The following is a 72,089-nucleotide window of genomic DNA, read 5'->3' as shown; positions in this document are numbered from 1 at the left end:
GCTACCAAAAATGATATCATCAACATAAACAATAATAATTAGCAATTTATCATTTTCAATCTTTGTATATAAATTGCTATCTGCAGAACCTTTTGTAAAACCTTGTTGGTGTAGGTATTTGTCAAGGTGGTAATACCAAGCCCTTAGAGCCTATTTCAGACCATAGAGAGCCTTTTTGAGTCTACATACAAGTTTTGCATCATTTGCAAGAATGAATCCTTCTAGTTGTTCAATATAAACTTCTTCTTATAAATCTCAATTAAGGAGGGTTGATTTTACATCCATTTGGTATACTTTGAATTTCCGAAAACTGGAAAGAGTAAAAAACATTCTTATGGCTTCAAGTCTGGCAACAGGTGCAAAATTTTCTTCAAAATCTATACCTTCTTGTTGAGCATACCCTTTACAAACAAGTCTGGCCTTGTTTCTAATGACTTCTCCATTTTCATTCAGCTTGTTCTTGAATATCCATTTAGTTCCTATAATATTTTTATCATGAGGTCTAGGAACTAATTCCCAAGTGTCATTCTTTTCAATTTTCTCAAGTTCTTCATCCATGGCCTTGACCCAACATTCATCTTTGCATGCTTCATTTACATTTTGAGGTTCGGTGGAGGATAGTAATGCTAGATAGCTTGAGGTCCCTGTAATAGTTCTTCTTGTCTGTACACCAACCTCCCTTTCTCCTAAAATTTGAGTTTCTGGATGATTTTTCTGAACATACCTAGATGGAGTCTTTTCTTCTACCATTATATCTTCTTCTGGTGCTTCATTGGTTTCTTCTTCAATATAATTTTGATTTGATGTGGGAAAGTAATCCCCATCTTCCTTATTGTCATATTCTTCTATTGATTTTATTTGTTTCCGATTTCTGGATGCTTCATCAACTACAACATCAATGCTTTCAACAATTTTCCCAAGTCTTTTATTATAACATTTATATCCTTTACTTTTGGAAGAATAACCAAGAAGAATCCCTTCATCTTCTCTGGGTTCAAACTTACCAAGCTTTTCATCAGTCCTTTTAATAAAACATTTGCTTCCAAAAACTTTAAAGTATTTTACAGTAGGAGCCTTACCATACCAAAGTTCATGTGGAGTTTGAGTGCTATTTACACAAGCATTTTCTTTGTTGAGAATAGTCACGGCAGCAAATGCAACTTCACCCCAGAAGGTTGCAAGAGTTCCAAATTCATCTAGCATGGCTCGAGCCATTTGTTGAACTGTTCTGTTCATCCTTTCTACTACATCATTTTGCTGAGGTGTTCTTGTAGTGGAGAATTCCCTTTTTATTCCATGTTGTTCACAAAAGTCAAAGAATTCATCCAATATAAATTCCCCTCCTCGATTAGATCTGAAGCATTTGATTTTTCAGTTTGATTCATTTTCAACCAAAGTTTTGAAGGCTTGTAACTTTTCAAATGCTTCATCTTTATGCTTTAGAAGACTTATCCAACACATTCTGGAAGAATCATCAATGAAAAAAATAAAGTATTATTCTCCACGACGTGATTTTTTCCTTGTTGGTCCACATAAATCAGTATGGATAAGTTCAAGAGGCTTACTAGTTGGCCCTTGTTTTTCCATGAAGTGAACTCTAGTTTGCTTACCAATTTCACATGGTTTGCATATTGTACTTTCTGGAATGTTGATATCTGGAAGATCACGAACAACAATGAGTCTGCATGCTTTTCTTATTCAAGAAAAGCTTAGATGTCCCAATCTTCTATGCCACAACCAATTTTCATCATTTTTGCTTAGATAGCATTGTTGTTGTCCTCCTTTGAGTATGTACAAGTTGTTTGGAGTTCTTGTACCTTTGATCATGATCTCTCCTATATCAAGCTCATGAACAACACATCCGTTGATCAAAACACCACTTCATTTCCTTCATCACACATTTGACTAACACTCAACAGGTTATGCTTTAAACCATCTACATACATAACATTTCCAACTTTAACCTTTTTTTTTCAAGAAAACAGAACCTTTACCTTTTATGACAGCTGGAGTTTCATTTCCAAATGAGACATTCTTTTCCTTTTATAAGGCATTACATGAGTGAAGTTTCCCTTTGTCACCTGTCATATGTTTGGAGCATCCACTGTCGATGTACCACTGATTTTCTTGTCCTTCTGCATACAAGGCTATACCACATCTTTCTATTTGAGATTCTTTCCTTCTCCATATCTTGGGATTTAATGGTGTTTTCTCCTTTTGAGGTGTTTGCTGAAATTTTCTCCTGCATTCAGATTCTTCATGACCAAAGTTGTTACAAATTGAGCATTCTATTTCATTTTCAAGAGGAGAAAAGTTATTATAGGAACTTCTCTTGATCCCTGTTACATTCCTTTGATTTCGTGCTTCTCTAGTCATGATGGTTTTGTAAGCAATGCATTGAGTAGCGTTGTGCCCAAAATTATGACATGAAAAACATTTCCCATTAAATAAGTTTCTACGACTATCGAATCTATTTACTCGTTGATTGTAGTTTCCATTGATGTTCATATTTGGAGAAAATTGAGTATGATTTGCTTGAGGTTGGTTGCGACTTCTATCGATATTCATCCTTGGAGAAAATTGAGTATGATTTACTTGGTGATCAGCTTTATGCCTTTGCTGACGATTGTCATACTGTTCACTAGTCTTTGCTGCATCAAGATAGCTTTTGGTGGAGGTTGATGACTTCTGTGATTGAGATGCTTCTTCAGTATATCCAAGACCTTTCTTTATCAGAGGAGAATGCCAAACTTTGATAATTTCATCTTTAGAAAATCTAATATTGAGAGATTTTGTTCTCTCATGATATTTTCTTAGACCCACTAATTCACATTCTAGTTTTTCATTGTGTTTTTCCTTTTCAGCAAGTTGGTATGTCAAGGTATCTATGATCATATTCTTTTCTTCTAAATAGATTTTGAGTTTAGATATTTCTTCATGAAAGTTTTCCTCTTCTAAAGCATCCCAAAAATCATCATTGTCATAAGCCATGAGAAGTCTATAATCATGACTATTAGATAAACCATCACTATCCTCTTCTAAACTATCCCAAAAATCATTGCTATCATAAGCCATGAGAAGTCTATAATCTTGACCAGTTTCAACTTCATCACTACTAGATAAACCATCGCTATCTCATGAATATAGTAACTCCTTCTATTCACAACTTGTTTCCTATTCCCTTTTGCATATTCCTTACCTATTTCATATTTATCTTTATGAGGACATCTAGCTGCATAATGACCGACTCTACCACAAGCAAAGCATTTGAAAGGTAGCTTACCTCTGAAACTTCCAAAACCCCATTGAACCTTCTTGACAAAATTTACCTCATCTTCTTCTTCTGAAATCTGTCCTGATTCATTGTGTTCTTCCTTTTCTTTTCCTTTTGCTGAAGCTTTAAATGTGGCTTCTCTCATATCTGATGGACCTCTTTTTCTCATCTCAAAAGTAGTTAAGATTTCGTGAAGCTGTGTCATAGTGATATTCTGCAGATCCTATTTTTATTCTATGGCAGACACTTTTGATTCAAATTTAGCAGACAAGGATCTCAAAATTTTCTCAACTAAGGTAACATCTTTTATTTCTTCACCCAGATTCTTCATACAATTAACAACCTCATCTATACATAAGAAGTAACTAGCTATACTCTCATCATTGTGCATCTTAAGAGTTTCGTATTGAATTCTGAGAGTTTGAAGCTTAGCATGTTTTACCTGAGAGTCTCCTTCGTAGATCTGGACGATTTTGTCCCATATGATTTGAGCTGAACGACTTTGACAAACTCTGATTGTGACAAACTTTCCAATAAAGTGTTGACAGCTTTGGCATTGGTTTCATATTGATTTTTACCTATTGCGTCTGTAGGAATTTCTATTGGAAATTTATATCCTCATTCCACAATTTTCCAAATATTTGTTCCAAGAGATTGAAGATAAGTTGTGGTTCTTATTTTCCATAAACAAATTTTCTCCCATCGAAGATTGGTGGTCTAATGGATCCCATGCTTTCGTGATTATTCATCTTGATGGATCTTCCTTCAAGTGATCAAGCTTCTTTTGAAGGACCTACTCTAATACCAATTGTTGAAAATAATACTGAGAGGGGGGCTGAATAAGTATTATCAGATCAAGGTTTTTTCTTTTTCATAATCAGATTTATATACGCTACTTCAGAGAGGGGAATTAGCATGTACACGCACTTGTCTTTAAGGCAACCAGCGTTTATGCAGTAAACTTATGATTAAGTTAATTCAACATATGTTGATCTTTAATCAGTGCATTAGTACTTCATCAATCATTAAACAATAACCATGTGCAGTATAAACATAATAAACCATTACACATAAGCAACACACATGAACACCAAGATTTAAGGTGGAAACCCAATGTGGGTGAAAACCACCTGCTACTGTCATCTCTGTCTTCTTTTAATAGTAAGAAAACCTATTTACAATCTTGTACTGGTGCAAACTCATACCAGTACGCGGGCTTCTACCTGTAGAAGGTTTCAATATTATCTTGTTCTCCAGCTTCTATTGGAAGGGAGCTACAACCCCCCAACTCTTGTACTAGCCAATATGTTTACTAGTACATATGTGCCAGCCTACAAAAAACTCTTCTCTTCCACTAGGGACCACGTTTCATGAATTTTCAGTCTGGATGCTCTTGGCACATATCAAGATATATGAAGGCCTTAACTCATCAATAACCCATCAGAAACTTAAAAACTAAAACTTCATTAACCAACATGCAGTTAATCTGAAACAATCAGATCACTATCATCAGAACACTGTGTTGAACCTAGAAACCTATATCAACATTCAGAACCAACGAAAACCTCAAAAATTCATGTGTCGGACCGTATACACTACTTCAATGAAGAAAACCTGTGTGTATACGCTACTTCCTTCATCCCAACCTGCGTATACCTCTAAATATTTTGAATCATAAAATATCTAAATCACAAATTGTACCAACCAGTAGTGTACTAAACATCTACTATCACCTTATAGAACTTTACACAGGCAGGCAGCAGAAAACACTTCTTCTCACTTATACAATCAATCAAATATCAACCTCCTTATGTATTCAGATTTACATTTAGATCTAAGAAGACTTCATTGACAGACAACAGTAAAACAGCAGCAGCAATAAATCAGCAATAGTTATCTGATAGATCAGTCATCTTTGAACATCAAGCCTTTATTTTGTATACGCTACTTGAAATAATATAACCTGTGTGTATATGCTCTTTTGCCGAGATGAACCTGTGTACAGATATGAAAATATTGATTCATAAATTTTCTGCAATTCCAGACTTTAGACAAACCCAGATCATGATAGATAACGAATAAAACAGATGCAAAACATCAGATCTAGCCTCAACCAATATCATATCATTCAAGAATAAGTCATTTCAGGTCTCATGATCTTGATCCAATATTGAACTCAAGGTGCACATAAATATTTCAAATCTAGTCCCAAACATAACCCTGGAAAATAAAATATACTTCAGATAAAAGTATTCCTTAGAATCTTATTCACTTGCACATATGGCCTTATGATCCTCTCTTCTTTATATAGTTTTTGGCCTTTCTCAATACCATGGACAGAATCCACTTAGGCCCAATACCTTGGATCAAATGCCAAGGACCGAATACCTCGGACTTTATCTTAGTACATCAAGAAATTACCAAAACCATAACATGAAGATAAAAAAACCATATATAGCTCGACAGTTAGGGAAAAACCCCTATATAGGAAAAAACCGAGTCAAGAACTCTTCCTTTAGTAGATTCATATGAAAGTGAGACAAACAAGACCATAGACCAACATACCTTCCTCCTCCACAAAGATGGCCTTTTGATATGATGGAGCAACCCTCAATCCTCTCCTTTTGTTCACTAGTTTTAAGCCAACAACATCCTAGAAACTTCGATCTAGTTTACTGCAATTATTGCAGAATTCGATCTCGGCTTTAGAACTTCGATCCTGTAATAGAGAGAGAATTTCAGCCCTAGCTTCATCTCAATATCTTCACACATGTGACAGAAAGGTAGCTTGAAAACACATTTTTTCTTCTTCCAATTTCCCTCCTTCTTTTCCTATAACTTCACACTCTTTTATGCAACACGTCTACATCACATTTATTGCAAATCAAACATGGTGAGAGTGTGGGTCAAATGATTTTACGTTTCTCCAATATATAAGCTTCTAGTGAAGTCGAATTACCCTATTTGAGGTTGACTTGGTCTTCTTTGGGGCTAGCTTGGTGGAGGAGGCCTAATTGACTCAATTTACAATAGAATAATTTTCTTCTTTGACAAATAATCCCCAAGAAGGGTTCTTTAAAAAATGACATGGACAAGGACACTTGAAATAAACCCTAGAGGTCTATAATGGAGACCTTGACCTAAAAAAAAATTGTCCCAACCATGAAACCCATGCTTTAGTAAGTTAATTTATATAATAATAAAATTTCTTTTCCTTTCTTTTGATAAATAGATTTCATTATGACTCAAGTACAATTATGAACACCGAACCTAGTTACATTCTTCAACACTCCCTCTTAACTAGGGAGGTATTCATAATTTACATATACATACAAGTACATGGAAGATCTCAAAACACATGAACTACGAAGGGTTTAGGAACACCCAGTGCCACAAACTAGATTTCTGACCAGGGAAATCTATCCAAGTGGGACTAACATGGACTAAATATTTTAGCCATTATAGGTACAATAAGGCTTACTTACTAACCATCAACCCAGGGATCTAGGTGCGTAATGCAAGGTTAGAACTTTATGACCAACGGGGATATAGACATCAGACACATGTAGATGTCCTCCCAAGAATTTTGTATTACACAAGATGCCTCAACACTCCCAATTATTCAAATAGGTAACATCAAAACTATCCTGATCAAACAAATTGGTAACATCAAATAAATCAAGCATGCAAAACATATTTCGAAAACTTTGACCTTTTGAGGAGAGATTTACCTGTACAAACACAACCCCACTCAGTAACAAACTTTCAAATACACCTAAGTAAATACAAACCTTCGGGGTCTTCAATCATCTTGATGCCATTTATATCAGGTTAGTCATATGCAACTACTCGAAAGACTATATTCTTTAATTTCTTCCCCTCTCAACTTGGGATCTATATCCTTTCTTTTATCTAGGCTCCCTCTTAACTTAGGGATATAAAATACTTTCTTATTGGAAAAGCTTCAACCTTTCATTACTTCATCAAAGTAATCTTATAACTTTCTTCATCATGCTTATACATGCATTCTCATTACCTTGAATATTGTGTACCTGCAAAACCTTAATAGCAATTACAACCAAATACATATGAAGTTAACTATATCATAATCATACAATAATGGAAGCATTAGATTTTAGGCATCATATACCTAAACTTCTACTAGAGTTTATAGTAAACCCTATATTTTATCATTGCATTGAAAACAATATCACCATATCATAGAATATCACATGTTTACTAGGACTTTGTTACCAAAACTAGCATCAACAATTAGGTTAGCATATATACATATCTATGATTTCATAATCGTGTACTATAATATCACATCTATTAGGTAAACCTAAGACACAAATGTCAATACATTAAAGTTAGACATATAACAATTTTATTAGTCCAGGGTTTCGATCAGATAGAAAAATATACACCTAGGGTTCCCTTTCAAGGAGCTTACTATAGATATTATAAGTTTTTTTCTCATAAACCATAATCTACCAAAACCTTAAAGGTATAGGATTTCAATATGAAAAAAACCCTAAAGTACTAGGGTTTCTATAATAATACCAAAACCCTATGCATCAAAGAATAATATTTTCTATATTTCATCAATAACCCTAAGTGGATTGATGTTTCATAACCAATATTGACACACCCTTAGGTTATGGATTTATTGCGAACCTTTTAGGTTTCCACAATGATGATTTAATTACGGTTGATTTAATCTAATGATTACTCACCCTAACAAGAATCTTTGTCATTCAAATTCCTAGACATAACGATGTTAGTAATGTAAAGCATGTTTTAAAAGAAATGAATATACATTTATTATGAAGAAAAAAAAGCTTATGGTCTAAGACATACCTTTGATTTGTTTCTTACCAAACCTTGTAGGACATCAATTCTTGAAGAAATTCCTTTGCAACAAAACTTCTAACATGCTTCAAGCGTATCCCTTCTGGTATCCTCCATAACCCTTGAGCATTCAACATGATTTCCTAAACAAGGAAAATATGAAAGAAAGGTTATTAGCATATAATACAAACACATCTATATAATAGAGAGAAACCAAATATAAAAATATAATGTAAGGATTAAGATACTTATCTTTGGTAAAATAGTGAGGGCTCCCTCTTAATCCAACCTTCAGGGATACCTATAGCTTTATAAAAAAAATTCAAAAACATTCTACCAAAACATGTTAGACCTATAAGTAATTAGAAACCAAAACATAAAGGACTCTTTACTAATAATTTTTTTCTTGCTTTCTTTTGATAAATACATTTCATTATGACTCAAGTACAATTATGAAGGTTGAACCTAGTTACATTCTTCAACATCATCCACATACAAGACCAAATAATTAAAATGATCACAAACTAATTTGAACTACATAAAATGATCCGCTTTGTTCTTTGTGAAGCCGAGTCCCAATATATAAGTGTTAAATTTTTTATACCACATCCTTCTTGATTGATTAAACCCATATAGGGGTTTTTTCATCGTATATACCAATTATTTCTTTCCTTCTATGACAAATTCTATCAGATGCTTCATGTAAATTTATTCTTCCAAATCTCCGAGTAGGAATGTTGTCTTCACATCCATATTTTATACTTCAAAATCAAAAGCAATAATAATAATAGATAAAAGAGATATAATGGAATTTAACTTGGCATCGGGAGAAAAAATATCACCAAAATCAATTCCCTATACCTGAGAATAACCCTTTACCACTAACTGAGATTTGTATTTATCCACTCCGACATTTGCATTCAAATTCTTATTAAACACCCATTTGTTATCAATATGGTATTTCTTCCAACTGAAAGTTCTAATAAATCATAATGCTCATTATTTTATATCGTTTCTTCAACCATGACATTTTTCTAGAGTTTTCCATCCTTTGAATCCAATTCCTCCCTAATAGTTCTAGGATCATCATCAGTAATAAAAAAAAGAAAAATTTGAATATAAATCATGTGGATTATACCTTTCTGGTTGCCTTCTTTCTTGAAATAGTACCCTTAGTGTTAGAGTTTATGGTTCTTCTTCTTCTTCTTATTCTCGTTCATTTATAGATTTTGATTCATCATCATTTAATCATAACTCTATCTTCTCTATTTTTTCCCTTGGTAGGACTTCTTGTTTGACATCATATTTGATTTCTCTAAATACCACATCTCTATTATAAACATCCTTCTTATTTTTTAGGTCCCAAAGCTTATAACCTTTAATACCATATTTATATCTAATAAAGATACCATTTTCAACTTTGTCATTGAATTTACTTTTATTATCCTTTGGAACGTGTACATAAGCACCACATCCAAATACCCTATTATGTTTAATATAGGGTTTCTTACCAATCCATAACTCATTTGGAGTTTTTCATCCAAACATTGATGGGGGTGATGTATTTACCATAAAATACGTAGTGTCCACTACCTCTACCTAGAATTCTTGTCCTAACCTAGAACCATTGCATGCTCCTTTTCTTCTCTGTCATCATATTGTTCATCCTTTCCATAACTCCATTTTTATGAGTTTTGTGTGGATTAGTATTTTCCTTGCTATACTACACTTCTTACAAAATTCTCCATATCCATTCATGCAAATTTCTCCACCATTATCTATCTTCAAAACCTTAATTTTCTTATTTGTTTTATTTTCCACGAGAACTTTAAATTCTTTGAATTTTCAAAGATTTTAGGTTTTTTCATAAGGAAATAAATCCATGTATTCCTCGAGAATTCATTTATAAATGAGACAAAATAAATATATTTTCCTAGTCATGGAACTAACGAAGGTACAAACACACCATTGTGCACCAAATGTAATATTCCCTTTAACCTCATAGAACCATAGGAGACTCTTACCCGATTTTTATTCATATAAACGATGTTCACATAAATCAAAATCCAAAGTGAAATTAGACATGCCTTCTACCATACCATTATTGTGTAATACTCAAAGGCCCTTCTCTACAATCTCTCCCAATATTTGATTCCACATCATAGTATCATAAGAGGTTTTCTTTCTTCTGTTCCATTATTTGGGAAAATGGAACTATTGATCCCATCACTAACAATGCTTTCTAGTATCCAATATAGAATCCCAATCCAAAATCTTCTCAAGAATACCATTTTTCATCAAACCATTACACAGGTATGATTTTCAAATACTATTTTCACACTTACATTTTTCATCTTGCTTATAGAAATCAAATTTCTAGCCAATCCTAGGATGTGCAAAGCACTAGAGATTTCTCTATTCCTTCCATCCATGAGATTTAGCTTGAATTCTCTTCATCTCCTAAGAAAACATCATTTCCATCAAACCTATCATAGTCACAGAACCACTCCCTATAAGGGGTCATATGAAAGGATGCACCTAATTCAACCAACCATGCCTCATGATCTACATGTGTAGTTGAAAAAGGCGGGTACACATCCTTTCTTTCATCTAAGGAGGTTTTTGCTTCTACAAAAGGAGCATATTTAGATCCCTTCGCTTTCTCAACAATTTTGGTCTAGAAACATTCTTATAATTCCCTTATTTTCTACATATTCAACATGCTTTTACGAACTGCCTAGAGATTTAGATATTCCTCTATATTTCTATCTCCCAATCAAGGACTTATTTTTATTTAAATCCTAGGAATGTCCTCTTATAGAAAAGGCATATTTGTTTTGGATTTCTATTTTTTTCCATCTCATCTACTCTAATAACAAGGATGAGACTATTTCATTGAAGATTAAATTATTTGCAGTACAACCTATGTAAACAATCAAGATATCCCAAGAGTCTTATAGAGAACATAACAAATTGATTCACTTATCCTCATCTAAAATCATAATATCAAAATGTAATAACTGACTTACCACAATATTGAAGGAACTCATATTCTCTTTCATTGGCTCTCCATTCTTCATCCTCAAGTGATATAACCTTTTTTGAAAGAACAATTTTTCACTAGGGAATTAAGCTGATATAAAGCCCCTAACATGTTCCACTAAGCCTTTGTTGTAGATTCCCTTGAAACATTCATAAATACTAAATCTGAGGGACACAATCATATTATACTATGTGTCTTTTGATCCAACTTGGTCGAGTGTTTTTTTGACATCCACATCAGCATAGAACCCAAATCCAAAATTATCAATTGATCTCTATTAACCAACAAGTCTTCCATTTTGAGCTTCAATAACTCGAAAATCTCCCCATTGAATTTTTCGATATCTATCTTTGAACTAATCAACATTTATTTTCACCACAAAAATCACTTCCACAATTTTCCCACTATAACAAAGTCTAACAAAGGCCTAAGCCAAAACTCCTTAACTAAAAGGGAATCCTCTTGAAGTCAAAACTACTTTTATACCAAATGTAGAATTTAACCCTATACAATTATTTTTCGTAAACAAATTCTTAACAATACAAAACAGATGCGATGTCTAACATACACATTTAACATAGATGGTTTATCCTAGAAACCCAAATAGGGAAATGTTAGGTCCCTATAGTGCAACCCCCTTATTGTATTGTTGAGCCCATGTAGTCCCCATATTGTTATTATTGTGCCCCATAGAATCCCAATTTTGTTATTGTTGTGCCCTCACAATATTATTGTTATGTTGGCTCTGATTATATTGTGACCCCTTAGACTCCTATATATAGAAAGAAGGTCTCGTAATTTGTAGCATCCAATAATTATTCATTTATGTAATGTAAAGGAGGTTCCCCCCTCGAAGAGGCTGATTTTGAAATCATTGATCTATATTTTCTATCCTTTTGTGAGTTGGTTGCATAACATTTGGTATAAGAGCTTTGGATTCTAGGGTTTCGTTTCTTCAAACAAGTCATCATGGAATTTGCACTATAACTTTTTTTGACAAAGCTCTAGAAGCTAAAATTAAAACCCATTTGAGCCAAAATATTGATGAACCTCGTGACCAAATTTCAGATCTTGTCTCGCTATATTTTCAGAGATATGAACTGAGGAAGTTAGGGCTTTTGTAGGCTCCTGAATTCCATCTCAAATAGGAGACCTTGGGAAAAACATCATAACTTTCTCTCTAAGCATTGGATTCAAATTTCATAAAATATGATAGAAATAGGATAGACTATAGTTAGTTGGATATCACTTTTAGGGCCGAAGGTCAAAACAATGACACGTGGCGCATCGTACAATTTTTCTCTACTGAACCTATCTATAATCAGGTCATCGTGGGAGATTGGGCATAACTCTTTCTTGGAGAATCCAATCTTGATCAAACTTGTGAGGTTGGAAATAGGACCTAGAGGGCTAATATAGGTCGTAATTTCAGAACTTGGAGATCCAAAATTACAAAGTTACAGTGGTTTAAATATCGAGCTCCTAAAAGCAAGAAAAACAATGACTTGAATCAAGAAAATAGAAACACCTAGTAGGCAAAATCAGATGGATCATTTGAAGAATATGATTGAAGCTAAGATAAATAGTTTTATCTATTCTATGGAAGCTAATATCAATGTTATGTAAGCAGTTTTGAAGAAAGGCATGGAATATTTGAATAAAGACATGGAAGGTTTGGAGGAAGGTGGGGCAAAGCTATTACAAGAAAGGCCTCATAATGACGAAAAGGTAGTAGAGGAAAGTCATGATAAGAACAAAGTAAATGTTAATCATGATTTCATAAAATATAATGTTGGCTTGAATACCCACCATATTCCATAGATCAATAAGAGTAAGTTTGATGGCAAGGATCTTGTAACATGGATACTATAGATGGAGAAATATTTTGATTTCCATATTGTGTAAAACACACAAAAGGTATGTATTGCAACTTTATATTTAGAACCTAGTCAGTTTTCATGGTATCGATCACTTTTATCTCGTAAAAAAATTGTTGCTTGGTCCATTTTTATGGAGGAAATTATAGCAAATTACGAGGATACAAAGAGAAACACCTTCTTTAGCCAATTGATAAATCTCAAACAAAAGGGTTCAATGGTAGAGCACGTTGAGGACTTCCAAAAATTGTATGTTAGGGTAACAGATATTCCAGAGGAGCACAAGGTTGATGTCTTCATAGTGACTTTAACAGATAACATACGACATGAGGTTTAGATTTGGGAACTTGATTCATTGGAGAAGGCGTTCAGGGTGGCAGGAAAAGTTGAAATAAAAATTATGGCAACAAGCAAGTCTACCACTCATCATTATAAAGATGGAAGTGTTGCTACTCCTAGTCTTCCACAATCTACAAGGTTTACACCACAACATTTGGAAGAAAAAAGAGAAAAATGGCTTTGTTACAATTGTAAGAGAAAATACACTAAAGGTCATAAATGTGCTGAGAAGAAAATATTTTAGATAAATTGTGAAGAGGAGGAAGAAAATGTTCAAGAAACGTCAAAACAAGAGTATATACCCCCGAAACCAACCCCATAGAAAGAAGAAATGAATCCAACCATATCTTGTAATGCATTGACAAGAATTACCACTCCTAAAACTCTCAAGATAGAAGGACATATCAAGAAGAAAAAGGTGATAGTGTTGATTGATTCGGGTAGTACCCATAATTTTATTCATTGTAAGATAGCCAAGGAATTGAATTTCTTCCCATATCTAGCACCAAAGTGTCAAGTGATGGTTGCAAATGGAGGAACCATAAATTTCTCTGGAGAGTACCATAATATCAATCCATCCATGGGACAATGTGTATTGAATATTCCAATGCTTTCCATTCCAATGGGTGGTGATGATGTTTTATTAGGAGTCCAATGGTTACAATCTCTGGGTACGATAGCTTTTAAATTTCAAGAACTTTTCTTGAATTTTTTTTTGGGAAGGAAAGGAAGTTGAATTAAGGGGTATCGCAGGGAAACCAGGAAATATAATCAGCTCTAATGGCATGACAAAGCTTCTAAATAAATAAAAACAATGCATAATTCCACAATTATGTTCACTGGAGGTTCAAACAACAAAATCATATATTTCTATAGATCTCCAAAAAGTCTTAAACAATCATTCTAAGGTTCAAGAAGTGGAAGATCACATCGAGCATCAACAACAAGTTATCCAACTCTTAAAGGATAACCTCACTTTGGCACATAATCGAATGAAACAACATGAAGATCAACATCGCAGCGAAAGAAGTTTTGATCTAGGCGATTGGTTATTTTTACGGATACAACCATAAAAACAAATTTCCCTCAAGCAAGCTAAGAAGGATAACAAATTATCACCAAATTACTATGGTCCTTAGAAGGTGTTGCAAAATGTGGGTAGTATAGCATACAAATTGGAGCTTCCTGCATCTTCCCGAGTCCACCCAGTTCTTCATGTTTCATGCTTAAATAAGGTTATAGGTGACAAGCTCCCAGTTCAAACAATATTTTTGGAACTTAACAAGGAAGGAAAAATCATATTGGAACCTAAAGTAGTCATGGAAACAAGAACCCGACAACTACGAAATCAATCAATTTCAAAATATCTTATCAAGTCGAAGAACTTACCCATTGAAAATTCCACATAGGAGGATGATAATTTTATACAAAAGCATCCATAACTACTCAAGCATTGAGGACAACACATTTTTGGAGGAGAGGGGCATGTTAGGTCCCTATACTACTAGTGTATCCCCTTATTGTTATTAGTTCAACCCCCTTATTGTATTGTTGTGGCCATGTAGTCCCCATATTATTATTATTGTGCCCCATAGAAGCCCACTTTTGTTATTGTTATGCCCTTACAATATTATTGTTATGTCAGCTTTGATGATATTGTGACCCCTTAGAATCCTATATATATAAAGGAGGTCTTGTCGTTTGTAGTATCCAAGAATTGTTCATTTGTGTAACGTAAAGGAGGTTTCCCCCTCGAAGAGTCTGATTTTGAAGTCGTTGATCTATCTTTTCAGTATTTTTGTGAGTTGGTTTCATAACATGAAAATCAATAAAAAAAATTAATATATTCTTTTGTACAACACTAAAGTACAATGTAAATCCCATGGAATCCATAAAATGTTAATCCATTTATGCTATATTATAATACAACCATGCACGGGGAGCATTTCCACCTCCCTACAAACCCATTGAGCAAGGGGGGATTTCCACCCCTTGTGAACCCACCGTTGCGCCCAAAACAATGTACAATGTGTGGGGATAGTCATGAAAATAATAGAACACATATCCAACATGAAATAGGGAAATATTTCCCTTATCCTATCTTTGTCATCTTTTGTTTTGAATAGAAAAGTAATGAAGACTTTCGAGAGGAATATTGGAGAGTAACCTAGCATCTTACCCTAGGTACCAAAACACAACCTCTAGGATATTTTTCTATCATATTTTCACCATGATATTTTTGATGAGTGCTATAACCCACCCTATTTTGACTCCATTATAGTGAGAGAAACTTGATTTCAACTTACCTTAGTTGTTGACTAGAACGCATCCCCTTTTCACCTCTACATTTACTTAAGTGGGAGTAATTCCATGTTAAAAAGGTGAATTTACATAACTGAGAAATTTCTCATCATTATTTTTCCAAAATATTATAATTATGAGATAATAATTATTTCATAATGGAGGTAATTGAGAAAAAACTCATAATTGAAAAAACGATTTCTAGAGGCTTATTTTCCCAAGGAGATCAATTTGACCCACTTGTGTATGAGTTGGCTAGGGTTCTATTACTGGATATGCTTCCTAACTTCTCTTCACCCCAAGTGTCTACACTCATCCTCCTTGGAGACTATTTGGTCCTATATATACTAGTCTATCCTAGAGGGTCATAGGGAGAGAACCTTGGAGAGGAGATCCAAATCTGAAGGTAAAATTTGTATTATTAATTTATGGTTAATAGAGATATATGTTCTCTTCTCTTCAAATCTATATTTGCAATTAATTGTTCATGTTATTTCTTGATTCTTTTAGCTAATGATCTTTTGGGGAATATCATTTTCCATCCTTTTTTAGTAGTAGCGGAAGTGCGAGATCTCCTAGTTGGAGCGAGAGGATTCTATATTGAATTCAAAAGCCTTCACCAACCTGTGAGGAGGTCATTTTCTGGTTCAAACCCTATAGAATTAAGGAATACATGATTTATTTCTTATTTAATCATATAATTAGGAATAATTGTCTCTTGTATTGGTTTAGCCATTCATTTTCATGTTTGGTAATCCTACTTAGGGCATATGGTTACAGACTAACAACTCCTTGTGTGAGAAAAAGACATAACAATGAGTGCTAGATCAATATATTTGATTATTAGTTCTTCCAATATTTCATGTTCTAACACAATATCCATCTATCCCTTCTTATTATTTACACATTTAGTAAGTCACCATTAGTTCTTCCTTACTTCTACCCTCTACATGTTTGCATTTGTCCCTAATTTCCCTTCTTTGTTTTTTTTTTTCCTACAATGTTAGTGAGGAGAGAGGGAAAAGTACCAATTTATCTTCCTCTATGATATTTTCTATGATCCAGGTGGATATCAATAGCCACCCACCTATTCGACTGGCTCACAACACAATTTACTATTTTGATAGGATTTTTATAGTTTTTAAGTCTTGAACTTCCAGAGTTGTTTTGAGACCCTATATGACATTTCTTGGGGAGTCACAAAATGTACTTCTTGAATAGGCCTCTCCAAAAAGATATTATGCACACAAAACATATATTGTATGCTAAATTTATGACCTCAGGAAGCTAACATTCCAACTTACCCCATCGAGGCCCACAAGCCTTTGGTACTTCATATCTTACGGTTAGATTTTTGGGTTTCTAGGGTTTCTCATTGCTTATTTATCATTAAAACGCGTTTGAGCCTCATTGTAAGACATTTCGATGAAGACATTAACGTCTCTTATCAAGATAAGCTATCACTATTCAAGCTAGTTTGCATTCATTCCACATTTATACAGTTTGGACACTTTCCATTTATTAATAAAAGTCAAATTTCGTTGTATCTTTGTGTTTTGGTTATAAATATGTATATCATTTCATTCCATTCATAAATTTATATCATTCTAAGAGGTTAAATGGAAACAAAGTTGTGGGATTATCTTCCATCCCTATCCCTTTTTTTTTATGTTTCTTCTATGCATTCCTTTCATATAACTAATTTGGGTAGACTTAGGATGCCAAATATTTCATAGCATCATCCTAACCTTGCCTTATGAATGGAAACTAATTCATTATTTTGGTATCCATAAATATATACTCTATCTAATTTTTATCCATGCCTAAACAATATTCCTTCTTAGACTTCTTCATGTGCATCATGCCACCATTATTTTTTGGTTCTACCTTCATTGCATTCACATCCTTCCATGATTTCGCTTAGTACTAATTTTGGGAAATTCTTCCTATTTTTCCCCATCATATTTTATTCCCCTCATCTCCTACCTTCTACCTAGACAAAATCTAGTCTTATTCATGTCCTAGATATTGGTGTTTATGGTGGCCTTTCACAAGAGAATCTAAAATTTCCATTAGGCTGTGTAAATTTTGAAGGTGATATTTCTTATATATAAAATCTTATAGATATTCCTTTCATGCTATATATATCATAATATTTATTATCCTCACATGTTTTATCTTTTTTATTTGAACCATAAAGCTATTAAAAAAGTATCCAACCAAACTCAACCCACCTCACATCAGAAAGTGACCTCCACCCCCCACCCCGAACCCCATTTTTGGGTAAAATGTATATTCTTGAGGGCGCATCTCTAGGTCAATAACTAATGAATATATCATGTATAAATATTTAACAATTGAATCCTTAAAAGCAACATGTCACAAATGGGATTTGAACCTAGAGGAGGAGGGTAACAATTTCTCCTTATAGTCATTAATGCTACACCAAGTTTACATGAGACCTCCACTTAAGCAAAGACTAGGAGAACTTGAGACACTAACAATAGCATAGAGCGTTTCTCTTTGATTTAATAATTTATATATATAGAAATATATAAGGCTATCATATCCCTCCAATAAAATAAAAGAAAACAAAATAAAATACCTAAAATATAAAAAAGAACCAAAATTACACGACCAAAAATTTGATCTCTATCCATTTACATTAAAATTTAAAATGAGTTCACTTACATTTAAAACTTACCATTTAAATATGATGTCCACATAGCTAAAAAGGAATATAAAATATTGAACAAAAATTTTAAAGATGTCTTTATACCATTTATTCTCTATAGAAGGTTTTGACTCCCTATTTCTAAAGCTAATATATTCCTCTAACTTTTACTCATAATAATCCTCTTAAATATTTAAAAATTATTATAAAAATGACATCACATTTTAAAGATCGCTTTATAAAAAAGTTTTTAATATCTTATTTCAAACACTAGTATCTTTTTCTTGTTCTTAGCTCATAATAATCTTGTAACTACTAAAACATTAATATAAACAAGGGCTACATAGTCATTAGTCCCAGTCATTTAGTTTAAATATAGCTAAATTAAAGTAGAAAACAATAAAAATACAAAGATTTAAAATTTTAAAATGTTATAATTAGATTACATTTAAATTGTAATTAAATGGATTATTAAATTTTGTAAATTAACATTATTAGTATTTCAACATAGAAATAATTATTAATAGTTTACATTTGGATTTTGTTATAGTTTGTGGAAATGGTCATATGAAAATCTTATTATTAGATCTGAGTATAGAGGTCCTATCATAAATTTCTATTATACCTTGGTTTCTAAATATGGGAATTTTTATATTTAATTTGTATTACAAACATCTTATTATTTTGAATATCATTCATTCATTAATAGTGTAAAATCTTTCATATATGGTTAAGTTCGCACAAAAGCCTAAGTGACCTCCACCTCTTAAAAATATAATGTAAAATAAAAACATATCTCTCACATACCATTAATGAATCTTTTTAAATTACACGTGTGATTTTAAATAATCATTTTAAATTATATATGTAATTTTAAATAATATATTGTTTATTAGATTATATTAATCATTAGCCATTTTTATAAATAAGAATATAAAATGATTATACTCATTAGCAATAACTTTATCACCTTCCCAAAACAAATTGTATCATAAATACCCATCCTACACCATGATGTGATCTATGTACTTCTAGTTAATTATTAGAGATAATGAGCACATTAATAGAGGCAAAGGGCAATAACATGTTCAATTTGTTAGCCAATCAAATTGAACATAAATAAATTAAATTATTTTTAAAAAATCAGATATGTCAAAGTGTAATGTTATACTATAGAATTGTTTGCAATTTTTTTGTCGAATCCAAACTACTATGGGTTTGACCAGAAACCCATTGCAATATCCATTGTCTTGCATCAGGGATAATAAGGTGTCAATGGCCCTTACAAGTGTCCTTTGTTTAAGGGAAGCTAAGAAATCGTTGATAACCTTTTCATCCAATGCAATATTTTAATTGAAATCAATAAAAAAATTAGATATTGGGAATTCTTCATTAATTGACCCCACCACCTAATATGCATGCTTTATAAAATTGGCAGAGTAAAATTGGTATTCTTTTTTTTTTTTTAATTAAATTATATTAATTCCAAAAAAAAAGATTATATCGATAAACTAGAAATAGCCAGATTACAATATTCTACTTCTTGATATCATATACCTCGATGATTTAGGGATTTTTCTTTTTTCCCTCTTCACCTACATACATCAATCTATCCTTCCGTGTTATAAGTAACCACTGAAGATCTACCATTTTGTTCATTCTTCGGATACAACTCCATAACTACTGATTTAGCTGGGACAATTGTGTCTTTTTGGCTATCCGAATAGTCAAATTCATAGGAACTCTTTTGACCACTAATAACGAACACAATTAATGTTGAAAATAAGTCATTTTCGTTTTCTAGAACCTTCTCTATAGAAGGATGATTCACTGCAATAGGGGGCATAATTGGCTCTGGAGAGGATAAATTGTCCTAGGGTGAGTTCTTATGTTGAGAATCTTCTTTTCTGGCCAGCAGAGATCTTTGAGCTAGCTGATGGCTTAGATCTGTCCATCCACAACTAGCTTTCTTCGGCACTTGGGCACAAAATGCCTCTTCGGGAGAAGGGCATGCATGCTAAAGGTGCCCAGGTTATTGGCACCTTCTGCAACTAAACATTGTATTCTCATAATCCAATGGCTGGATATAATCCTTGTTGTCACACTTGAGGATGATTTTATCTGGTAACACTTTACTAAGGTCCACTTCAACATAGATTCAAACGAAGGTGATGAACCCATTTCCCAATTTGTCACTATCCACTTTGATGAATCAACCTATAGAATCTCCAATATCTTCTAGGATCTCTTGCCAAATCCATTGAAGGGGTAAATTTAGAAGTCTAACCCACATGGGAAAAATCATAGATTTCATAGTGAGAGGGTTAAACTTTGGGAACCATGGCTAGATCGAAAGACTAGATTTGCCCCAGAAACACAATTTTTTGACGATCTTCAATATTTATGACGAAAACCAAAAAATAACGTTTCGAACAAAAAGCAACTCTATATTTGTGGACTAGTTCAAGTGAAGCCACTCCCAAAGGGCAGATAAAAGGGCCAAAAGCCATTGAACCTACATATGATTTCTCGTAGATGAAAATGGCTAAAATCCATTGAACATATATATGATTGCTTGCCATTTATACTCTGTCATCTTTAGCTTGACTATGTCATCATCCACCTCCATCGATGAAAACTGAGAAGAGTGTTCCACTACAAAAGCTTTTCCTGAGAGATCCTTAGATATCTAGGAACTGGAGCAAGATTCAAAATGCCATTGAAATATCTAAACTTTAATGCCCAAAAAGCCCCCATTTTGCCACCCCTCACCCTCTCTTTTAGCCTTGGGGAGATTGAAGCATCATTGATGATGCAATAATCAATTAGAAGGAACTTCTCCTCGAGTATAAAAACCTCAAGAGAGCGACATAAATTCATGTATGTGCCTAGGGTTTGTTAGTAAATACTACTATTGAGTGAGTTGTCGACATCTTTTTAATAATATTATTATTATAAGGATATTAAGACACTCTACAACATGAGCAAGACTACTTGCAAATTGATTCCAAACACCAAAACTCCAGACACTGAAATTCGTAATGAAACCTACATTCATAATTTTTTGCTTATTATTTTAGTTTTCCACCTCACATTGTAACAATAACAATCTCAATGGACTTCCAACGATTGGGCATTCCGTCGCTCTTCGTTTGACATATTTTAACAACATTGGAAGCTCGTAGTAGGAATAACTTTATTGACATATGATGACATCACTATGGTTCCTACTCCAAGAAACACCATATGGCATACATAACAAATTGTCGCAAGCAGTTTGTGGTTGTCGTTGTGAAGATCTAAAATTGGTTTCTGTAGCTAGTCGTACGCTACAGAAAGTCCATATGTTTATTATTCCATTTAAAAACAATATTATTAAATATATCTATACCATTTGTTAGCTAGGTTTCATTTCTTTGGTGGCTTGCTACCAAATGCTAAATAGTGAATTTGGAAAACAGTATAATGATTATAACAATTAGACATTAGAAGGATGAAAGGTAAGCAAGTTAATTTCTTGATTTCATTTAATAGCATTCAACGTAATAGCATTGAACGTAATTAAAGTGTTTGGAGTTTTTATTTTATAGATTTTTACGATTTATAAAATAAATTCAAATTCAAATTAAATATAATATAAAAATCTATAATATATGAATTTTAATTATTTTACCATTATAATGAATTGTGAATGGCTTGTTATTTTATATATATATATATATATATATATATATATTTCATTTAGTGTTAATTTTTAATTTTAATAGAATATTTATAGCAAATGAAAACAAAAGAAGTAATATTGCATAAATCTAACACAGAACATTGTATAAATTTTAACATGGCATATAGAGATATTATAACTCTAAGTTAAGGTCAAAATATTAATAGTCATTTTGATTTCTTGTCATTAATTGTATCTGGAATACAATTCTATTATCTAAACAAAACACTTCAAATCTTCAAAGCGTATATATATAAAATAGTTGCATATATTGTGAGTAGGTGAATGTCTTCTTCTATAGTAAGGAACAATCTTCTATAAATTTATGTAAACCTACTTTAACACTTGCATTAACCATTGAATAAGGATGAAATTGGAATGTTCATGTAACTTAGCAAAAGAATCTCATTATCCCTAAAGTCAAATCTGGTTAATACAAGTCTAAATAATATTAAAAGAATCAACTATGTCTGTGATTCAAAAGTACAAACTACTAGCCAATAAACTTGAATGATGCTCAACAAAAACTCTTATAGCCAACATATCCTTTAGCATTCAACCTTTGCATGCAATATCTAGAATGGCCACTTTCACAATACCCTCTAAGCAAGTACTATAAACCATATCAAATAATAAATCAAATGACATGGAAAAAAAAGACTAAATGGATAATTGTATGTAAAATAAGTGTATTTGACCAAAAGAGTGGTGCATGATGTGTATATTTACCACTTATAATAATTTAATTCTATAATACATGTACTTTCCACTTGAATTAATTTAATATATTGCATTGAATATAATTTTTTCATTAAAAGGTTATAACATAAGTGAAACTACATGACCCGGTAGTATTTTCGAAATCATCAGTAAGTGGCTTTGAAAAGCAGAGAGAGATGGCCATCGCTGAGAGCTTCTTCTGCGCTGGAAATGAAACCCTCGACATTGCGGTCGTCGGAGGCGGCGTGGCAGGGACGGCCACAGTCACTGCTCCCCACAGGATCGACCTTAAGAGCGTGGCGCTGGAGCGCTCCGACCCTCCTCAAGCTACCAATACAGCCTTGGTCATGTGGCCCAACGTCTGGAAAACACCGGACGCTCTTGGCACAGCAGTCACCTTTCGTTCAAATCACCTATTGCTTGATGGGCCAAATATAGCAAAGGCCGATCTGAAGGAGAAGCCCGCAAAGCTGCACGAGGCCAGAGATCCGCAGACAATATTCGTCTTTGGGTTCAGAACCCAATTCGGGGGAGGAAAATCGTCAGGGTTTGGCTTGATTTATACAGGATTCGCCAGTCTGATGATCGTCAGGCTTATCCCTCTACAGCCGCCTCCTGCATGCAAAGATGAGGGACTGCATGGAGCAGATCTGCCCCATCACACAATTGCATGGCCCAAACCCTGCAGATCCAGGCCGGATCTATCTGATATGAGCAATTTTCAAGATTACCCAGAACCCAGGCAGCAGATCGGTGGAAATATGCATCGATTCAGCAGAGGGTTCGCAGACCGCGACATGCAAATGGAAGAACGTCCCAATAGGAGCTCAGATCTAGAAGATTGCTTACAGCCAGATCACATGGCAATCAGCAACGACACCGATTCAGGCAGAGCAGGAACTCAGCCAAAACGCAGACATCAGGTAACAAAAACTCGATTTCAGATTTTCATTAAAACCCCAGAGAGGAAATCTTTTTTAGTATGGGTACATGCAGAAAGTACTATTTTGCAGCTGAAGCAGCAAATTTGGGCATTGACCGGATATCCTGGTCAGATCCAACATTTAGTCAGTGGCAGGTGGTCTCTCCAGGAAAACAGAACCGTGGGAAGCTATGAGATTAGCCCAGGAGAAACCATTGTTTTGAACCTCAGACTAAGAGGAGGGGCCCTACCTCAGGGACAGCCAAGCAGCTCAGGAGGAGACAAAGGGAAAAAGACAGCACCTCAGCATCAACCCAAGGGAGTTTCCTCCTACAAAAACATTCTCCAAGGTAACAGAGATTCAGGGCCCTCTCCAGATCAAGGTGGATATACACCCAGGCCATACATAGTAGACCAGCTAGGGCAAACTCTAGCCCTTAACTTTGATTCCACAGGGCTAGATGATTATGTTAAGTCCTATGAAACGCAGGCCCTAATATGTCGTTTCAACAGTTTCTGGCCAAAACCAATGGATCTATTTCATTGGATTTTCACCACTTGGACCATGGAATGCGACATACATTTATGCTCCAAAGGGTTCTTCATAGTTAGATTTGCATCCAGGGAAGTCAGAGATACAATCATCAGTGCTGGGCCTTGGTTCTGGGGAACGGCGGGGCTGTTCATGACTCCATGGTTTACAGACTTCGATCCAAACAAAATGACAGTATCCAAAGTGTCGGTCTGGGTACGTCTATATAACCTTCCCCTTCACTTCTGGAGTGAACGAGTCTTGGAAGGAATCGGGAACAACATAGGGAAATACATCAAAACAGATCTGGAAAGGATTGATGAAAGGGTCTTCACTTTTGCACGCATTTGTGTGGAAGTGGATCTAAGTAAAGGGCTGCCTGACAACATAAGGCTGATCTATAAACAACAAAATTGGTTGCAAGCACTAGACTATGAAAATACTGCCTTCAGATGCAGGCTTTGCAGACAAACAGGACACTTGCAAAGCACATGTCCAGAAGCCAAGAAAGTAAACAGTAAAAGAAAGCAGAAAGGGAAGCAGAGGAAAGGATGGCAATTCCCCCCTCCTAACTCAGAGGATGAAGAATCAGAAGCAGAAGAGGATGATACCACCACAGAGAATGCTGAGGTTTCCCAAGAAACGGGGAATCAGAAGGAAACCACATCAGACAACAAGGCTTCACAGCTTCACCCAAATCAGGCAGAGAAGACAAACGATGACCAGAACATGGGAGGGATCAAACGGCATCACCAATCAGACACATCAGATTCAGACAAGGAATTAGGCTCGCAGAAAGCAGAAACACAGTTAGTCATAGCTTCGATCGAGCCCACTCAAGGAGAGTGGCGCAAGGTCGAAAATAAAAAAGGAAGAAAAACATGAAGCGTGAGTTTTACTCACATATGTGATGAGCCCCAAAAATGTACAATTATTTGGGCTCATTCAACCTCCTAAATTGGCTTAGTCCACAATTCTCATTTGTTTAGTGCATGTTTTTGATTATTTTTATGTTAATAGAGTGAATTTGGTTAGTCATTATGCCAACAAGTCTAATGGGTGCTTTGTGTAGCATTTTTGGTCAACTTGGAGACAAAATTGAAGGTCTTAATGAGCACTTGGCAACCAAATTCGTGGGAGAACAAGCTAGAGGATTTATAGGAAGGTGTCCCCCTCATTTATGGGCCCTTACCTCGAATTCTCCACCATCAGCTCGGAGTTCAAAGGCCACCAAATCAATGAGCACAAGGGCAGCCAAGCAAGTCAGGTAGGACTGCTGTTAACTACAAGTCTTGGGCAGCCAAGTCCCTAAATTTTAGGAGGACTGTTGGGTCCTCAAATTGTATAAATAAGAAGGCTCAGGGCCTCATTTTGGTTAGCTAGTGGTTAGTCATTTTTGTAGCCAGTTAGTCATTTTGTTTTAGCCATTACTTAGCTAGTTTGTAGTTCAATTTTTAGGCAATAGATTAGCTTTGCTTTCAGCTCATTCTCAAGCTCTCCTTGTGGACAGTTTTGATGTAACTCTTCATTCTTGATCAATAAAGATGAATCCAGCTTTGCACCAGCTCTAAATCTCTCTTAGGAGGCTGTAGCTCTTGGGGTTGGGCCCATCTCAAGCGCCCAATACCTCCTTTGATTATCTTTATGTGTCTTTGCTGCATTCTTAGAATAAAATCTGCTATTTGTATTTAAATCTTGCATTGTTATTTGGATTTCTTTTGATGGTTAAAGTAGCTTATCATGGTTAGAATAGATTGGTAGGATAATAACAAGAAAAAGGCTACCAAACACCTTGGATCTCACCTCCCCCTCAGTGGAATCATGAGCTGGGACCAACGTGACTTTGCTGCCAACAAAAACGTTGTTTTGCTTTTCCATGCAATTCTTAGTGTTGGAACCCTCTTTTGTAGATGCTGATATTAGTAGTGTTTAAATGCTTCAGTTGATGATTTCTTAGTGGCATAAGTTAGTTCATGCATTTCATTTCAAATAAACTGTTGTTCATTTCCTTTTGCTGTTAGGTCAGATTAGAGTGAAGTAACTAGGTCATAGGTTTTATAACTAGATCTTTGTTTTCTTGCATGTCTTTGTTTGGTCAGTTTGAAAAACCACTTGCAAAGTACCTGTTATCCTTCCTTACCTGCCCATACTCCATCCGACCTACCTGCTTCGCCCTTCACTTGTAACCCTTACCTTACATTTGCCTCATCCGCTTACTTTGCCATGATTCTCATCTTCTTGTGCAACATCGCTTCATCCATCCTTGAACAAATTCAATCGCTCCTCAGCCTCATCCACCAAGCCCTAGACCTCTTCACACCCCTATTTAACCTCCATACTCATTCCTCCATCTTTTTCCCTCCATCCATTCTCCAAAATCCTATTTTCAGAACATCCTGTAGAAATCCCTAAGTTTCCTGTAGAATCCCCTGCAGACATCCTGTAGAAGCCTGCAAACTCAGTTGCTGAGCATCTGAACGTGTGGAACTTCTGTGGGATGATGTTAGAGATCCCCTGGAACCTCTCCTAGCCCCCCCGGACCTTTCCCAAGCTTTCCTTCCTTTCGCACCACCTCTGCACAATCAAACCCTAATAAGAAACAAAATCATCATCACTCTAACCAATTAAGCAAAAATCCAAAAACATGTTCTTTTCAATAAAAGTAGTTTAAATTCATGCATTCCACATCATTAGAAGTAATGGCATCATTTCCAGACACTTGCACTCCACCCATTGCATCCTAGAGGTTAAGCTAGTCAGATTAGGGCTTACTAGGGTTTCCATGTTTAGATTGGCTTTCAGTTCATTTTTTGCAAAATAGATTAATTTCCTTTAAGATAGCCTTCGTCCATCATTTAGCAAGCTTCTTCTGAGAGCATATAGAATTTGGCTTGAGCCCTAGCGGACTTGTGCCAGCTGACCAAGTGACAGCTGCGACAAGAGCTAGTACTTGTGCATACAGCACCGTCGCTTCCAAGTTTGTACGAACTACCGGGTTAATAAAATTAGAGATAGGAGGCTCCAGGAGTTGTAGCATTATTGCTACAATACTGGAGCCCACCATCTTTTTGGCACCGTTGCCGGGGAAGCGTCAGAGTATTAGTAATTGTTGCTTTTCTTCTACTTTCTTACTCTTGCCTTCTGCTAAGTAGTTTACTTCATTTCCATTCTGCAAAAGTAGCATAGACATTTCCTGCTTTCATAGATTAGCATTTCTTTTCTGCAAGCATAGCCTAGCATTTCATTCCTGCAATTTCATTTGAGAAAAATAGATTAGTCCTTTCCTGCTTTCATTTCAATTCCGCATTTTCATTTCAGCAAGATAGTTAGTTGCAGTTCAATCTATTTTAGTTTTTCAGGCAGAAGTAGAAAAAACAAAAAAATCAACCAAAAAGATTTCATTTCATGCTTTGTAGGAGTAGAGATAAGTTAGAAAACTGATTGCACAACACCCCCACTGCTCCACACAGCCAACGTTCTTCTTCGATGGTTGTGATGAAAGAACCCCTGGGTGGACATCAAGACATATCTGAAGAACCTCTAGGGGAGAAGAAGAAGAAACATTCCTCTGAAGCAAATGGCCACAAGCAGAAATGTTGGGAGCAGTCCCTTGTCCAAAGATGAATTTGCAAATCAGATCGAAGATTTCAAGAGTGATATGAGGCAGTTTCTTGCCATGCAACTGGATACCTTGCGGATCCAAAAGAAGCAAGAAGAAGCCAAGAGGGCTTTGGCCATTTTTTGTCCTAGGTTCACTAGAAAGCATCCTAGGAACGAATGTCCAATGCACCCTCTAGAAGTGTGTTTCATCTGTGAAGAATACCATCCTACAGATCAATGCCCTTCCTTGCCCAGAATCAAAGCTACATATCAAAGAGCCAAGGGAGCCACTAAATCACTCTGTTATATGAACCAAAGGAGGCCACATGGACTCGTACCCTACCAGCAGGAACTACAAGGGACACCCGAGACCTATTATGACCCTTACCATGCCACCTTCATGCCTTCTTGGGGTCCCCCTGCTCATCCTTCCTGGTTCACACCTCCTCCTTATTCCTTCACAGATCCATATTATGCCCAACCAGCTGCTCATTCATTTCACTGTTATGCTCAGCCACAACCTTAGTGGAATGCACCTTATCAGGAGTGGAGGCCCCAGTACAACTCTCATCCCGCTCATTTTCCTCCACCACCTGCTCATCCACAACCATCGCCTCCTCCTCCACCAAGGCAACCCCAAATGCCTACCCAACCACAATGCCACCCATCTCCATCTCAATTTCACACCTCCATTCAACTACCCATACCATTTCCAAAGCCATACAATGGAGTAGCTCAACCCAATTGCAAATCTGAGGCATAACATATGCAAATGACTCCTTTTGAGCTTAATGATGTTCACCAAAGCTCAGGAAGAGTGCTGCAAAAGAGAGAATCTATTGACAACATTGAAGGACCAAAAGGAAAAGAAGGTTCCAAAGAGGAGATCAAAGAACCATGGGCTGCTCTTGATGAAGAGAAGACATCAGAATCAGAGATAAAGAAAGATCCTTCATGGTTACCATCAAATCTTCCATGTATTCAAGAGAAAGATCAACAAAAAGAGGAAGATCAGAAGGTCATGATAGAAGGTGACATGAAGAATGATCCAGATCAGCAAAAGAACCAAGGATATCAAAGCTATATTGAGACATGGTTCCAGACAGTCACTAAGTTGCAGCAGTACTCTCTTCCTCAGTTATGTTTGATCCCTTCAAATTCAGATCATTTGGTCTCTGAGATCTGGATACCTATCCAAGCATGCATTTCGAGCCTCCACATCATTTTTTCTCTAATCTGGATGTGCACATGGCTCCATTGGAAGTATTCTTATACTTGAAAATGATTTTGTTTTTCAAGTAGAGTAGGGTAGAAAAAAAAAAAGAAAAAAAAAAAAATGAAAAAAGGAAAATAGAAATCTAAGGTGAAAACCTCCTCGGAGGCGCCTTAGATTGGCTCATTGATTGAAAACCTCCATGAGGCGGTCAATGGGTTGGGAAAAAAAGAGAAAATAAAAGGGAATAAGATCTTTGGGTGAAAACCTCCCTTGGAGGCGCCCAAGGCAGGCAATTAGGGTGAAAACCTCCATGAGGCGCCCTAGTTGTTTTTCAAAAAAAAAAAGAGAAAAAGAAAAAGGAAAATAAAGCTAATCTCCATTGAATAATTTCATGTTGCAGCAATGACATTGCAGGTTTCAAGAAGGACGTTTCATGACAGGAGGAGCACTCAAATCAAGGTCAAAGTAATTGTTCTTGTGCCTTCTACAGGAAGCTCTATATTTCTACAGGAAACATCCTGTAGAACCTTTGGACGAGCCAAATCCAATTTCAAAAGTGAATCTGATGGTGGGAATCTGTTGATTAGGCCTACAATCACTTGTGTGTCCATCCCTTGCCTTTATCCATCATTTTTTCCACCTCCTTGTGCTTCTCGTTGTGCTTCTACAGGAACTTCCTGTAGAAATTGTGGGAAACTAGGCATGCATTTCAAAAAGTGGTTTGGCAAGCATGGTAGCTTCCTCAAGGGTTCAGAAGCCCTCATGCAATCTTCCAACTCCTCCTCCATCATCTCCATACCTGCATCACAGCCAAAATTCATTTTGTCATACCATGCAACCAAAATGCAAAGTGCCTTGAAGCAAAAACACATAGAGCAGAATTTGTTTTTGCCATAACTTGAAAACCATGCAACCATTTGACAAACCGTTTTATGGGGAATTGTACAAGGTTGATGACAACATGCCTGAGCAGTTTCATGCAATTCCAGTGCACGGTTTCCAAGAAATCAGCCTCCATCACCATCAGCCATTTTTGCATTTTCTCCATAACCGTGCATCCGTTTCAAAACCTGTTTCATGGGGAGATGCACATGGGTGATAGTAACCTACCCAAGCAGTTTCAGCTGATTCCGATGCACGGTTTCCGAGAAATCGACCTCTGAAATTTTCAGCCATATTCCATTTTTCTCGAAATTCGTGCATCCATTGATCACGAATTTGCTATGGGAGATGCATAATGATGGTAGGAACATGCTCACCAAGTTTTAGATCAATCCGATCTACCGTTTGGGAGAAATGGCAAAAAGAAGTTTTGGTTTTGTGACCATGCAACAGCAGCAGCTTGAACGGGCAGAGTTGAACGTGGAAACGACTGCATGCAGCTCAGATCTGGCCAGAGGACACCTGCACAAGGGAAAGCAATCAAAATCATCAGCCACGCCCTCATGCAATCAAAGAATCAAAGCATGCAGCAGCAAGAAGCTTCACAAGCAGCCGTTTGATTTCAGGTACGTGACTAAACCTTGTTCATCTGTTTGCATAGATCTAATCTAAAGCAATGCATGAATGAATGAGATGAGTGGATTCATCCAAGAAGAGAGCCACGTTCAATTGCACTCAAAAAGGCAAAAATCACGCAGCATGATCAGTCATGCACGTGAAAATTGAAGAAAAACAGTTAGTGGTGGATCTGTTGAACTCCAGTGCACAGGACATCAGTTGATTGACAGATAGATGAAGACATGCAGTTCGTAACATTACTGCAGTTCTAAAAAGCCAGCGCACATGTTTTTCCACCTCACTCCACCAAAAATCACGCAGAATTAATGAGCGCTCAGCTGGAAGTCATGAATTGTTAGTCAACTTGCACTTGCATCATGTTAAACTGAAGTATACATCCTCTGCGTCCACAGTCAGCTTAACCTATCGTCCTCCGCTGAGTTTCCTACCTGTTCTCAAACCTCACTCGTGCATCGGGCTCACTCCAAGGCAGAATCACGTTCTACAGGAAACGGGTGAAGTCGTCTACAGGAAAGCAGAAACAGGCTTCTACAGGAAGCCCGAAAACAGAGAAAGGGTCTTCTACAGGAAGCCCGAAACTGATAAAAGGGCTTCCACAGGAGTACAGCCTATTGAGGTAGCAGCTAATGACATGAACAAGCATATGGGTGCAAGAGGTACCCCATCTTCTTCAGTTCCTAAAAAGGACAAGATGCCAGTGAAACTGGATACACAAGTTGCTTATCATCCTTTGCTCTCTAAAGATCTACATCTACATGACCAGAATCTGAATCCTTCCAAGCAAGTGAATATGAAGCTAGAGGAAGATGCTCATTCCACTTTTTCCTCAACTGCAAGTGCAAAATCAATCAGAGATTCTAAGGGCAAGTCTGGCAGTGCTCTTTCCGGAGTTGGTTTCAGCTTTAGATGTAATGAGAGAGTTGACCTCATTTGGCTAGGTCGCAATCAAAGGGAGAAACAACAAAGGGGTAGGAGCAGATCTGGAGCCATACACAGGAGACTTGCAGCAATGTTTGTGACAGTACTAGATTGTCATCTCAAGATAAAATACACAGAACCAGTGGTCAAGAGAGGGTATGTTTGGTCACTTTCTTGTTGGCAGTGTTTACTAAGTGGATGAAGTTTTGATGCAGCAAGTGGGAGCCATGTGTTGAGGTTGAATTGGGTAGTTAGAGACCACAACTAGGAGCAGATCTTGTAGTGATTGGATTGGGTGCCATCGGACCAGTGGAGGGCAGTGTGTTGGCAGGTCAAAGTATCCCTTGACAAGTTGTCCTGAAGGAAGTGTGATAGTTGAAAGTTGGGTGAAGTGGATGAGCCTAATGTGCAGCCCACTGATGGACTAGTGGACTGCTAGATTGGCAGATTGGAGCAATTGTTGTTCATTAATATCACACGGCCTAGGAATTCTTCCTTGAGTCCAAGGGGAAACCATCAACAACATTCCCTTTTCTAACCAAAGCATAAGGAAAGGAAGAACTCTCACCATGCCAAGGAATTCAAAATTCATCATTATCCATGGTTATCATTTTAGGTTGTTGTGTGCACGTAGACACGGAGTTGATTCACCTCCATAAAAGAAGTTAAGCATTTCCTATTTTCTTCTATAGTCATTAAGTGAATGTGCCACAAAAATAAATGAAGAATTTTGGCCAAAGATATGAGTCCTTCTAACAGTGAGGAAGAAGAGCAGAAAGGGGGAGAAGATGAAGGCTGCCACAGCCAAGCTGAAAGGAAAATCGTCCACAGCCAAGCAAGATACAGTGGTGCTGTCTGTTTCTACAGGAAGACAGAAGACTGTTTCTACAGGAAGCCAACGAACTGTTTCTACAGGAAGTTTGAAAAGAGGGAAGCCAAAGGAGAAGTCAGCCGAGATGTTAGCCAAAGAAGCCACCAGGGCCATCAGATGAGGAGAGAGATTGGTTGCTCAGAGGATGAGCAACACTTTCAGTAGGGGGGTGATGATGAGCCCCAAAAATGTACAATTATTTGGGCTCATTCAACCTCCTAAGTTGGCTTAGTCCACCATTCTCATTTGTTTAGTGCATGTTTTTGATTATTTTTATGTTAATAGAGTGAATTTGGTTAGTCATTATGCCAACAAGTCTAATGGGTGCTTTTTGTAGCATTTTTGGTCAACTTGGAGACAAAATTGAAGGTCTTAATGAGCACTTGGCAGCCAAATTCGTGGGAGAACAATCTAGAGGATTTATAGGAAGGTGTCCCCCTCATTTATGGGCCCTTACCTCGAATTCTCCACCATCAGCTCGGAGTTCAAAGGCCACCAAATCAATGAGCACAAGGGCAGCCAAGCAAGTCAAGTAGGACTGCTGTTAACTACAAGTCTTGGGCAGCCAAGTCCCTAAATTTTAGGAGGACTGTTGGGTCCTCAAATTGTATAAATAAGAAGGCTTAGGGCCTCATTTTGGTTAGCTAGTGGTTAGTCATTTTTGTAGCCAGTTAGTCATTTTGTTTTAGCCATTAGTTAGCTAGTTTGTAGTTCGATTTTTTGGCAATAGATTAGCTTTGCTTTCAGCTCATTCTCAAGCTCTCCTTGTGGACAGTTTTGATGTAACTCTTCATTCTTGATCAATAAAGATGAATCCAGCTTTGCACCAGCTCTAAATCTCTCTTAGGAGGCTGTAGCTCTTGGGGTTGGGCCCATCTCAAGCGCCCAATACCTCCTTTGATTATCTTTATGTGTCTTTGCTGCATTCTTAGAATAAAATCTGCTATTTGTATTTAAATCTTGCATTGTTATTTGGATTTCTTTTGATGGTTAAAGTAGCTTATCATGGTTAGAATAGATTGGTAGGATAATAACAAGAAAAAGGCTACCAAATACCTTGGATATCACCTCCCCCTCAGTGGAATCATGAGCTGGGACCAACGTGACTTTGCTGCCAACAAAAACGTTGTTTTGCTTTTCCATGCAATTCTTAGTGTTGGAACCCTCTTTTGTAGATGCTGATATTAGTAGTGTTTAAATGCTTCAGTTGATGATTTCTTAGTGGCATAAGTTAGTTCATGCATTTCATTTCAAATAAACTGCTGTTCATTTCCTTTTGTTGTTAGGTCAGATTAGAGTGAAGTAACTAGGTCATAGGTTTTATAACTAGATCTTTGTTTTCTTGCATGTCTTTGTTTGGTCAGTTTGAAAAACCACTTGCAGAGTACCTGTTATCCTTCCTTACCTACCCATACTCCATCCGACCTACCTGCTTTGCCCTTCACTTGTAACCCTTACCTTACATTTGCCTCATTCGCTTACTTTGCCATGATTCTCATATTCTTGTGCAACATCGCTTCATCCATCCTTGAACAAATTCAATCGCTCCTTAGCCTCATCCACCAAGCCCTAGACCTCTTCACACCCCTATTTCACCTCCATACTCATTCCTCCATCTTTTTCCCTCCATCCATTCTCCAAAATCCTCTTTTCAGAACATCCTGTAGAAATCCCTGAGTTTCCTGTAGAATCCCTTGCAGACATCCTGTAGAAGCCTGCAAACTCAGTTGCTGAGCATCTGAACGTGTGGAACTTCTGTGGGATGATGTTAGAGATCCCCTGGAACCTCTCCTAGCCCCCCCTGACCTTTCCCAAGCTTTCCTTCCTTTCGCACCAACTCTGCACAATCAAACCCTAATAAGAAACAAAATCATCATCACTCTAACCAATTAAGCAAAAATCCAAAAACATGTTCTTTTCAATCAAAGTAGTTTAAGTTCATGCATTCCACATCATTAGAAGTAATGGCATCATTTCCAGACACTTGCACTCCACCCATTGCATCCTAGAGGTTAAGCTAGTCAGATTAGGGTTTACTAGGGTTTCCATGTTTAGATTGGATTTCAGTTCATTTTTTGTGAAATAGATTAATTTCCTTTAAGATAGCCTTCGTCCATCATTTAGCAAGCTTCTTCTGAGAGCATATAGAAGTTGGCTTGAGCCCTAGCGGACTTGTGCCAGCTGACCAAGTGACAGCTGCGACAAGAGCTAGTACTTGTGCATACAGCACCGTCGCTTCCAAGTTTGTACGAACTACCGGGTTGATAAAATTAGAGATAGGAAGCTCCAGGAGTTGTAGCATTATTGCTACAATACTGGAGCCCACCAATATGTAATTCAGTTTTTTTTGCCTTCTACCTTCTTCCCTCTCTCTCTCTCTTTCTTTCTCATCTTTTTGCACGTTAGTTATGTAACGTTGTGAAGGGTGTGAAAGCACTCAATCCCAATGGGCAGCTTACGAAAATGCTTCACGCATCTGCAAATGTAACTTTTCATTTTTTAAATAAAAGGTTACAGATTTTTCCACTGGAAAAAAAAGTGAAACTACATGACCCGTACTTTCCACTTGAATTAATTTAATATATTTCATTGAATATAATTTTTTCATTAAAAGGTTATAACATAAGTGAAACTACATGACCCATGTACAATATATTTAGCTATCCTTTACCACAGAGTCCTTCAAAATAATGGTATCCCATTTAATACCAAAACAATGAGTATATGCTTTTTTAAGCTGCCCATATAAATCAAAGTTTTCCATCATTGCCAAGGATATTCCTTTCAACCAATAGAGCTTGTCATCTTGATAAGGAACATACAAATGAATTTTTTGGCCTAACCTATGCATTTAGGCAGCTTAGCCGTTTTAACCTTAAACATTAATCTCTTAAAATATTTCAAGAAAATGAAGTATGCATTTGTTTATTTGCACAATGCAAGGATATTCAGGCTTGGTATAGGCATTACCAACCAAATCTATTCATAGATAGAATAAATTCATGATTTCTTTCATAGATGTGCATGAAATTTACTAATATGAAGAATTATGTTGTGAAATTGACAAAATTTTAGAAAAGAAAGATCAATTGGATAGTGATTTCATGTTAAAGGTTACACAAATTTATTACAAAGTTCACAAAAGTGACAAACCCTCTAATCATTAATTCCATGGATGGTTTTCATGTCTACTTTCTATTCCCAAGGAAGAAGAGCTATTAACAAAAGTGAGTAAGATTCTAGCTATTAATATATCTTCCACCCAGACGCCTAAAATAAGAAATGTCATATTCTAATAAACATGGTAATTTGGAAGGCACTAATCTACAAAATGATGATTTACAAGATCTCAAGTTGAAGGACAATAAATTTTGTGCTCCATAAGAAGATCTTACACATTGTCCTAATCAAATAATTTTTCCATGACAATTCTTTGTATATAAAAAAAAGAACCTATTATACAATGAAAGAGAAAACGAGGTGAAAACTTCTAATTGATCCTTATATAAGGAAATTTCATAATCTAGGACATAATAACCTTTAAATATTGTTTAAAGGATGGAATTGAGCTGAGAAACTATGACAAAATCTTTGAGAAATTAGGGAAGGTTTACAAAATTGAGTCTATAGATACTTTGACCAATAGTAATGCAAGGGTCTTGAAAGCATAAGATTCTCATATAATATTATTTACCCCTCTTAAGGAGGCTATCTCAATAGAGGATTTGTATATGTTCCATCCTCCTTCCCTCTTCACTTACTCTAAAGGTGAAGTACTCCTTGAAGGAAAGTTATCAAACTTTGAAGCAATTTAAACTAACTTTTAAAATAAAGATTCTACTTTCTAGACATGAACATGTGTTGGGATTAAATAAATCCCACAAAATAAAACTAACACAAAAACCACTAGAGATATTTTATTGTTATTCAAAGTGTTTTAGACTCACATATTGACAATTCTAAACTTCTTGGTTCTCATGGGTTTTTTCTCTTTCTCTCAAAAACTGCATTTTCTATATGCTAGTGCTAGTGTGAGGTTTTGCATCAAGTGAAGTCACTTCACACTTTCCTTCCATAAAGCATGATACACCATGCCATCTTCAACTTCTTGTTGTCTTTCATAATTACTCAATTTCCCATTGCATATAAAGGTGAATGGAATTGATCATGTTCTAAGCCTTTTCTCCTTGAAGACCTAACCTTCAATATTTTTGTACACTTTTCCCATGATTGAAAAGGGCCACTAGTTATTATTGTTGTACACAAGATACACCCATTTTCTGTATTAGTGAAAAGGAACCTCATGTATTTATCTAACATTCCTCCACCATGAACCAACATGTGAAACCTCTCTCTTCATCTTGCACATGGTGAAATTGTAAGATTAGTACCATCATAACCCTTGGATAATTTTTGTGAAAGAAAGAAAACATGAAGTCTAGTATACTATATACATCTAACTTTTAATAGTGTTGAACTCCCATTCCCCCTACTCCATCAATGGATTTCTATTCCCTACTTAAAGGCAACAAGGATTATGGTAAACACGATACCATTCTTCCAATATTCTTGCATGCAAAGTAATAGTGTTTAATTTTAATCTAAGGTTTAACATGATTATACTTTGAGGTGTTATTTGACCTCGTATAGAGCATATGTAGATGTTCTTTTATTTGTTCATGTTATAAATGTTGCATTTCGAGTGGTTGTGTTTGAAATTGTGATGGTTGACTGTCATTTCCTCATCACTTCACCTTTTAAAACTAGCCTATTTATTCTTCAATTCATACTTCACACTTCACGCTTTCAAATTGATCTATATATTTATTTTAATGTTCTTGCAAGTATCATTGACTATTTCCTTCGAGAGTTTTTATATATGTTGAATTCCTTTATGAGATCTCCATTGTTTTCTTGTGTACCCTATTACTCAATATCATTTATCTAGTGAATTCTTGTGAATAAAATGAACAATTTTTAGTGGGTGCGTATCTTAAAGGAAAAAATTATGGAGAGATTTTTTCACCACAACATAATCCTTAAGATCAAGATAGAGGTCACAATGTATTGAGTTGGTGGAAACTACAACTTAGTTAATGTGAAGAAAATAAATAGATCACAATCAACAACAAAAATTGAATTAGTAATATGATTAATAGAGATAATGAGCTAATATATTAAGGATATTATTATATATATTATGGGTGAAAGCATGAAGCCAGGTTACACTTTTTGGCAAAAGAGGGTGTTTTTGGGTGAAACAAATGATGGCTAGATTGAGCCATTTAAGCACTTGATTGAGCCTTTTTTAAGTGCTCGATCGAGCTCCTTGGGCGCTAAAAGTAGCTCGATCGAGGGTTAAAAACAAACTCTTGATCGAGCTATAACACTTGATTGAGCATTATGGATAGATAGAGCTTTAAGGCTCAATCAAGCCCCCTTTTTTCTATTAAATATCACTCTTGTGGTCTGCGTGCACCAGAGCTCAAATTGGAGTGTGACGATAGCTCGACCGAGAGTATTGGAGCTTGATTGAGAAATTGAAGCATGGAGCATTCAAATAAATCTTGCCAACAACCCTCCAATATCCTAGATGCTCAAACGAAGGTAGGTATTCTATCATTTTTGTCTTTCTTATTTAATTTTTTTTACAAAATTAAACAAATTAATTAAAAGAAAACATGTACAAAAACCATGAAAACCAATTAATTTAAAATTAATTTTAAAAAATCAAACAAGAAAACATGTACAAAAATCATGAAAACCAATTAATTCTAAAAAATCAAACAACATATGAAAACCATGAAAACAAAAAAAAAACCTTCAAAAGCACTTAGACAATTGCAAAACCAACTAAGAAAACCACAAAAAACCATAAAAAAAATCCTTTCAAAAAAACTTAGAAAACCACAAAACCAACTTAGAAAACCATAAAAACAACCCTTAAAAAAAACCTAGAAAACACTTCGAAACCACCAAAAGGACTATAATTTAGGTTTTAAAATTGTTTCTTGCAATATTTTGTTTATTAAATGTATATTTTCTGACTTTGAATGGTAAAAATGTTTTTTTTTCTAATTATTTTAGGTTTTAAATTTTTTATTTAGGAACTTTGTGAGATAAATTTTAATTTTTTTTTTGGTTATTTAAAATGCATTTTAAATTTCTAGCAAATTTGACCAAAAATATATCCCAAAGAACTCTAAAACAAAAACAATGAAACTATAACCAATAAATAAGTAAATTATGAGCTTCAAATTGCCATAATGAATATGATTGCTCATGGTGAACCTCTATTTATAAAATAATTTTTTTTATTTTAAATTTAAATTAGTTTTATTTTGAATATTTTTTAACAATAAATATAATATGATTCTAAATTTAAAAATATAAAAAATAAAATTTGTTATATATATATATATATATATATATATATATATATATAATGTTATATCATTATATATAACAAAACATCTAACCTAGTTATATATAATATTGAACTATATATAATTATAACATTGCATAGCTTTATATTATAGTTTTATATATAAAATATAACCTAACATAGTTTTATAACTATTTAACATAACATTAATATATATATAAAAGCATGTTACGACATAACTATAACTATAATCCATAACATAATTATATAATTATATATATTTAACTAAATTAACTATATATATTTAATTTAGTTATAGCATCTCATAGCTATATATTATTGTTTTATATATAGGGTTTAGTTATATATATATATATATATATATATATATATATATATATATATATATCATAACACAAAATTATTTTGCATAACATATATAGAGAAACATAAAATAATATAACTACAACATTTAACATAGCATAATTATTTTAAAAAAATATGTGTGTGTGTGTTTTCATGTTTCAACAATGCATCATTGATAAATACATTAAATCCATCATGAAAAGTTCATTTGGTCTAGTGAATAAAAAAATTTAGACGTTTTTTTAATTTGTACCATATTGTTTCATTACGTAGTGTGTTGTACAAGAAACATTGTCTTCATGTGCTTGCACCTAGAACATGTCAAGTGTAAAAACCAAACATTAAGAACTTATAGTCTATTGGAGTATTTGATTGACATGAAATTTCATTAGTTTTGTAAATAGGTTTATTTCAATTTTTTACATATTATGCGCTATGAATAAAATGCAATATTTAGAAATGAGAAAAAATGTGAAGGTAGATTTGATCACTTCTTTCGATTGTGTTTACATGGAACTCAATACTTTGGTTGATAAATTATAAAAAAAAAGACTCAAAAGTTTAGGACTTCAAGCTAGATTATTCTGCTTGAGTTTAGAAATGGTTCTTTGTCAACATTTTTTTCTTGGATTAGTTTATATGTTATATGTATTATATGTAATATGCTAACGCATCCCATATATGCATCCCAATTGTAGGTTATTGCAATGTGAGGAGTTATGTGATACGTGGTCGGGCTCGTGATAGATCATGTAGCCCGCTGAGAGTTCATGCTCCAACCATAGATCTTGCCGCCGACACCAACCAGAGTGTCATAGGGAATGTTTATGTCGTTGTTGATGATCATGCTACACCTAGTGGACCTTATTTGCCTATTTTAGGTACACCTATTGTATTTTTAAATTCTCTTCAAACTTTATGTGTTTATGTCTTGAAATTGTATTTAAATTTTAAATTGTCTTCAACTGAAGTGTTTGAATTTAATGTACATGTTATTATGCTTCTAGTTTGTTAATTATATATGTTAAATTATGTTTATGGTTTGTAGGCCCTCAGTAGGTTGAAGTTGAGGATAAGGGTGTAGCATCAATCCCTCTGAGGGATGATGCTACAACTCATCTCATGTTGGAGGATGTTATGACCCATCATATGTGGATCACAACAGAAATACAAAACATCCCTACCAATTCATCAACTCATATTTCATTGCCTTTGATGTTGAATAGTATCAACAGGTTCATGAAGACATATCGGAGGTTGGGCCTACATCTCCTACAATCGATACAAAGGATTAGGAGGCATGAGGTTAGATGCCCAGATACTTGGGAGTTGCTGAAAGAGGTCACCAAGCACATTGATGTTTGTGGAGAGTTGTTCAACATCCCTCCAGATCGCCCTCCTAGACATAGAGGTCTAATTCCACTAAAAGATTTTAGGAATGTTGATGCAACCCCTTTTTTATATGATAATGTAATAACCTTGGTGAAAATTTCATGTAATAAAAGTTAATAAAGGAAAAATAAGACCATGGTTAAGGGACACTTATTCCAAGTTGAATTTTGGGAAAAGGTATCCTAGTGGGCATCACTAGATGTGTATTTTAGCTAAGGAAAATTGGCAAAGTCTAAGGCAAAGGCATTAAAAGGCAAAAAGGAATTTTTGGCACATTTATTTATGAAGATAAATGAAAATAGGAGAAAAGGAAAGTAAAAAGTCACAGGTTGCATGTGAGGAGGAAATTGAAGGAAAATAATGGAAAATGAATAAAATAGAGGCCTCATTAATAAAAAGGCTTCTAAGGATCAATTGGTAGCCTTTTGTCAGTTCAAGTTTGAAGCTCTCTCATTATTCTCTCTCTCTCTCACTCTTAGTCACTTAGAGTTTTCTTGGAGGACTCTAGCTTGGGTCAAGGAAGGAAAAGCAAGCAAAGCGGAAGGAAGGAAACCAAGGATCAAGGAATAATAGCAGGATCAAGCAGCTTCAACAGGAATACCTGTAGGTAACCATTTGCATGTGTGATTTCCTAGCTGGTTTGGACATGCATGGCTTTGCATGTTGGTGTATGGTTCTCTTATTATCAGTGGCATGGTTTTGTCAGGTTATGACAGTGGATTTCAACATAGTCTTGCCTTTTTCTAGATGTCATGGTATGTTGGGATGTTTATCTTGGTTTTGAGTGTTGGTCTATCAGATGGATTTTAGAATTTGAGGCAGAGATGGTCTCAAGGTTCATTCCCAAAGGCCTAGGAATCCCTTGACTAGTTTTGGTAGGATACACAGTAAATCCCGAGGGAGAAGTCTTGATTTAGGGCCTAGTGATCCGAGTTTTGTTTGCAATAAATCCTAATAGACTAGTCTCGATTTAGGGCTTATTAATATGTGATTGGATTGCGGTAAAGCCTAAGAGACAAGGAGATGGAAAATTCCTCAAGGATAATGATGGATTCCGGATGGCATTCCAAGTTCGGTTCAGTTGTGATCGAAGCATCAGTTTTTGTGTGATCACGATTTGGCAAGGATGGAGGTGGTTTAACCTCTGGATTCCCTTATTTATTCTTGGATTGGTTGTTCCATGATATCCCACATTTATGCTTGGAATATGACACAAGGATGAATAGTTGAAAGAGAGATTTGGTTCAGCCATGTCTATGGTCAGGTGGTATGTGGAAGTCTTGAACTTGGTCGGATTTGCTTATGATTAATAAAAGCTAACCTCTCTTACTTTTTTATTTGTTTATATGTGGATTTAATGGTTGTCATATCTATGGTATTTATATAGTTTAATGTTGGTTATAAGCATGGGTATGTGATTGGTTCATGTCATGGTTATTTCATGTATTTACTTGTAATTGTTAAATTGATGGATGCAAGACCTAATTGATGATATAATAGTCCAATGGAGAAGGAGGTGATCCTTTTGGTTATGTTTCATAAGTTCTTTCAGTCATTTATACCTTGTCTTGTATCCTAGATATATAGGTTGCATTTTGCCAAGTGTTTGATAGAATGTCGGTCCTTGTTGGGGATGTTCAGACCTAGTCCTGAGGTTCATTTTTTATTTATTAGCATTTTTATCATGTGTTTTATGGATTTTTAAAGTTCTAGCAAGTTCTGGGCAAAGGTCAGTATTCTAGGCTAGAAAATTGGCTCAAATCTTGGGGTCACTGGCACAGGTCTACTGAGAAAAGTCCATAGTTGTTGGAACAGAGGTCTTTGAGATCGAATTTGAGTTTCTTGTCATTGCTTTTCGTATAGCATGAGAGCAACTTTGGGTTAAGAGGCTTAAAACACCAGTGGGGCCCAAGGACAGGATGTTTGAGTGACTGACATGTCTCCTAGGGGTATAGTTGCCGATGTGGATGGGATTGTTTGATGAGTTCCGTCGATTCCATTTCCTTAAGGTCACCAAAGAGACCAAATCGCTTATAGTAACCTCTCCCATCACATGTTTGCCTAGTTGGTTGGCTACTTGGGTGGAACTGGGAGGAGGGGGTGTTACAGATTGGCATCAAAGCATGGTTACGTTATCCTTGGGTGAAGGTGATTGGTCATGCATGTATTTCAGTTACATGTGTGTCTCTCACACTTGCATTCCATGTGCTTGTTGAATTTCATCATGTTGATCATGATCGTAGTAAGGTTGTTATGAGGAGCTTGATGTGAATTTGTGGGATGCACCGTCGGAAGTTTATGATTGGTTGCGTACGGTTATATGTCACTTACATTTTGATTATATGTCACTTGAATACATCATTATATTTCAGGGAAATTCTTGAATGTTTTGATTACATGTATCACTCTTGTAGGTTGATTACAAGAATTGATCACTTATGCTCGACTACATGTGTTCATATGTATGTGTAGTTGATTAGGCATTGCTTATGCATGTTGATAGTTGCATGTGGAAATGTGTGCAATGGAGTAATGGTTATTGCGATGCATGAGGTCACAATATGCATTGTTGATATGGCCTTGCATTAATGACTGGACCCTAGCTAGAATGGTGTTTATGTGTTAATACACTTATTTGATATATGTCTATATGTTGTTATGATTATGTTATACATGTATCACGTTGATTTGATGATTTTGCAGACAAGGTATCCTCCCCAAATTATGCTAAGGTACGTTGGTTTATTGTGATTTTGTTTATCTAACATAGTATGCCTTGCAAGAAAGAGATCAAAAAACTAGCAAGGTGGTAGACTACATAGAATCTCTTTATGCATTAGATGGGAATTATGGTGTGGGGAACTCTTCTGACCTACCAAACACATTGAAAAAACTAAAGGAAGAAATAAGGTGTTGCAAAGAAGACAATGAAAAAATCATGCATGAACAAGAGAAATAAGCAGATGTGAATGTGATACTACTTCAGAGTTTGTCATATTTGCAGCAATAGGTACCACTTCAGATCAACCATGGACATGAGGACATAACTAATGGGGCATATGGTAGTAGGTATCCTAGTATACATAGGTCAGATAGATCTGACACAACCAAAGATGGCATGTTGTTGGACACTCTGAATAGGAGAGGTGAACGACACAGGTACTATTCCAATTCGGGTTCTAATAGACATCACGATCATCATCGTCATCATCCTTACAGGAGGAGTGATAGGGGATACTTTCCAGATGAGTTTAAGTAGGCAAAGCCACCTACCTTTGATGGAGAGATGAAGAAATTACAAGATGTAGAAGAATGGTTGCTTCGTATGAAGAAATTCTTCTGAATGCATGATTATTCAGAAAACATGAAAGCAAAGATAACCACTTTCACTCTCAAAGGTAAGGTGGATATTTGGTGGGAGGACGTGAAGAATATCAAAGGTATACATGAGGAGGATTTGACTTGGCATGCATTTGAAAGGATCTTCAAGAAGAATTACTTGTCAAAGAGGTACTATGATGACAGAGCTAAGGAGTTTTATGAGTTACGGATGGGTTCTATGATAGATGATGAGTATACTAGAAGATTTTTGGAGCTGTTGAGATATGTGCCTTACCTTAGGGAGAAGGCCAAGTTTCAAAGATTCATAAGTGTGTTTTCAGTTTCATACAGAGACCGGATTGAGTAAGATGAGCCTAGATCAATGGAGGAGTCCATCCAAAAGTTGAAGAATTGTTATGAGCAGTCGAAGTGCAAAGTTGAGCCCAAGCATGACTTGAAAAGAAATGAGAAAGCTAAAGGAAAATGGACACCAAAGAGAGAAAGACCTCAAAATGGACACCAAAGAGAGAAAGACCTCAAGGTGCAAGTGAGAAATAAAATGTAGTTCCTTACAAGAGCTTCATTACAACTGAGAAAGGACGTGGAGAGAAACACACTAGAGGCGATGTTACGGAACCATTGCAGTGTTGGATATGTGGTAAGGATCATCATAAGATGGATCATCCATAATATTAGAGTGGTGGTAGACCCCAGATCTACAGTTCTCAAGAGGCACATATAGTTGGTGACGTTGGTCATAGCATTCCTTGGATCTATGCAACTGTGAACAACACGTAGGCAGATCATCAGGCACCAATCATTGAGATGGATAGTAAGCTTTATGATCAAGTTGTTTCTATTTTGATTGGTCCTAGATATAGTTGTAGTTATATTAATCTTGACCTGGTGGATATGATTTGAGAAAAGAAGTGCATGTAGAATCTTGGTTGGTACAGTTGGATACAGGTACAAAGAAGAAAGTTTGCCATTGGGCAAGATGTTGTGCATTTGAGTTAATGCCTACAACAACATGTTTGAATGTATTGCCATTGGTTCGTATAGTATTCTCTTGGGTATGGATTGGCTATACCTTTATAGAACCAAATTGGATTTCCTTGACAAGGCCATCGAGTGTGTGGATGACAGTGGAGAAAGGAGGACTTTGTAAGGGAATAAGAAGCCTACATACGTGAGGATGGCTAATGCTGTGCAGACTAAGCATGGTTGGAGAGAAGGTTGTGTGATGTTTGCAGTACACATTTCTAGTGACAAGGGTAAGAAGGTTGAGGATGTAGATGTGTTAAGCAAATACCCAGTTTCATAGCATTTTAAGGATGTATTTCATGAAGAAATTATATAGTTTCCAACTCACAGGGAGGTATAATTTTCTATTGAGTTGGTGTTAGGGGAAGACCCAACATCAAAATCACCTTATAGGATGTGCACATCTGAGTTAGTTGAGTTAAAATTGAAGCTGAAGAAAATGTTCGAAAAGGGGTACATTAGTGTAGAGCTATAAAAAGGGTCTCTTTCACCTCTAATTACCTCACATTAATATGTCAATCCGGGAGCGTTTGGTTATTTCAAAGAGTGACTCAATCCGAGGCTATTTGTCAGAGTAATGATAGTAGTACAGTGTCCTACAAAAATACAAGAGTAAACTGATGCTTGTCTATGACTCAGTTACTTCAAATGACTAAAGCTCACACTCTTAAAACTAGGCAACTTTAGCAGTCAAGGGTTCGACAGCAATAGCCCATCCCTTTGGAAACTGATGGAAAGGAAATTAGACCATGGACCATGGGTCTGGGAGCGAGGCAGTAAATGCCAAGGCTCACTACAGCCACAGATCGTCTCTCACACCAAATGCGAGTAAATGAAACAATAGATAAAAATGGAACGACAAATAGGAAATTGAACAACAAATCTAGAATGGAACAGCAATGCTTAAAATGGAACAGCAATTTTGAAATGGAACAGCAATCGCTATAACTAAACCTCGCGAGCAATAATAAAACTTTTATCCTGTCAACTCAAATGCACTCATTGTAATCAAAACTCCAATCTTTCATTCTCCAAGCAAATCACGCAACCAACTAATGGAACAACATTAATTACTAATTATGGAACAACATGTGGAAATCATACACACACAACCCTCTAAAGAAGTAATCCGATTTAACACCAATCATCAACAGGAATTACTACTGTGCTCAAAATGGAACAGCATGAATCCTGAATCATAAAGAACACACCTTTCAGATAATTTCCTTAACACAAATACACAGCATAAAAGCTCCGTAACACAATGATAACAATGTTCAGTTAAGTCTAATAATGTTGATTCCACTCTGAAAGTATTGATGATATAATGCAAAGTCAATATAAAGAACCTTAATGAACGAATCTTAACAGAGCATGTGATGTAGCTTATAAATCATATCAGATTACCAACTAATTGACGATAAGCAAACCATGCAGAAATCAAATTGTAATGATACAAACACAAGTGTCCTCCGGGGCTGGGCCCTTAGCCTCAAGGGTACACCACTTTAAGCTAATCCAGACGCAGAGATAAGGTAATCACCAAGTTTATATTAACGCATAAAATAGAAAGTACAATAAGCCAAGTTCAACGAAACTCGATGATCAGAGTTCAATCTTTAACAAGAAGTTACATAAAAGCATTGTCCTCCAGACTAACTGTGTCGTCCCTTTATATAAGGGTAACGACGGAGATGTCTAAGCGATAAGATAAATAAAGTAGCGATCCCTCAGGATCGAAGATCCTGAGGGATTCGCAAAATTGTTAATCCTTAATCACTTCTTTTCTCCTCCGCTGAGCTGGTGCCTTCTCCTCCTTTTCCGGACCAGTTTGCTTCAACCTGCTTTGCCTCATTTGCACTCGGTCCTTCGTCAAAGGGACAGCAGTTACCCTGTTCTTGTCTTTTTCTTTGGAACAGCAGCTCCTCGTTTTTACCCTTTCCTGCACAGGAGAATGACAACTATCAGCGGTTAAGTCTTGCATACTAATTCCACATATTTTATCATAATTCTCTATTGTTTTCCACATTCATGATGTAAAAGATTCACAAGTCCCACTGAAAAGCCATTGAAATGATCATTAAAAACATACCTTTTTAGTACTCCACACACCCCCCTGCTTACCCTGTTTCATGCCCTCATGAAAACGTTGTAGTTGACATGCAAAGCAGTGAGAGAATAGGCTGCAGAAGGAATCTCATGCGGAGGCCTACAGCCATGGTGAGTGACTAGGTAGTCAAAGAACTGGCCTGTTTGACCCTCAGGCATCTCATATAGGGCTTGATATCCGGGTGCAGGGTGCCAGATAATTGGACTGCGGAATCTATATCCTAACCAGGATGGCCCTGCCCTCAAAATGCTTTCGCCATAAAGGTTCAAACGATTGGCAGCTAATTTAAAATTCTCATACTTAAATGGCTCCCTGAGCTGGATGTTTGGATTAGAGATTCAGTATCGGAATTTGGCTGCATCAATGGCGAGGTCTTTGATAGAAAGAAAATATTCTAAACTTTTTCGAATGAGTGCCTCGTGCATGGTTCCTAACGTTTCGATGACACCCGGAGTTCTCATAAGGTTTCTATGTGCTTTCCATAACCGTACTGGATCCCTAGGCTCAGCCCTTACCCACAAGTCTAGGCCATTTTCCTGTCTCCGGAAAGTGTTATAGGCTTTGAGCCATTTAATCTAATTAACCCCGAATGAGATGAATGCTTGCAATTGAATGTCCCCAACAAAAGGGCCAGGGTTCAACTCAGTCTCCTGATCTAGCACGAGGTTATGCAAATGAAATTCACATAGCAATCTCCGGACCTTCACCCCATACTGTTTACAACAATCTATAAAATCATTGACAGTGTTAATTTGTATCGGGGCGCCTACTTTAACAGCCTTTATTTTTAATTGTAAGTATCGTTCCAATAAAAACAGAGCATAGTTTTTGGCAGGGGCCCTACATGCTAAAACGTCATTGTATAAAGAACACAAGGTATCCATCTGTTTGATGACAGTATCTAGCCTACGGGTTACCTTTGCAACTTTCTCTTGTTCCTTTTGCCACCCTTCAAAGGCCTGGCTTTCGGATTGGTTGACGTTCCTTAGTTTCTGTTGGAGTTCTTCATATTTCTCACGAGGGACTGTTTTCTCTCTAAGCCTCTCCATCTCTTGCTGAGCCTGTTTCAATCCTTTGTGCAAGGTTCTCGTCTTTGGATCTCTTTTCCATGCATCAGTGGAGGCCGGGAGTTTTACCTGAACTTTCTTATTGCATTGTTTCGAGTTCAGAACCCTTATCACCCCTGAGGGTGGTGCCTCTGTTTGAATCTCCTTGTTGTCCTTTTCTTTTTTAACACGAATACCAGCTTGCAGTTGTTCCTTTTCAAATGGAACAGCAGTCTGTCCCTCAGTATCATTTGGAACAGCAGCTGGACCTTCAGCTTCCTTTGGAATAGTAGTTGGACCTTCAGCTTCATTCGGAACAACAGTTGGATTTTCAGCAGGGTTTTGATCACCAGAGCGATTTTTAGTCCTCCGTCATTTTATCTTGCGAATTCTTACTGCAGTGGTCATATTTTTCCTCCCGGCGGTCTTCCTTGTCCTCTGCCTCGCTTTCAGGATCCTGATCTGCTGGTGGAGCTGGGCTATTATGCTCAATAACCTCCGCTGTTCCTTTCGTAATTCTCTAATTTCCAACGTTTTATTAGAAGGAACATCAGGCTTTTTGCTGTGTTCTGGGCTGTGACTAGTCCCTGGATCTTTCTCCTAGGGTGCTTCTTCACTGTTCTGTGCTGGCTGTTCTGGCGTAAGAACCCTAACTGGTTCTTTGTTTCGTTTTCTATCCTTACTTCCTCTCGAATTTCCTCTGGTGCCGTGGGAACGGATTGTTCCCGTTCAGTGTCTCCTATCCCCTTTTTATCATGAACAGGCAGATTTCCTTCTTCTGCCTCTTCTGCATGTGGGTTTTCGGGTGCATCTTCTTCCTGGGGTTTGTCGCGGAGGTATGATGGAGTAGCAGGTTGGCCATACTCACCCATATTGGCCAAGATTGCGGCCAATTCCTCTTCTCCCACTGGGTCCTGTGGTGGGCTACCTACCTACTGTCCCATTTCCTCCTCCTGCCTGGACTGTCCATCTTCTGCCTCAGGATGCTCAGCTTCCATTTCAGGATGCTCAGCTTCTGTCTCAGGAGGCTCAGCTACTTCATCATTTTCCTCTTCGGATTGCTCAGCCTCCTCGGCCTCTCCTTCCTTTTCTCCTTCAACTTTTTCTTCTTCTACTTCTGGTCGTGAGGGTTGCTCGTCCTCAATTACCACTGGCTGGCTGGTGTTTTCCTGGAGTTTTTCAAGCCTTCCTCTTATCCAGGCTAACCAGACTGATTTTCTGCATTTCTCTGGCTGTTCTGGTGTATCAATGTCATGCTTACGCTCAGCTGATTCCTGGCGTGTTTCTGGTCGTTCGGATGTGCTCGCAACATGTTTTTGTTTTCTTAATTCTCTGCGTTTTTCCGGACGTTCTGGTGTGCTTGTAGTATGTTTACGTTTTGGGGAAGGTGTTGTCGCTCTCCCCTCAATTATTGCAATTAATTCTTCCCAGCTGCTTTGCTGCTGGGTCAGGCTATGACTAACTATTAGTCGGATTAATCCATGGTGGCTGAAAACTAACTCTACATGCTGTGCCTTTTTCAGGCTTCGTGCGACGTCATGAAGTAAAGAATTCAAAAGTGCAGGAAGATTTACAGAGCATTTCTGCTTTAAAACAGCTAAGAGTTTAAGATGTCGTGGCCTTACCATGTCTTTTCTCCCCTCGCAGGTGATGTAGCTTTGCACTGTTCTTGCTAATTCTGCCCAGGGTTCTCCTAGCGTTGCCGGCAGAACTCCCTTCCCTTTAATCGTTAAGCTCTGGCCTTCGTCCTGGAAAATTTCCGTGATCTTCTGGAGTCTTTCCTGCTTTAATGTCCATACAGGTCCGGTGGCTGGTAGTCCTGAGACTTCTGTGATTATATTGTCGGTGACCGCTATCCGCTTCCCTCTCACCGTGGAGTGATCCTCCTGCAGGTTCTGCAGAAATTCCATCGCCATTGTTTCATTGGACTCCTGCAGGCGACTGAGATAAGTCAGCCATCCTGCTCTTTCCAGGATCTCCCGAGCGGCAGCGGAGACTGTCAACTCCTGCAGTTCGCTTCGAATTGCCCTGCCTCCCATGGTTTCACTGTGGATTCTCAATGGAACAGCAACTGCTTGTGCTGTTTGAAACACAGAGAGGGTAGTAATCATCGGATTTAGAAAAAACATAGAGTATGCAACAGAAATGACTTATGAACAACAACCTGTATAGAAAAAAATAGAAATATCATGTCGTTAAACCGTGCCATTTCCTGGTACACTATCTTGCTCGAATAGTGAGCTGACACATAACCCGGGATATAATGAGGTTAACCTCCCCCCCCACAATGTGATAGGCTGCCCTAGCCGTCAAAGAAAGGAGCGGCACCCAATCTGTAACCAAGTCATAAAGGAATAACGTATGAAAATATGTCATGTTTAGAAAAACAATGGATTTCCGAAATCGAGGCGTAAAGTTGGATCGTGTATTACGTAAGAGGCTACTGTGATATGATGCGAGGCCGGGGGATAGGACGTCTGTTGTACTTGCCAAATCGCAAGTGGTCATTGTCGCTTCCTTTGCCATGATTGGTGTAATAAATGTTCATGCGATATATAAGTCGGGAAATAATGTATGATTAGTGCCTAGGATATAAGAAACAAAAGAGTATTAGCATCCTACCTATTGGTGTAAATAATGTCACTTCGATACCATTAACAGTGCTCTGCTGCCGACAAGTGTCCATAAACTTGGCAGAGTTGTTTATTTCACCCCTGGTGTTAGCGCTTGAAATTTCACCTCAGGCTGAGAAAGGTAAACCTCAAGGCAACATCAAACCATTTAACCTCGTAGCTAGCCCTACGGGGCAGGAGAAGGCTCTCTCCGGTCTATCTCGGTAAAATCTTCAATAGATGAGATGACCAATAAGGTAACATTGATATTAGGCTATTAAACTGATCAAAGAGTTTGATTTGGGGTTTTTTGGGTTTTTGGTGGCAAATTGAGGAGAGGGCAATTTTGGTTGCGGGGATTGGACACAGTTTCTGCAGGGGGTTCTTTGGGGCGAGGTAGGAGACAGTATTGATGCCTTTGATTGAGGTGAATGGTCAGGAATGAAAGGTGAGGAGCTAAAGAGAGCAAACAATAAATTTGAATTCTTTAGACAGTAGAAAACATTGAAATTAAACAAACTTAAAAGCAGAGCATGGCAGGCATGAATTCTTACTTTAACACTTCATTTGTTTAATGTGAAGAAATAAAAGAAAGGAAATGAGTCACATAACAAGCTTACAAGTACATTGAGAAACACACCATCAACACATGAGTCCACAAGAATCCCAAAGAGGACTGCAAAACCCTAGTCTTCCTTAGCCAAAAATTGCAGAGATACAGTGAATAATACAATGATAGCTTCTCCCTCAAGAGTCCAACCATGAAAATGAGCAAGAAAGTACATAATATAGATGATCTAACCTCTTTCCCTGCTTCCATGGGTCGAGCTCACTATCCTAGGAGCTGTTTCAACCACTTCTAAACTAAGCACTACAAACTAGGCAGTCAAAACAACTTGCCTCTATAAGCTAGGAAACCAATTCATTCATTTAATATTTACCCTTTTCGTGAATGAATCTTCTAGAAGTGTTACATAAGAGTAAAAGTGTCTTAAAAGTACAATAATTACATCAAAGAGAATCATAATTCACCCCAAAAAGTCAAACTGGGTCAAACTGCGTTTTTCTGAGCTGTACAGTGCATTTTGGAAAAATCTGCCTGACGGGTCGCGCGCCCCTGCCTGACGGGTTGCGCGCCTTTGGGACCACATTTGGGGCACTTGTAGGTGTCCACATTAGGCAAGAGTAGGCATTTTGCAAAGGTCTATGAGTCTACTTTCTAACCCAACTGGCATTTTTGAATTTGGAGTTCATTTGCCCTATCAAAAATCAAATCTCCCAAGACTGCTTTCTGCAGTTCAAAAAAGTGGCAGGAAGTCATTTTTTACTAGTTTTTTGACTTTCAGGAGGCCCAAAACTTCACCAAATCTCAAGTCCATCCATGAGCATGTGTGACTTTGTATGAAAAATATGGAAACTCTGAGTTTTTATCAAATGGAGTTGCCATGATGAAGGGCCGCGCGGGGGGTGAGACCCGTTAATGGGAAAAACCTGCAAATTGCCTAAAAATGCCAAAATTCACCCAAAATTCTCAAAATTTCTTGGGATTTGTGCTATGGCTAGGCTATTTAGTGCCTTGATCCTTGAGTGAAGCCTCAGCCAAGATACGGAGGGATTGGGCCTCTTTCTCCGTTTTAGTGCCTCGGTCAACCGACTTTGAAACATTTTCATCTTTGCCTTGCACACATGCATCCTTGCCCAATAATGGTTCTTCATGTTCCTCAGTAATTTCTTCTCTTGGTTTGCCTTAGCCAACAGCCTCTCCAAGTGTGCATTTACTCGGATGAGCATGGACTCTCGGTCAGCGGGCAATGGATCACCTGGTCTTCTTCGGTTCAAGATCCGGTCACTATGAATCCTCCACAACTAATCAAGAGTTTTCTCATCCTCCAACTGTTTGTTGTGCTGCTCCAGGTATGAGATTGTCCATTGTGCACCTTCTAGTCTCTTTTGCAATACCTCATTTTCAGCTCTAAGGTGCTGAATGATCTCCTTTGCCTCTTGGCTCGGAGAACTGGCCTCAAGATCAATAAGCTCAATATCTGGAACTCCTGATGGCCCCTCATCAATCATGTGCTGCTTGCCCCTCTGTGCTGCCTGTGCTGCTGAAGAGAGCGAGGCCCCTTCCACCTGATGTGGAGATAACACTCGCTGAGCTGATGATGAAGGTGAGACCCCTTCCACCTACTGTGGAGATAGTACTCGCCGAGCTGCTGCAAATAAGGCCCTCGTGCCTTTCTGATAAGTAACCAAAGGTGAGGAGCTGACATGTCTAGTGACGGGGATGTCATGCTACTGTGATGGTCCTCCCTCCTCGTGAATAACCTCAGGATGTGGCGGTGGTGGTACTGTGAAAAACTCACGAGAGATAAACTCTTCCCATGGGATGCCCTGCTGTTTTGACTGTTTGAGATGCTGTTTCAAGGGGACAAATAACACAAGGGAGAAGTTAGGGAGGGGGACTTTTGAGGGGACTTAGGGAAAATATATGTAAGAGGGAATTTAGGGAAGAAATTATGACATATACAACATCACATAATCATAATATGCAAGGGTTTTATGGGAAGTAGGGTTTAGGGTTATGTTATTGATTTTTAGGGGTAGGGGTAGGGTTTTAGGGATTTTAGTATTTTTGGTAGTGAGATTGGGTAAAAATGATAAGGGAGGTGGTAATGGGATGTGGGGAAAAAGTGGGGATGAAAAGGATGACCTTGAGCACAGCAAAACAAAACCCTAGCTTTACTTGCACTTTGACCTTTTTAAGCACAATACACATGAATTTCCCATTTCATCTTGATGGCATTTGACACATCTTCCATGCTCATTTTTTCTTTACCAAGCAAAATCACCATGATTTAGAGGCCTACCTGAAGAAATTTAGGAGAAAGAAGTTGATTTGTGGCTCACTGGAAAATTTCTGTGGAGAAATCCCCAACGGGTCGCGCGCCCTCAACGGGTCGCGCCAGTGTAATTTTTGCACTGGCAAATGTGTCCTGATGGGTCGCGCGCCTTCAACGGGTCGCGCGCTTTTGCAGGAGGATTTTGGAGGTCTTCCCGGTGTTAGAATCAGGCACAGGATAGCTCGTTGGAAAGGTATTTGAGTATACTTTCCAAACCAACTGGAATTTTTCAATTTGGAGTTGATTTGACCTGTCAAAAATCAAATCTTCCAAGAATGGTCAAAAAGTGCCAAATGAGGCTGCCTCAAGGAAGAGTGCTGTTGCAGTCAACTTTTGAATGTCTTCCTCAACCCCAAATTGAGTTCATGATAGCTCATTGGAAAGCTCTTTGCGTCTAGTTATCATTTTACCCATCAAGAAAGTCATTTGGCCAACCCATCTAGGAGAAAACCTGATTTTCCCAAGGTCACTACGGAGGTGCCTTTGATTCTCCTGAAGCAACGGTATTCTTGACATTTCTCTCAAACCATGACACCTGTGCAAAAAGTGAAGGAGGTTTTTCTTCTTTGGCATGTTGTGGACAAACACCTCTCTCCGTTTCCCAAAATTAATCTTTTATTTCTCTAAAACATCTTTTGAGTGAAACTTGTCCCGATGTGTGAAACAAGGAATTTTGTCGAAATGAAGCGAAATGAAGGGGATAAGGGGCTTCTAAATTCTTGGGGAAATTTTTGGAAGTAGGGAGGGATGTTAGGAAGCAGGGGAAAGTGGAATCTCAGAGATTGAGTGAGGGGAAGGGGTCCAAAAGGGCAAAACACAGGACAAACCTAGAAAATTGCCAGGTTGTAGCTAGAAACTAGGGTTTGTGCGAAAATGAGGAATTTGGGGAATCTCAATGACGGGAAGAATTTGGTAAGGTACTTTAAGGATAGGGGAAGGTGTATGAACATCAGGATACAAGTTTTGTCGATGATTTGACCGTCCAAGAGAAATTGGCTTCAAAACCCTAGGAGAGGAAAATGACCTTACCTAGGCGCAACTGAAGCATGAACAAGGTGTACAATGACTCATTAGGCACTGAGATGATAATGACAACCCTATGAATGATGATAGACTCAGCTGAATGATGACATGGACTGACATTTGGACAACTTTAGAAGGAGTGAAAGCAAACCCTAGACCTAATGCCTAGTGACCAAATTTTGCTTGAAAACTCTTTGAAATGACAAAATTTGACCTTGACACTCTGAGATCACTTTGTAAGAGCATATTTGATCACTGGAGGAAGGCTGGAAAGACTGACACTAACATTGGCTCCAATGGGGATGGTAGCTCCTTGGAGGTGCCAAGAACCTCAGACCTACGGGAGAGCAGACCAGTGCTTTCAACCATTGGGCGATGGAGTCATTATTTACACCTTTGACACAAAACTTTGACACATTTATTGAATGAAAACTTGACTGAAAACTGACTGAAACTTAACTGGAACTTGACTCAAACAGACTTGATGGCAAACTGAAATAACTTGAAAAACTCACTCAACAGACCAAACACAAATGACTCATGACTGACTTAACTAAAACAGGAACTTACAAAGCTTTTTGAAGGGAAGCAGTGCATCAAGATTTGAAATCATGATGACAACCACCTGTGTTTCTTACAAAACAATATACCATCAAACTATTTCAAAATACCAATGTAACCAATGAAGCATATGGCTTCTTGATTGATTCTCCCAATCAGATCTCATGATCAAGAGTAAAAACCTATAACTGAGCATCCAAAAACATAGCTGACCATGATCTCCTTCATCACTGAACACTTCAATAAACACTATCACTACTGGCTGCAACAAATCTGCCATTGGATCCTGGAAAACATGAAGACTTGGCATTGCCACCTCCTGCTGAAAGAACAAGGTGTCTTTTGTTTCAATTTCTGATCTGCCTTCATCATGTGCTTCGGTAAAAGTATGCTCATGGGCTTCAAAAAACTCTGAACAAATGGATGGGCAGATCTCTTCTTGGAAAGACATTTCAGCACATGAAACATATGAAGAATCTGAAAGGAAATCCTGAATGTTTTGATCTTCTGTGGTGTGAATGTGCTGTAGGTCATTTGTATATGACATGAGGGTCAGGTTATCATGTTCCTTATTACATTCATCAATCATAAGAGAAGAAACTTCAGATGGTCCTTGAAGCACAAGATGATCATTTATATCGTCTACCACAAATTCATGCAGAAAAACTTTTTCACTTGCTTGAGCAAAGATCTCACCTTGTTGTTCATGAGCTGACTGAATGACCTCCTCATGAAGATCTAGTTCCGGTGAGGTGGGAGCACTTAGATTTGTAACTTCGTTTTCTTCATGCCAGCTGATCTCAAGGTATTCTTGGTCACCATGATCTGAATTTTGATCTGAAATAACTGAGTTGACTGCATTACATTCTAAAATTGAATCTTGGCTACCCTACACGTTGTCTTCTTCTGTGGGCAGATCTAAAACAAGCTCTTCTCTTTCATCAATTACAGCCATATGGCCATCTTCAACCTGCTGATCTTGACAAGTATCCTCTAAGATTTCTATGTGCTGCTGAAACGGCTTTTCATATAGGGCTTCCATGATCTCTTCATCCATGAAATTATCATCTTCATAAAACTTCTCAAGGCTTTCAATAAAACTATAAGCATGCTTGCAACAGTCATGAACCAAATTTAATGATGGATAAGAGTCCTTATATCTTTCAATGAACATAGCATGAAAATCCTTTAAACAGTAAATACAAGCAGGTGGCAAACTTTCATACCATGATTGGGCTTTACCTTCCAGAGTGGCCAATAATATCTTCATCAAGCAATCTTCAGGAAAATCCACCTTCAACTTGCGAATATGCATATGAAATCTAACTAGATGTAAAGCGGCATCTTTCTTACCATCATCATTAAATATAGGCAAATTCCTTGACCAATCTACCTTTGGGATTTTATTTGGAAAACCAGGGATGATCTCGGCTCAAGGGAGCATATCTTCTTGCGATCCGATCCATCTTGAAAAGCTCAAAGCTACTGATCTCTCTGCAGTGAAGTCACCATGAAGCATTGATCTCTGGAGTTTTCAGTGAAGGAGTCGCCAGTGAATGATTTCATCCTTGTCAGTGTCTGATCGTTGTCCACTATCAATAATCAGATCTGAACTTGATATATGTACTGGGGTAATTAACAAGTTAGATGTCACGTTTACAAGTTAGACCGGAGATTGAATGAAGCAGCGTTTATCTACTTCCGGTTATGCAAAGCAAAAGCGTTTCGAAGGCTACCTGGCATAAATTCAGGCTCCGTCTGTAGCTTATGAACCAAACACATCAATCCACAAACAAGTTTGTTCTCCCCAGTATGGTCGCCAGTATGTTAGCGCTTGAAATTTCACCTCAGGCTGAGAAAGGTAAACCTCAAGGCAACATCAAACCATTTAACCTCGTAGCTAGCCCTACGGGGTAGGAGAAGGCTCTCTCCAGTCTATCTCGGTAAAATCTTCAATAGATGAGATGACCAATAAGTTAACACTGATATTAGGCTAGTAAACTGATCAAAGAGTTTGATTTGGGGGTTTTTGGGTTTTTGGTGGCAAATTGAGGAGAGGGCAATTTTGGGTGCGGGGATTGGACACAGTTTCTGCAGGGGGTTCTTTGGGGCGAGGTAGGAGACAGTATTGATGTCTTTGATTGAGGTGAATGGTCAGGAATGAAAGGTGAGGAGCTAAAGAGAGCAAACAATAACTTTGAATTCTCTTTAGACAGTAGAAAACATTGAAATTAAACAAAATTAAAAGCATAGCATGGCAGGCATGAATTCTTACTTTAACACTTCATTTGTTTAATGTGCAGAAATAAAAGAAAGGAAATGAGTCACATAACAAGCTTACAAGTACATTGAGAAACACACCATCAACACATGAGTCCACAAGAATCCCAAAGAGGACTGCAAAACCCTGGTCTTCCTTAGCCAAAAATTGCAGAGATACAGTGAATAATACAATGATAGCTTCTCCCTCAAGAGTCCAACCATGAAATTGAGCAAGAAAGTACATAATATAGATGATCTAACCTCTTTCCCTACCTCCATGGGTCGAGCACACTATCCTAGGAGTTGTTTCAACCACTTCTAAACTAAGCACTACAAACTAGTGAGTCAAAACAACTTGCCTCTATAAGCTAGGAAACCAATTCATTCATTTAATATTTACCCTTTTCATGAATGAATCTTCTAGAAGTGTTACATAAGAGTAAAGGTGTCTTAAAAGTACAATAATTACATCAAAGAGAATCATAATTCACCCCAAAAAGTCAAACTGGGTCAAACTGCGTTTTTCTGAGCTGTACAGTGCATTTTGGAAAAATCTACCTGATGGGTCGCGCGCCTTTGGGACCACATTTGGGGCACTTGCAGGTGTCCAAATTGGGCAAGAGTAGGCTTGTTGGAAAGGTCTGTGAGTCTACGTTCCAACCCAACTGGAATTTTTGAATTTGGAGTTCATTTTCCTTGTCAACAATCAAATCTCCCAAGACTGCTTTCTGCAGTTCAAAAAAGTGGCAGAAAGTCATTTTTTACTAGTTTTTTGAATTTCAGGAGGCCTAAAACTTCACCAAATCTCAAGTCCATCCATGAGCATGTGTAAATTTTCATGATAAATATGGAAATTCTAAGTTTTTGTCAAATGGATTTGCCATGATGAAGGGTCGCGCGGGGGGTGAGACCCGTTAATGGGAAAAACCTGCAAATTGCCTAAAAATGCCAAAATTCACACAAAATTCTCAAAATTTCTTGGGATTTGTGTTGTGGCTAGGCTATTTAGTGCCTTAATCCTTGAGTGAAGCCTCAGCCAAGATACAGAGGGGATTGGGCCTCTTTCTCCGTTTTAGTGCCTCGGTCAACCGCCTTTGAAACATTTTCATCTTTGCCTTGCACACATGCATCCTTGCCCAGTAATGGTTCTTCATGTTCCTCAGCAATTTCTTCTCTTGGTTGGCCTTAGCCAACAGCCTCTCCAAGTGTGCATTTACTCGGATGAGCATGGACTCTCGGTCAGCGGGCAATGGATCACCGGGTCTTCTTCGGTTCAAGATTCGGTCACTACGAATCCTCCACAACTCATCAAGAGTTTTCTCATGCTCCAACTGTTTGTTGCGCTGCTCCAGGTATGAGATTGTCCATTGTGCACCTTCTAGTCTCTTTTGCAATACCTCATTTTCAGATCTAAGGTGCTGAATGATCTCCTTTGCCTCTTGGCTCGGAGAACTGGCCTCAAGATCAACAAGCTCAATATCTGGAACCCCTGATGGCCCCTCATCAATCATGCGCTGCTTGCCCCTCTGTGCTGCCTGTGCTGCTGAAGAGAGTGAGGCCCCTTCCACCTGATGTGGAGATAACACTCGCTGAGCTGATGATGAAGGCGAGACCCCTTCCACCTGCTGTGGAGATAGTACTCGCCGAGCTGCTGCAAATAAGGCCCTCGGGCCTTTCTAATAAGTAACCAAAGGTGAGGAGCTGACATGTCTAGTGACGGGGATGTCATGCTGCTGTGATGGTCCTCCCTCCTCGTGAATAACCTCAGGATGTGGCGGTGGTGGTACTGTGAAAAACTCACGAGAGATAAACTCCTCCCATGGGATGCCCTGCTGTTTTGACTGTTTGAGATGTTGTTTCAAGGGGACAAATAACACAAGGGAGAAGTTAGGGAGGGGGAATTTTGAGGGGACTTAGGGAAAATATATGTAAGAGGGAGTTTAGGGAAGAAATTATGACATATACAACATCACATAATCATAATATGCAAGGGTTTTATGGGAAGTAGGGTTTAGGGTTATGTTATTGATTTTTAGGGGTAGGGGTAGGGTTTTAGGGCTTTTAGTATTTTTGGTAGGGAGATTGGGTAAAAATGATAAGGGAGGTGGTAATGGGATGTGGGGAAAAAGTGGAGATGAAAAGGATGACCTTGAGCACAGCAAAACAAAACCCTAGCTTTACTTGCACTTTGACCTTTTTAAGCACAATACACATGAATTTCCCATTTCATCTTGATGGCATTTGACACATCTTCCATGCTCCTTTTTTCTTTACCAAGCAAAATCACCATGACTTAGAGGCCTACCTGAAGAAATTTAGGAGAAAGAAGTTGATTTGTGGCTCACTGGAAAATTTCTGTGGAGAAATCCCCAACGGGTCGCGCGCCCTGAACGGGTCGCGCCAGTGTAATTTTTGCACTGGCAAATGTGTCCTGATGGGTCGCGCGCCTTCAACGGGTCGTGCGCTTTTGCAGGAGAATTTTGGAGGCCTTCTCGGTGTCATAATTAGGTTAAAAATAGCTCGTTGGAAAGTTCTTTGAGTCTAATTTCCAACCCAACTGGAATTTTTCAATTTGGAGTTGATTTGACCTGTCAAAAATCAAATCTCCCAAGACTGGTCAAAAAGTGTCAAATGAGGCTGCCTCAAGGAAGAGTGTTGTTGCCGTCAACGTTGGAATGCCTTCCTCAACCCCAAATTGAGTTCATGATAGCTCATTGGAAAGATATTTGTGTCTAGTTATCAGTTTACCCATCAAGCAAGTCATTTGGCCAGCCCAGCTAGGAGAAAACTTGATTTGTCCAAGGTCACTTCAGAGGTGCCTTTGATTCTCCTGAAGCAACGGTATTCTTGACATTTCTCTCAAACCATGACACCTGTGCAAAAAGTGAAGGAGGTTTTTCTTCTTTGGCATGTTTTGGACAAAAACCTCTCTCAGTTTCCCAAAATTCATCTTTTATTTCTCTAAAACATCTTTTGAGTGAAACTTGTCCCGATGTGTGAAACAAGGAATTTTGTCGAAATGAAGCGAAATGAAGGGGATAAGGGGCTTCTAAATTCTTGGGGAAATTTTTGGAAATAGGGAGGGATGTGAGGAAGCAGGGGAAAGTGGAATCTCATAGATTGAGTGAGGGGAAGGGGTCCAAAAGGGCAAAACACAGGCCAAACCTAGAAAATTGCCAGGTTGTAGCTAGAAACTAGGGTTTGTGCGAAAATGAGGAATTTGGGGAATCTCAGTGATGGGAAGCATTTGGTAAGGTACTTTAAGGATAGGGGAAGGTGTATGAACATCAGGATACAATTTTTGTCGATTATTTGACCGTCCAAGAGAAATTGGCTTCAAAACCCTAGGAGAGGAAAATGACCTTACCTAGGCGCAACTGAAGCATGAACAAGGTGTACAATGACTCATTAGACACTGAGATGATAATGAAAACCCTATGAATGATGATAGACTCAGCTGAATGATGACATGGAATGACATTTGGACAACTTTAGAAGGAGTGAAAGCAAACCCTAGACCTAATGCCTAGTGACCAAATTTTGCTTGAAAACTCTTTGAAATGACAAAATTTGACCTTGACACTCTGAGATCACTTTGTAAGAGCATATTTGATCACTGGAGGAAGGCTGGAAAGACTGAAACTAACACCTGGAACCATGATCCTTTATGTGCATATTAAGGAATGTGATTTCAAAGTGTAGGCCATTATCCTGGCTTGGTAACCAGTTAGCCATAATGCCATTCACGAGGAGGGGGCGAAGAGTGGGCAGGCCGGCTCATGATGAGACCTCCTGTTCCAAGGTTTGTTTATTTTCTATACCTTTTGGAACATATCCCTGGTGTGGTGGCCATAGTAGGAATGCCACTTCACTTCCATCCTCATGATCATGGTAGGCTGGCTCTTGATGAGACCCCCTATCCTACATTTGACAATTTATAATTCATTTGCTTTTTCTTTCTCTTTTTTTTCATAAAGAATTTTTCCTTATATATCCACAAAGGGTGGTTCAACACTCCTTAAGAGTAGGAATGGTGGAAGAAGTCTTATCATCTCAATAGGAGGATATAAACCCTTTGCTCTTATTCCTGAACAAAAATCAACGGGAATTAAAAAAGAATGGCATGATAAAGATAACCTATCAGGGCAAAATTAGTAAGACAATGACAACAAAAGATAAGTATGTCCTTCCTTCTGTCCTCTTACCAATACATAGCCTTATAAAGATAGCGATTTATAATTGCCTGATTTCAGTATGTTGTGATTTTGTATTCATTGCATAAGTGCATAGCTATCTCTAAAAGACTTTGAAAGAACAGGGGCAAGAAGCATCCTCAAACTTGGACCAGCAAAAGGGATAAGTTGTTTCACAAAGAGAGAAAAAGTATGCTAGAACAATAAAGGAGCATAGGTTTCAAAAGTGCAAATGCCATTCCTTTTGAAAAAGGAACAGCAGAACACAGCAATGTTGTTCCTTTTGAAAAAGGAACAACAGAACACACCAATGGCATTCCTTTTGAAAAAGGAACAACAAAAATCAAAATGTTGTTCCTTTTAGAAAAGGAACAGCAAGACAAGCGAACGCCGTTCCTTTGAAAAAGGAACAACAAAAATCAAGAGTGTTGTTCCTTTTGAAAAGGAACAGCAGAAAAATCAAAAGTGTTGTTCCTTTTGAAAAGGAACAACAGAAAAATCAAAAGTGTTGTTCCTTTTGAAAAGGAACAGCAGAAAAATGAAAAGTGTTGTTCCTTTTGAAAAGGAAGAGCAGAAAAATCGAAAGTGTTGTTCTTTTTGAAAAGGAACAGCAAAAAAATCGAAAGTGTTGTTCCTTTTGAAAAGGAATAGTAGAAAAATCGAAAGTGTTGTTCCTTTTGAAAAGGAACAACAGAAAAATCAAAAGTGTTGTTCCTTTTGAAAAGGAACAGCAGAAAAATCAAAAGTGTTGTTCCTTTTGAAAAAGGAACAACAGAAAAATCAAAAGTGTTGTTCCTTTTGAAAAGGAACAGCAAAAAAATCGAAAGTGTTGTTCCTTTTGAAAAGGAACCGCAGAAAAATCAAAAGTGTTGTTCCTTTTGGAAAGGAACAGTAGAAAAATCGAAAAATCAAAAGTGTTGTTCCTTTTGAAAAGGACCAGCAGAAAAGTCAAAGTGTTGTTCCATTTCAAAAGGAACAGCAAAAAAATCAAAAGTGTTGTTCCTTTTGAAAAGGAACAGCAGAAAAATCAAAAGTGTTGTTCCTTTTGAAAAGGAACAGCAGAAAAATCAAAAGTGTTGTTCCTTTTGAGAAGGAACAACAGGAAAAAAAAAATCAAGAAATCAAAAAAATGTTGTTTCTTTTGAAAATGAACAGCAGAAACACGCAAATGCAATTAGTTTCAGGAACGGCAAAAAAATTGAAATCTATATATACACAAACAAATTTGAAGAAAAGAAATTATGTACAAATTGTGAAAAGAAATGAATTCCTTAATGAATTACAGGTGAGGAAGACTTCTCTTCCTCTCCTAAAATCTCCATATCAGCGTCTCTGCATAGCTATTAGCAGAAGGATTCCCGAGTGAGTGGTTTACGATAGAGACGAATTCGGTGGCCATTCACTTTGAAGGTATGTCCAGAACTATCAATGGTGATTAAAGTGATGGTCTCATTGTCATGTACCTTCTGGATTTCGTATGGTCCCATCCAACGAGTCTGGAGTTTCCCAGGGAAGTCCTGAAACCGAGAGTCATATAATAGGGCTCAGCCTCCTTCGGGGAAGACTTTGTTTTTGATGAGGGCATCATGCCATTTAGCTCGCTGCTGTTGAATCAATGCTGTATTTTGTAATGCAGAGAGCCTAATCTCGTCCAATTCATTGATCTGTTGTAGTCGATTAATCTGTGCCTCAATTAGATCTAAGCCAACTTCCTGTGTTGTTCGTAATGTTTGGATTTCAAATTCTATAGGAAAAATGAGTTGTTTTCCAAACACTAATTGATAAGGTGAGTAACCAGTGGTGCTTCTCCATGTTGTTCTATAGGCCTAGAGTGCTTCAGGTAGTCGGGCAGCCCAATCACGCCTATGTGACGCAATGGTTTTCATTAGGATTGATTCTATTACCTTATTGTTGCTTTCTACTTTTCCATTCGCCTGTGGATGATATGGAGTAGTGATTTTGTGCTGGACATGATAATTATTAAGTGTTGCCGCTAATCTATTGCCAGCAAATTGTGGTCCTTCGTCTATAATTATTTCCCTTGGAAGGCCATAATGTACAAATAGATGGAACAGGAACTGTATGACAAAGTCCTCTGTGGCTCTTGGCAATGCTTCTGCTTCAACCCACTTGGTGACATATTTTGTTGCCACCAAGATATATGTTCTCTGATTTGATGAGGGGTTGATGGGTCCAACGAAATCAAGAGCCCATCGCTCGAATGGTTCGATGACTAACTGTGGTTTGAGAGGCATCTCGTCAGCTTGACCATGACGTCTTGCTCGCTGGCAGCTGTCAAAAGCTTGGACAAATTTCTTTGCATCTCTGAAAATCGTGGGCCAGTGATATCCTGTCTGTAATACTTTGTGTCCAGTTCTACACTCAGCGAAGTGTCCCCCACATGGTCCGTCATGACAGGCTTTTAGGATGTCAAAGATTTCATCTTCTCGAACACATCTCCTGATATGCATGTCTGCCCCTATGTGAAACAAATAGCCCCCAATCCAGGAGAATCGAGTACTCTTCTGAACAATTTGTTTTCGCTCATTAGGGGTTAAGTGTTTTGGTAGTTTACCTACTGAAAGGTAATTGGAAACATCAGCATACCAGGGTGTTCGAACGGAAATAGCAAATAGATGTTTGTCGGGAAATTGATCTTCAACTGTTGCTGCATCAATTGGCTTTGGCATTCTTGAGAGAAAATCGGCTATAGGATTCTCTTTGCCAGGCCGGTCCTTGATTGTGATATCGAATTCCTGCAATAAAATCAACCATCTAGTTATTCTGGCATTTGTGACAGGCTTATTTGCTAAACATTTTATGGCGGAATGATCCGTATACAAAATAACAGGATAGCCTGTAATATAATGTCTAAATTTATTCACAGCATGTATTACAGGTAGGAATTCTTTTTCAGTAACAGTGTAATTTAATTCAGCAGGGGATAAATTTTTGCTGATGTAATAGATAGCATATGGTTTTTTATCCTCTTCCTACCCAAGGACTGCGCCAATTGTTGTATTTGAGGCATCAGCTGATATCTGAAATGGTAGATCCCAGTTTGGTCCTCGCAGGACTGAGGCTGTGGATACAAGCTTCTTTAAATCCTTGAAAGCACGTTCACATTTTTTTGTCCAAAGAAAATCAATGTTACCAGTTAGTGCATAAAAAGGTGCAGCAATGTGTGAATAATGTTCTATAAATCGTCTATAATATCCAGTAAATCCAAGAAAGTTGCGTACCTTTGTTTGAGTAGTAGGAGTGGGAATAAGCAAAAGTATTTGGATTTTGGCCGGGTCTACCTGAATGCTGACTGCTGAAACATAGTGTCCTAGAATAAGTCCTTCAGTCATCATCACGTAACATTTTTCATGACTTAAGTGAAGCCTGGTAGCTATACAGTGTTGTAGGACTTTTTCTAGGGTATTTAGTGCTGGATCAAAATCATCTCCATAGGGTGTAAAGTCATCCATATATACTTCGAGTCCATCATTTATTAAATCTAAAAAAATGCTAAGGATATCCCTTTGGAATGTGGCAGGAGCATTACATAGGCCAAAAGGTAGAACCCGGTAGGCAAATGTCCCCCAAGGACAAGTGAAAGTTGTTTTGTCCTGGTCTTCAGGGGAAATCTGAATCTGATTGTATCCACTAAAGCCATCCAGGAAGGAAAAGAATTTTTTTCCTGCCAAAGTATCTAGCATTTGGTCTATGAATGGGAGAGGAAAGTGGTCTTTTTGTGTTACTTTATTGAGTTCTCTGTAATCCACACAAATTCTCCATTTCCCATTCTTTTTTGATACCACCACAAGCGGAGAGACCCATTTACTGTCAGAAATAGGATAAATAAAATTGACATCTAACAGTTTCTGAAATTTCACTTTCACCACATCCTTTAGATGAGGATTAAGTCTTCTCTGCGGTTGACGGACAGGTCTAGCATCTTTTTCTATATAAATGTGGTGTGTACACAAATGTGGGTCGATTCCTTTCATATCAGGGTAATCCAATGCAAATGCCTGTTGATATTTTCTTAAGAGATGGATGAGTTTCGTTTCTTGTTCAGATGTGAGGTTGGCATTGACATTTAAAGTTTTTGCCGGTTCAATTTCCACAATTTTACTATTTGCGACAGAAGTAACAGGTATTGTTTGATCATGTGTGTCTTTCAGAGGATCTTCTTCTAATTCATTATCAAATGCTGCTTCTATCATGTGACATTGTGTGCAGGACTCAGCTTTAGTTTGACTAATGAAATTGTTAATGGCATCATCTTCTGTTTGATCTTTAAAATCAAGTGCCTCTTGTATAGTCAATGGAGATCTAATGTTATCAGTAAGGTATGATACAGGATACTTGTTAGTTTTAATTATTGTGAGACTTGGCTGCGCTAGAGGGTATAGAACCAAATTCTTAATATCAGGTCCTTTAGTGATGGTCATATTTCCTTGCCGACAACCAATGTAAGCATTGGCGGTGGCAAGCCAAGGCCTACCTAGGATTAGCGGGTGTCCATCAAGTTGGGTTTTTGGATTAATTATCAGGAAATCGGTCGGATATTCCCAGGAATCTACGAAGACCATGACATCGCGTAGAGTACCTTTTGGTCTAATCACAGATCGGTTGGCCAATTCTAACAAAGTAGAGGTAGGTTCTACAGATGTAATGCCGAGTTTTTGACAGGTGGTGGTTGTTAAAATATTGATTGCAACTCCTAGATCAACTAAGGCATTAGACAAGGTCTGACCGTAAATTTGAACAATTACAATTGGATTTCCTGGGTCTTCATATTTAATGGGTGTTTCTTTCCCAGATAAAAGATCAGATAAAGTACCGACTACTTGGACTCTTGGATTAGTTGTTATATTCCTCCTTGGTTTCTTTATGCACAATTCTTTAATAGTTTTTGCATATAGGAATATCTTGAATGGCTTGGAGGAACGGGATTTTTATATACAAATTTTGTAATTCCCCCAGAATGTCAAAGTCAGGATACTATAAAGCTCGATGTATGACCAATCATTCTAGGAATGGGGGAGAGGATGTGGTTGCTTGATTATGAGACTGCTGCTTATTTGCATCCTCTTGTTGCAACTGATGTTCTCTTACTAACTGATCTTCAATATGAACTGCTTTATCTCCCTCATTTTCAATGATATGTCCAGATCGTAATTGAATATCATTACACTCCCGCAGGCCGGGTCCTATTTCTGGTGATTCTATGATTTGACGAGATTGGACCGGTCCGTTATTTGGATTGGGGTTGGGTTGGGCTGGGAGTTGCGGTCTCAAATTAGACTGGGGATTTTGTTGTAGAGCTGGCAGAGTAGGTTGAGGGAGCGGAATAGTTCCTACGAGCTGTTGCATCAGGCTTTGCCAGTTTGTCTTCCAGGGTAAACCTTGTGAAGTAGGGGAAGTCCATTGAGGAGGATATGGGCTATTTTGCAAATATGGTGGAGTATAAGGGAAATTCGGCCAACCAGATTGGTTTGGCTGATTCAGCCATGGGTTTGAAGAAGCAAACGGTGGTGGTGACCAATTTGAGAATGGGGGTGGGGGCTGATTTTGCCACATATTATATTGTTGAACATTATATTGTGGAGGCTGAAAAGAAGAGGTTGGGTCTGAAAACATGCCAGATTGTCTTGGCTGCCACTGGCGACGCTGGTTGATCAAGTACACTGATTCTGGTTCTTCCTCTACTTCCTTGTATACTGCTTTTAATCCAGGAAGTGAGGGGCAACTTTCCGTAAGATGATCATTTGTACAGATGGCACATGTTTGGACTGTATCCAGTGGACACTCCTTGTGACTATGTTTTTTTCTGCATCGAGGGCAGAAGATTGCCAAATTCTATTCTGCCTCCATCTGCTTCTGTTTGGCCTGCATAATATCAAGTTGTGTAGTTAGTGTCCCTAGAATATCAGTTTTAAAATTTTCTAATAAATTTCCAATCTCCACACGCGTAACTCCTTCTGTTGATATTTTATTGTCTCTTGCAAACCGATCATATTCTGCCGATTTTATTCTTGTGCTGCCTCTCGAACTCCTGATGCATAAGTCAATAATGTCAGCAAAATTCTCTTGATAAATATCCCCTTTTCCCATGATGTTTAATGTTTCGATCCACTATTCCTTCATGCCCCTTATCAATGCAGTTTTTAACACATTATCAGGTAAAGGTAGTGATGCATAAGGAGATCTTTGTAAACTGTATTGAAAACGTTCCACATATTCTTCTAATGTTTCGTTTGGTTTGGCTGTCATTTGAAATATTTCGTATTTCAATTCTCTAGACCTACAATAATCCTAATATTTTTTTAAGAAGGATTCTTTCATTTGATCCCAATTGTTGATGACCACACCACTTAGTCCCATAAACCATCTTAGAGCGGCCCCCTTTAATGTCGAGGGGAATAATTTCAATTTCTAGGGATCGGTGGTGTAATAATATCCCCTACACAACACATCAAATTCGAATAAAAATGCATCCGGATCTTCTGATGTGAGACCGTGAAATGTAGGGATATGTTGAAGAGGGATAGCTTTCATGGGCGCATTTGCTGCAGAATCCACTATAGGATATTGTAATGTAGAGGTTTGAGTATTTGGCTGGTTCTGAGCCATAAGGTCGAATATATGCCAATAACCTTCTGGGATATCTAGGAAGGTATTCCTAGGTTGAGAGGGAACGATTTTAGTAGGGATAGTTTTAATGGCACTTCCTTTATCTGAGATATGAGGAATACCTGATGTCTGAGGAGATTTAATTCCCTCAACAATGATTTTCGCAGTGCTCCCCTTATCTGGGCTGTTTAATGGCTGATCTGTACCAATGGGAGATTTTGGTTTCTCAATTTCCTCTATTTCTCCTTCTCCTTCACAAAAGTTGCTGAAATTCCCTTCCTGCAATAGTTCTGGAGTAGAATTTTCAATTTCCTGAAAGTCCTACTCTTCAGTTTGACTATGCACCTCAGCAAAGGCTACAGATGGTGATCCTGTGGCCTGAAGGGAACTAGTAGGCTGTTTAGAAATTATTTTCCTGGGACCTACTGATGGCTGAGATTATGTTTTCTTATAGATTTTGTCTATGAAAGTCGTTCGGCCAAGGGTCACCGGCCTATTAGCTTTTTTGGGTTTGGATGGAAGCTTGATATTCTTTTCTGGTTTTTTCTGCTTAGTCATGCACTCAAATGAACTGCTAAATTCTATTCAATCAAAGCAAGAGTAAATCTGTTAGGAAAGCAGACAGTGGAGCAGGGATTTTACATGCTTCGCACGCAGGTTCTTACCTTTCGTTTTTAAGATCCAACTCTTCCCTAGCAGGTTCGTACACTACTCTGAAAAAGACAAATGGCTACACGCTTTCCCCGGCAACGGCGCCAAAATGTAGAGCTATAAAAAGGGTCTCTTTCACCTCTAATTACCTCACATTAATATGTCAATCTGGGAGTGTTTGGTTATTTCAAAGAGTGACTCAATCCGAGGCTATTTGTCATAGTAATGCTAGTAGTACAGTGTCCTACAAAAATACAAGAGTAAACTGATGTTTGTCTATGACTAATTTACTTCAAATGACTAAAGCTCACACTCTTAAAACTAGGCAACTTTATCAGTCAAGGGTTCGACAGCAATAGCCCATCCCTAAAACTGATGGAAAGGAAATTAGAGCATGGACCATGGGTCTGGGAGCGAGGCAGTAAATGCCGAGGCTCACTACAACCACAGATCGTCTCTCAAACCAAACGCGAGTAAATGAAACAGCAGATAAAAATGGAACGGCAAATAGGAAATTGAACAACAAATCTAGAATGGAACAGCAATGCTTAAAATGGAACATCAATTCTGTTGGCATTATGATTCAAGTGTTGTCCTTGATGGCAACTCACTCAGAGGTTGGTATAGGTGCTCAGAGGTTGGTACAGGTGATGGCAACTTAATCAGAAGACAGATCTTAGTACAGCATGCCAAGAAAGTTCATATACGCAGGTTCGTTAAGCCCAAGTAGCGTGTACACGCTAGTTGGATTCAGAAAAAGTGCGTGTATGTGGAAAAGTACCTTTGGTCCATGGTGGTTAGTCCTTGGAAGTTGTGCCTATGATTTCGGACCATTGTGTCTCGACGGGCGTGTCGATCCCTAGTTTTGAAGTTGATGGTATTGTGTTACTATGGCTTTGGCTCTTGGTATTGAGCAAGGCCTAAGGCTATATAAGGAGAAGAAGATCATTAGGCAAAATCATCTTTCGACAAGGCTTGAATATCTAAGAGAGAAAGAGATCTGATATGCAGGTGCTGGGTTGCTTGATCTAAGCCAAGGAGAGATCACATCGGTTGATGGAAGACTAGATCTAAGGATAGATCGGGATCTAATGGTTTGAAATGCACTATCATGATATGATTGATTATGCGTATTTCTAGATCTGCATATTGTCGCAATGTTATGTTCTGGGTCTAACTGATGTCTGGTACAGCTGCAAATTGAGAAAGTTTATTTTTAGATCTGTACGCAGGTTGGCTTCGGTAAAAGCGCGTGTATACGCGGGTTTTGCTCATTGAAGTAGCATATATCTTTTCAAGCTTGATTTTGGGTTTACAGTGGGGTCTGTCTGTTATTGCAGAGTTCTGTAGTCTGCTCTGTGTTCTGGTAACTGGTGATTGACAGGGTTCAGTGGTTCAGTGATTCAAAGTTTGGTTGTTTTATGCTTCAATGATCTGTTGTGAAATTGAATGAATTGAGGTCTACAGATTGTAATGTTGTGCTTCAGGAATATCCAGTCTGAAAATGTATGAAAGGTGGTACCTGAAGGAAAGAAGATTGTAGGTCTGCACCTACGTACTAGTATCTTGGCTAGTACAAGAGCAAAGGGGGTTGGAGCTCCCTTCCAAGGAAGTTTGGAGAACGAGAGAAGGTTGTAGCCTTCTGCAGGTTGTAGCCTGCGTACTGGTATAAGGCTGCACCAGTACAAAAGATTGTAAACTGAAGTTTCATATTAAAGAAAGATAGAGACAACTTGCAGCAGGTGGTTTTCACCCACATTGGGTTTCCACCTTATATCTTGGTGTTCATGTGTGTGGCTTTTGATCTGTTCTGTTATACTGCATCTGTTTACTGTTAATGTGGTGAATAATGTCCTGATGAACTTAACTGAAGAATAAGCTAACTAAATTATGAGTTTTCTTCTTATACGCTGTTTTATTTAGTCACAGTAGCGTGTACACGCTGTTTCACCTAACTGAAGTAGCGTATATGTTTCTGAGCATTGAAAAAGTTTGATTGATCTGATAATACTGATTCACCCCCCCTCTCAGTATTATTTCCAACAATTGGTATCAGAGCAGGTCCTTCAGAGAAGCTTGATCGCTTGAAGGTAGATCATTCATCATGAGCAACTACGAGAAAGAAGCATCAATCAGGCCACCGATTTTTGATGGGACAAATTTCAATTATTGGAAGGTAAGAGTTACTGCATATCTTCAATCTCTTGGTACAGAAGTTTGGAACATTGTAGAAACAGGCTATGCTTTTCCTTCAGCTACTCCTACAGATCCAGCTGAGAAAAAGCAGTATGAAACAAATGCAAAAGCAGTCAGTACTCTATTAGGAAGTATATCCCAAACAGAATTCATGAAGGTCATGCACTTCAAATCAGCAAAAGAGATATGGGACAAAATGATCACTAGCTATGAAGGAGATGAACAGGTAAAGCAAGCTAAACTTCAAACTCTCAGGATTCAATATGAGACTCTCAAGATGTATAATGATGAAAGTGTGGCTAATTATTTTCTTCGGGTAGATGAGATTGTTAATTGTATGAAAAATTTGGGTGAAGAAATAAAAGAGACTATAGTAGTTCAAAAGATTCTAAGATCATTATCCCCCAAGTTTGAATCTAAAGTATCTGCAATAGAAGAAAAGGAAAATCTCCGTGTTCTCACTATGTCTCAGCTACATGGAATTCTAACTGCTTATGAAATGAGAAAGGGAGGTCCATCTGACAGAAGGGAAGCTGCTTTTAAGGCATCAGGAAAAGAAGATTACTATGAAGCAAGCCATGTTCCAGAAGAAGAGGAAGAAGAATCAAATTTTGTCAGAAATCTTCAAAGGGGTTCTGGAAGGTTCAGAGGTAAGCTACCTTTCAAATGCTTTGCTTGTGGAAGAGTAGGTCATTATGCTGCAAAATGTCCTTATAAGGATAAAGGAAAAGAACCTGCTAGATGGAACAAGAAACAAAGTGCAAATAAGAAAAGCTACTACACCCATGAAGATAGTGATGGCTTATCAAACAGTGATGAAGATGAACAAGGTAATAAATATAAGCTGTTAATGGCATTTGAAGATGATGATTATGAGGATGCTGTAGATGTGGATAATCTCTATAATGAAATTACTAGACTCAAGAGATGCATAGAAGAAAAGAATGTGATCATTGATACTTTGCAATTTCAAATTGATGAAAAGGAAAAACATCTTGAAAAACTAGAAGGTGAAAT

This window comes from Pinus tabuliformis, chromosome 1_1 (genome assembly GCF_031772625.1).
Source record: "Pinus tabuliformis cultivar Carrire ecotype Pingquan chromosome 1_1, CPIR1, whole genome shotgun sequence".
Classification (NCBI taxonomy): Eukaryota; Viridiplantae; Streptophyta; class Pinopsida; order Pinales; family Pinaceae; genus Pinus; species Pinus tabuliformis.
This window is presented reverse-complemented; position numbering follows the sequence as displayed.